The sequence below is a fragment of the Coptis chinensis genome, chromosome 8 (genome assembly GCF_015680905.1).
Source record: "Coptis chinensis isolate HL-2020 chromosome 8, ASM1568090v1, whole genome shotgun sequence".
In the NCBI taxonomy this organism is placed as follows: domain Eukaryota; kingdom Viridiplantae; phylum Streptophyta; class Magnoliopsida; order Ranunculales; family Ranunculaceae; genus Coptis; species Coptis chinensis.
Window position 1 is genome coordinate 5,465,352 of NC_141463.1, and position 72,089 is coordinate 5,537,440.

A 72,089-nucleotide genomic window follows, 5' to 3' on the forward strand; every position below is an offset into this window, starting at 1 on the left:
GATAAATATGGGTAACAGTGGAGTCTCTAAGATTGTAGGCATTGGTGATGTTCATGTAGAAACTAATGTCGGCAACACCTTGACACTCAAGGATGTAAGACATGTCCCTGACATTCGGCTAAGCTTAATTTATGCTAGGAAGTTAGATGATGATGTCTTTCAAAACTCGTTTGGTAACGGGGTATGGAAACTGAGCAGAGGTTTCATTGTAGTAGCCAAAGGGAAGAAAACTTGCTCGCTTTAAAAGACACATGCTAGTTTGTGTAAAACAGAGTTAAATGCAGCACAAGAAGAAGCTTCCTCCGAACTATGGCATAAGAAACTGTGCCATATGGGAGAAAAAGGCATGGAAGTTCTTGCCAAGCAGAAGGCCTTGCCAAACATCAAAGGTAAGCATTTAAATAGATGTACTCATTGTTTGGTTGGAAAGCAACACAAGGTGTCTTTCCAAAGATTCTCTTCTCATTGAAAGGAGAATGTCCTTGAGCTAGTACACACAAATTTATGTGGTCCTATGAAAGTGAAGTCCCACGGAGGAGCTTTGTACTTCTTGACTTTCATTGATGATGCGTCTAGAAAGATATGGGTATATAGTTTGAAGACCAAGGATGAAGTATTTGGCTTGTTCACGACTTTCCATAGCATGGTTGAAAGAAAGACAGGGAAGCCTTTGAAGTGTATTCGTTCAAATAATGGGGGTGCGTGCATTAGGTCTTTTGAAGAGTATTGCAAGAGTCATGGGATTCGTCATGAGCAGACCATTAATTCCCAAGACACCGTAACACAATGGTATAGCTGAAAGGATGAACCGTACCATTGTAGAGAGGATGAGATGCATGTTGTCTCACTCTAAGTTACATAGAAGCTACTGGATAAAAGCAATGCGCACAGCTGTACATGTGATCAATCTATCGCCTTTGAAGCTTCTGAATAGTGATTATCTAGAGAGAGTATAGTTAGGCAGAGATGTTGATTATGGATACTTGAGGATATTTGGGTGCAGGACATTTGTTCATATTCCCAAGGATGAGAGATCCAAGTTTGATGATAAAGCCAAGCAATGCATTTTTCTGGGTTATGGAAATGAGAAGTTTGGCTACAAACTTTATGATCTGATCAACAAGAAGGTAATCCAAAGTCGAGATGTTGTGTTCTTAGAAGACCAAACAATAGCAGACTTTGAGAATGCGGTGAGAAGCTAGAAGCTTTCATTGATGATATTGTTGACTTAAAACCAGAAGTTCCTACTGTGGAATGTGCAGAAGACATTGAGAATGCAGAGAACCATGGGTTTGAAGCTCATGATGTGATAGAACTATAAGAACTATTATGGTTGCATCGAATGATTTACTACGAACCGCGAAAACCCATGCGCAGCGGAATAAAGGGTTCTCACGATTTGGTTAGAAATTCATACCTTTAGATCGGCTAAGATAACTCTGAGAATCCAAGATCTATGAATCAGCAACCTCTTGATCTTCTGTTGTATTCTTATTCTTAGAATGGACGTTGTGTGGGCAACGATCTACCAACCCTTTCTCTATCTCTTTGCCTCTCTTTTTCCAATCAAGTGAATAGTAAATTTCGGCCAAAAAGAAAGGTTTCTATTTATAGGCTATAACAGGGATCATGAAGAGAAATTAGGGTTGGGCCTTTTGACGGGCTTGGGCTTCCCATGTTCGCCCAGAACACACGGCCCAAATCTATCAACAAATGGTTTATTCCAGTAAAGGCCATTATTGCACTACCGCCCTAATCCCAAATTACGTGTTACGTTTATGGGTTCTATATTATATGCTTGTTGATCTCCCCTTGTTTAAGATATCGAATGCCCATTGATTAAGTCAAGTTACTGACAACTACATTAATCAACTTCTTATGTCCTTGAGTAGTACCACTCAACCTCATTGCCATCTCGGATTAAATCCACCTGCAGGGTTTACATGATAATCCTTATGAGCTCCTCAAGGGGACATCATCAACCCGACTTCCTGCAGGTCAAGAACTCCTTCTATAATCAACAGCACACCTTACATACAATGTTATTACCCAATCCATCGAGTTTGTTGATTCACAAATGAATCTCACTCATTGATGATTTAAAATAATGTACAATGCACGTAAGTGCCCGTTATTTATATCCGGATTAAGAGGACAAGAATTCATAATAATATAGGTGTTTGTTCTCTTATATAGTCAGTATAAAGAGAAACAACCTCACTTGGTCCTGTTCAATACACACAAAGTGTACTAGTGTAATCCTGTAGTCAAGATGGACTAATACCAGATTATACTACAACCGTACCAATAGTTTGTCCAAATCCGTCTAGGTTGTGAACGTTTACTTATACTTTATAAGGTACTGATGATATGATCTTCTGTGTGTCACCACACACCATATCATCTACAACATAAAGTATTAGACGCATGCATATAACTAATAACATATATAATATGCATAACATTTTCCCATATGATTCTTATTCAAAATATAAAGAATTAGAGTTAATACAAAAGTAATGATTTTAGTATATAACCCTATTAAGAACCTATTGATATAGAATATGCAGATGAAATACATGAACCACCACCTGAACAAGCAGAAGTGCATCCTCCTGAACCACAAGAAGATGGGGTAAGGAGGTCCGACAGAGAGAGACAAGTTTCAACCAGGTATCTACCACATACGTATGTTTTACTATCTTATGGTGGAGAACCTATGTACTATCAAGAGCCTCTTGAAGGTTCAGACAAGGAGAAGTGGTTAAAGGCCATGCAAGATGAAATGGGTTATTTGCATAAGATTCACACTTATGACTTAATTGAGAAATCGAAAGGAAGAAAAGTTCTAAAAAATAAGTGGATCTTCAAAATCAAGCATGAAGAGAATAATCCACATCCAAGGCACAAAACTCGCCTTGTTGTGAAGGGATTCAGTTAAAGGAAAGAGATTAACTTTGATGAAATTTTCTCTCCTGTAGTTAATATGACTTCTATCGGGGTGGTATTGGTCCGACCCTTGAGGATGAACTCCTAGAGGTTGAGCAACTAGATGTCAAGACAACTTTTCTTCATGGAGATCTTAAAGAAGATGTCTACATAGACCAGCCTGAGGGGTTCAAGGTCAAAGGCAAGGAACACCTAGTATGCAAGCTGAAAAAGAGTTCATATGGGTTAAAGCAAGCATCGAGACAGTCGTACATAAAGTTTAAGTCCTTTATGGTGAAACACGGATACAAGAAGTCTGCTTCCGACCATTGTGTGTTTGTTCAAAAAATTTCTGATGGGGATTTCATAGTGCTCTTTGATAAGAGCCCAAAACTGTAGTTTCAACCCCTTAATAGTATTACATTTAGGCCAATTATGTTTATAATAAATAAAAATTGGTAGTGTTTACATGTTTTTGTGTATTTCAGGTCTTGGAATAAATTATGTGAAGAAATATGTCACTTTTGCAAAAGAAAGGAGTCAAATTGCTTGCTAGAGAAGTTCTATGGTTAAAGCCCAAGTTTCAAGGAGAAAAAACCATTTTAAAGCCTAGTCAAAGCTGAAAAGTCAAAGTCAACGTAGGCAGAAAAAGAACATAAAAGTCAATAAAACTTCCGTAGACCGTATCTTTGAACTCAGACCGCAGAATTGGGCCTATTATATGTCAAAACGACCAGCTCGAAAAGATCTTTCTAATGGTCTAAGCCTTGACCCAATCAGAATAATAAAAATGGACGAAAAGAGTGTTACAGTAAATTCCATTAAGAAAACCCTTTTTGGACTTAAGTAATTAGGTTTTGGGCTTGATTTAGTGGCCGAAAACACAGCTCCAAAGCCCATGCACGAAATTGTAAACCTAACCCTCTCCTATATAAAAAGAATTAATGAAAAAATCTATTCCTCTCCCTCCCATTAGTTAAAATAATTTAGCTCTCTCTCTCTCCCACTTAGTTTAGTTTAATTAGGGTTTAATATTAGCTCTCTCCTACCTTTTCCACTTAGTTTAATTAAGTAATTAGGTTTTATAATTGTATCATCCATAAAACCTCAATTAAAATACCTTCAAGTTATTATTATTATTCAATTCAATTGATTCTCTTTCTATTATGTCTTCTTCTCATTCTTTTATTCATGACAGTCCTATGAATCAAAGCTAAACCTCCATTAGAGGGGATTGATTGAAGCTTTGATGAGGACTTGATTTGTTAGTATAGAATTGTTAATTAGAACATCAAGTTTAGGTTTTTCTTGACTTAGAAATAAGAAGAGTTTAATCTAAACTAGAGAATATTGAGTTTTTCCATGAGAATGGAAAACAAACTTTCTCTCATACTAATTAGTTATGACTAGAAATACCATAATTGATTAGGGATCATTAAAGGTATAATATTTATGTTTAAACCTTGTGTTTGAATGTAAAGATTAGGGTTTCGCAACAAACTCTATGCTAGCATGTTAAATATGAATTAAAGTGGATTTCAATCTCTCTATATTCTTCTCCATATTTTATTCAAGTCATATTCAATTGTTTTAATTAAATTAGTATAAGTTAAATTCATATATTTAGTTTCGTAGTATAATTAAATTCACATCCATAAATGTTGCTCTCACCACAGTTTTCTTGTGTTTGATTAGTTGAATTCGTTTAAGTCTAGAGAGTTAAGAGTGGAACGATTCTGTACTCTATATATTGCATAAATATATATGTGAGAGTAGGAAATAAATAATTGATAACGTAAGAATAAATTAGAGAGATCTAGTTGTGTTTTTACGGTTTATCACTCTTGTTGTATGTGGATGATATGTTGATAGTTGACAAGAACATCAACAAGATATCCAAGCTGAAGAAAGACTTGAGTAAGTCCTTTAAGATGAAAAATTTAGGTCAAACAAAGCAGATACTTGGTATGCGGATCACTCGTGACAGAATTTGGGTCAATTCACTTAGTACATACAATTTCACAACTTTATTAGTGGCCCAAGTGGTCTTAGAGCCATTTCATTTTTCAATAGATCGACCAAGGTTCAAGTCTATACATGTTATGTTTTTCAAAATTAAAATGTTTCTTTACTAGTTTACTATTAGATGTTATTTATATTTCTTATATAGTTAATAACTAGCAAGAAAAGCTGTTGTGGTGTAATGGTAGAGATCCTAACTTGTTTAATAGTCACCCAAGGTAAAATTTTATAATTTCTAAAGTTAGTTATGGATTGACGGCTTGGACTAAACCGTTCGGGTTAAAGCGGTTTACAAGAAAACTGGACGAGTTAACCGGGTTTAGCCTGGGTCAACTGCTTAAACAATCTACTATGTGACCGGTTTGGTGATCGGGTCGCCAGTTCACTGGGTCAAACCACTGGGCCGAGCCGGGTTTGATAACATTGGTTTTGGGGCAACTGGCCAAATCCACCCCACGGGCATATACTCATCTTATGGTCTTTTTGTTACTTCTAGTCAAATATCTATTCCAAACCTTTCTTTTTAACTTCGTTTTTAAAGCAACAATATGATCTTCTTTTTTTTCGATAATCCAACAATATGATCTTCTAATATTCATTTGGAGTAAACTACATGAAAGTCTAAATCTAAAACGACAATGCAATCAAAAAAGTCTTACTTAATAAAAGAATTTCAGCTAAATCCTAAACCCACGAGTCTGGTACGTGTTTGTGTGTGTAACATGTTAGGGTTAGTTAGTGTTACCCCCACCCCACCCCACCAGATGAGCCAATTAGGATCCCCCCGCCTACTATATAGGACTTTAGGGTTTTTCTTCCCCCCTCAAATACACAAAAAAAAAACATGGCCAACCCAAATTGACTTTTTTTTGTGTGTACTGGGGGGAGGGAGACCCTAATTTCCCCATCTAGGGGGGTAATACTTAACCCAACATGTTATATTTAAGAAAGGAAGAAGAGATGTTAAAAGATCAAGAAGAGCAAGATGGCTTAATTATTACCATTAAATCTTCTACAGTGTTGGATTATATAAGCTCTCTACTGAATCAGTGATCAGTTCCTCATTCAAATGTAAAGCATTTGATGGGATTACTATTAAACAAAAGAAACTAATTTCATAATTAACGAAGTGGGAAAAACATAATCCAGTTCAGAGTTGCAATGTTTTCTTACCTCCACCCTCACAAAAAAACCACCGAAACATAAGTCGTTCTACAGAATTAAGCATATATAATAAAGAGTAACACACTGATAATATTCATAAACCACAAACTCTACTCAATAATCACTATGGCTCCTTATTCTTCCCCTGACCACGCATAACAAAATGGAAAAACTCAAAGCCTAAACCAGCAGCAGCCTCATTAACAACAGTCGAAAAACATGCTGCAGCAAACCCAAATCGTATATCATCGATCCCTCCCGCAACAGCACCACCAATCATCCAATTCAATGAGTCTTCCTTCTTCCGGAGATTAACCATACTACTCTCAATGTTGTAGCCAAGACTAAACAAGACGGCTTTGGAGATTCTGCTAAAACGATTCTTGGGGGAAAGCTTTAGCTAGGTCTTAGTGGTGAAATCACATGCCAAGGTAGTCCCAACAATCACACAAGTTGTTCCACCAAATTTTTTAAGCGTCCGGTTTGGACAAGGTTTAGGAGAAATCGGAACATTATTGGCCATTGTTTGATCAGACAATGAAGTACTAAACTAGCCAACTAGATTTTTCTCTTCTTTCTCAAGGTTGTAATATAGGGTTTATAGCTAGCCGGAAAAAGAGAATAATGGAAATCCTGTAGTTTTTATGTTGGTACCTACCAAGGTGTCTATATATCTTGGCAAAGGACCAATACTTCTCAAATGTTCTGAGTCACCAACTGTAGTCAAACGGGAATGCCATGCACTGGTTTCAGACTTTCAGTGAAATTTTACCCATTTGAGGCAAATACCAAAACTGTTCCAAAAGTTAGGTTGTTCTTTCTGGAAATATGCATAATGCACTAGATCACTTTATCAGACCGCCCTTCTAGCACATTTAAGTTAGTTAAGTTACTTAAGTACTATGATATCGTTATGAAGTAAACCATGTCAACGATGTTTTAATGTAAATTTCTGATGATCTTTATTGATATAACTAGCAGGCATATATACAAGAAGGATTCCCTGAATACAGAAGATCTCCTAGATCCACATATCTAGAAAAAGATAATACACTTGCTAAGATTACAAGATACTTGCTAATACTAAATACCGTAACAAATTGTTACCCCCCCCCCCGGTAAGTTGGTGCGTGGATATCGCACATGCCCAACTTGACAAGAGAATCAATAAACACCTTGCTAGCCACTGTTTTAGTAAGGACATCTGCTAGTTGGTCTTCAGACTTTACAAATGGAAAAGTAATAATTTCAGCATCAAGTTTTTCTTTGATAAAATGTCTATCAATCTCCACATGTTTTGTCCGATCATGTTGAACATGATTATGAGCTATTTCTATACCTGACGTATTGTCACAATACAGATTCATTTCCACTTTTGGTTTAAAACCCAAGTCCTTCAACAAATTTCTCAACCACAACAACTCACATACCCCATATGCCATACCTCTATATTCAGCTTTAGTACTTGATCTTGATACTACTGGCTGTTTTTTACTCCTCCAACTCACAAGGTTTCCACCTACAAAAGTGAAGTATCTTGAGGTAGACCTTCTGTTGTCGGTTGAACTTGCCCAATCTGCATTAGTGTAGCCTTCTACTTTTAGGTGATCATGATTCGAGAATAATAAGCCTCTACCTGGAGTAGATTTCAAATATCTCAATATGCGCTTTACAGCATCCATATGAGGTTTACGTGCGTCATGCATGAATTGACTCACGACACTAACTGCATACGCAATATCTGGCCTGGTATGCGATAAATAGATCAGTTTCTCTACAAGCTTCTGGTATCTCCCCTTATCGGTTGGAGTTGCATTCAAACACAAAAATAGCTTGTGGTTCTGCTCAATGAGAGTATCAACTGGCTTATATCCGAGCATTCCCATCTCAGATAATACACCAAGAATATATTTCCGCTGGGATAAGAAAATACCATGTTTTGATCGAGATACCTCAATCCCAAGGAAATATTTAAAGTCTCCGAGCTATTTTATTTCAAATTCAGAAGCTAGATACTGTTGTAAACTAAAAATCTCCTCATGATCATCGCCTGTCACCACCATATCATCAACATAGATAATCAAAGCAGTGATTTTACCTTTTCTATGTTTTGAAAACAAAGTGTGATCCGAGTTGTTTTGTTTGTAGCCGAACTTTTTCATAGACTTGGTGAACTTGCCAAACCAAGCTCTTGGGGACTGTTTTAACCCATATAGTACCTTCTTTAGTTTACAGACCATTCTTGTATCTGAGTATTCTGGTATATTTGGGGGAGGATCCATATATACTTCTTCAGTAAGATCTCCATGTAAGAAAACATTTTTTACATCAAACTGAAGAAGATGCCAATCTTTATTAGCTGTTATAATGACAAAAGTACTCTCACAGTATTAAGTTTAGCAACCGGTGTAAAAGTTTCTTGATAAACTACACCATAAGATTGTGTATACCCTTTCGCAACTAGCCGAGCTTTGTATCTCTTAATAGTCCCATCTGCTTTGAGCTTGATTGTAAATACCTATCTGCACCCTACTGTCTTCTTTCCCTTTGGAAAGATTACAAGTTCCCAAGTGGCATTCTTTTTCAGTGCTGCCATTTCTTCTGCCATAGCTTTAGTCCATCTAGAATCTGCTAAAGCTTCCAGCATTTTACTAGGAATAGAGACAGATGATAACTGAAATACATAAGATGCATATGACTTGGACAACTTGTGAGATGACACATGGTTGCTTATGGGATATTTCACTTTAGCTTTAGGATCAGGTTCATATTTAATTGGTGGTTGGCCACGGTTAGATCGAGGTGGAAGATGATATTGAACTAGTTTAGAATCAAGACTAGGTAGATTAACATCATGAATATTAGAATCACCAACATTATGAGTATTGGAATCAACAATAATAGAGTCGGGCGATCCCTCTAATGGGTCTTCTGGAGAAGATTGGATTAGTGGATCCGTTGTAGGAGGTAATGTACTATCATGGACTTGATCTTCACATCCTTCACTTGAGCACTCAGTAGAGGCTGCATCGACTTCTTCTATTGAGTTTTTATCACTAGGTGATTGTGGTCTCGATAAATCAAAGGCCATTATATCATCATGATTATGCATTTCATTTCTATTCTCCCCCTGAAGTGAAGAATCAGTGATCTCTGTTGTCTAAAAAAGTTCGTGTTCATGGAAAATGACATCCATTGAGACAATTTTTTTTTTAGAATATGGATAATAACACTTATAACCCTTTTGAGTTGAGCCATACCTAACAAAGACACACTTCAACGCACGTGGATCAAGTTTGGTGCGTTGTTATGTATGTAAGTGAACATACACCACACACCCGAAGATATAGGGTGCTAAATGAACAATGGGCGGAAGTGTACAGTGGTCAGAAAGCACATCTAAGGGTCTCTGAAATTGGACAACACTAGAAGGTGTACGATTCATAAAGTAAACAACAGAGTTCAAAGCTTCGCCCCATAAGTGAGATGGGACATGACCACCAATTAATAAAGACCGAGTGACCTCCAAAAGATGTTTGTTTTTTCGTTCTGCAACCCCATTTTGTTGAGGGGAATAAGAGCAAGATGTTTGATGTAGAATACCATCTGAATGCATAAAGCCAGTCAATTCTTTTTTTAAATACTCACCCCCATTATCAGAGCGAACAACCTTTACAGAGATTCCAAATTGTGTGAGCACCATCTGATGGAAAAGGGGGAAAACTATACAGACATCACTTTTATGTTTCAAAAAATATACCCAAGTCATCCGAGTGCATGTTTCGACCCCCACCTACGTGGCAAACGTCCATTGGTAGGAGTCTCCACTTTATTCGTTTAATCGACAGGGCTAAAGCCCAATTCGCAATATCATGGATCAAAGTACATGCCCATTAACTCACGTGTCTAAAGGTTGAACCTTAGCCACATGACTTGCCACTAATGTACGTTGATTTATGTCCAGATTCGTTCTTTATCAAAGAGATAATTATCAGTTAGATTTATATTTTATCACAATTACTCAAGCTACAAGAATACTTGAGCTACAAGGATTCTCTACTCTACCTATATAAATATCAAACTATTTTTCATACAGAACTACGTTCTTGAGACTTAATCCCATTGATAATTTGGGTACGTAGGCAACCGCAAGGTACAGTCTCATCATTCCCCCGATCACCATCATTTCTCCAATTACTTTTCTACGTTCTTCGTCTCTATTATCAATACTTGATGTTTTGATCATATCTGGTCGAAACATAATTGGCGTCGTCTGTGGGGATAGGGCAGACCCCAAACATCTGAATGAACTAAAGAAAAAGGAGCATCAGCTTTATTATCACTAGAAGAGAAAACAATACGATGACTTTTCACCATTACATAGGTTTCACAAGCAAAATCAGAAAGACTACAACCATTAAATAAAGATGGAAATAATCTGCTAAGATAACCAAATGAGGGATATCCTAGTCGTCTATGCCATAGCCAAATCTCACCTTTATTTTTATTAACCTTATCGTCACTCATAACAAGAGCTTGTACTCCTTGATTGGACCGTTGAAAACCATCCTCTAGATAGTACAATCCTCCACTTTATTTACCATTGCCAATCCTCTCCTTGGTATGGATATTCTGAAAAATACAGTGATCGTAGGAAAAAACAAGGCAACACAATTATTAGATTTGGTTAACTGGCTAACAGAGAGAATGTTACAGTTTAGTGATAGAACAAATAAAACATCATGGATAGATAAAGAAGGGGACAGAGGAGTAGTGCCAACTCCAACAACTGGAGATGACACACCATTAGCATTAGTAATGACTGATTTGGAACAACTAGAGGAGAAATGGTAAATTTATAGCGATCGCAAGTCATATGATCAGTAGCACCCGTGTTAATTATCCAATCACTATTTCCAGTAAAAGCAATAAAAGCAGAGTTAGATATACCTGACTGGGCAACAAATCCAGCAGCAGTGACTAAGTGACTCTTCAAACTTGAACCCTCTGCCTTAGAGTTAGAAGACATGGGAGACGCCATCTTACCCTTTGGATGCCAATCTGGATAACCATGGAGCTTAAAGCAGGTATCAACTACATGGTTATCACCATTACAATGGGTACACTTACGAACTCTTTTCTTTGAATCAGGATGAGCAAATGATTTTCGAGCCGCCATAACAGTCCCTTCATTTGATATCCCACCAAGCATGGCATCCTGACGATTTGCCTCTGCACAAACTATGGCATAAACAGACTGTATGTCTGGAAGTGGTTTAGTAGCAAGAACATGACCACGAACCCCATCCAAATGAGAATCAAGACCGGCCAAGAAAACATACACACGCTGAGAATTAACCTTTGTGGTATATTTCTTAACGTCATTGGCACACTCTATAGTGCAGTCTTCAATAGCGTCAAATTCCTGCTATATTTTTTTTTAGTTTTCCAAAATAAGGAATAACATAACCTCCATTTTGGTGGACATAAATTCCCTCACAATATAGCTGATAACCCTTTGATGCATCTTGGCTGACCGAGTAAGTTTGTTTTGCAGTGTCCCTGATTTCCTTGCCCATAGACAAGCGAAGGAAGATTGCCCTGATGTCCTTGGTCATTGCATCAAGAAGCCAAGACTTGACCAGATAGTTCTCGTCCTCCCAAGCATCATATTCCTTAGAATTTATGTTTGTTGGAGCAGCCTTAGTACCAGAGATAAAGCCCCAACGCTTTCTGTCCCTGATCTTGTTCTGCGCATTCAATGACCACTCGATGTAATTAGTACCATCAAGTCATTCTGGGGTAATTAGTGAGCACATTTCTTTCATATAAAGAGTAGCCATGATAGCGGAATCGTTATTGGAATGCATAATAGCGGAATCATTCTTGGTAGTTAAGTCTGTCATTATGATATATAACACAAACAATGAACTAGATCAATAGACAAGAATGATAAGTAAGAAGAGAGTAATAAATACAATCTGATATAGTGTAACAAATTGTATTATATGACCAAAAATAGAAACCAAACACAAAAAAAAAAAAAAAAAAAATTCATATAGTAATGGAGTAATGGAAAGGAAATCGGAGTTGGCTCTTGATACCATATCAAAAATATTTTAATGTAAATTTCTGATGATCTTTATTGATATAACCAGTAAGTATATATACAAGAAGGATTTCCAGAATACAGAAAATCTCTTAGATCCATATATGTAGGAAAAGATAATACACTTGCTAAGATTACAAGATACTTACTAATACTAAATACCATAACAAATTGTTACTCCAACAAACCAAGAAACCGTAGTTTTAAGTGTAAATTTTTATTTTCAATTTTCATAACAATTCTCAAGCACATTCTCAATTAATGACAAAGTAAAGAGTGAGTGAGCGACCAACTGGAGTGAATAAAATTAAACCATTAAATACCAACACGAAAATTTTCCTAGATAATGATACTTACCAAAACTCAAACTTTTCACGCCTCCATCACTCTATGGCTCTATCTACAATTTCTCCCATCAGTCTGCCACTTTGACCCGGTACCTTTAATTTAATTAAAAATATTACAAGACACAAGAGCAACGAGGAGAAAACCAGAAAACCATCTAAGTAATACCGTTATAGTGTATAAACTATAAAATCATCAATTATCTAGCTCATTGTCAAAATATCAATCTATGCCAAAATTCCGTGATTCTCAGAACAATAATGTACAGAACTATCATGTCTAAATGTCTAATGTGATATTGTGAGTGTAGGGGAGCGATATCTTATTATGCACGCGTGCAACGTAAAGCGAACTTCGGGGCCCGACCCTCGAGACCGAGGCTGTGGCGGCTCCCTCGAGAACACCCCCGCACAAATGACCTCCAAGAGCGACCTCGACGAAAGGAGGGGCGAAGATATTTCAAGACGAGCACATGGCGAACGCGTGTAATGATAACCATCGGGGGTAATCATTACCCATCCCCGAAAATAGGGATAACCTCATCAGACCCAATGAGTGCATGACTTATAATATAACCATTTCGACACTCATTCACGATCTCGACCTTACACGTGTAGCATAAACACACGTGTCTTCTAGATTGATCCTTCCCTAAGCCTATAAATACCACCTGATTGAACTACGTCGGGCCTGATTCCTCTCTCCTAAGAAAGAAAGAAAAGGAGAAAAACTAAGAAGAGGATACGTAGGCAGTTCGCTCAGAAGCGAACTCGGTCCCAACAAGAAATCCAAAACACTCCTTTACATTGGCGCCGTCTGTGGTTTCGATTACTTGAGAGCCACTTTAAATCAGTTCATCCATCTCTAACTCTCAAGCCCACGAAGCATGGTTAGCCTAGAAGATCAAGTCTAGCACCTTGCCCACCAGTTGGGAATAACGAATGAGAGCATTTCCTTGCTCAGGGAGGAAAATGCTACTTTACGTGCTCAGGTGGATAGTTACCAGCAACAACAAGTCGGCAACGGAGCGAGAACAAACATCAATGGCGTTAATCAACAGATTAATGAGTTATCCCAAAGGATTGGCGAGCACGCGCAAAAAAAGGATTCGACACGAGTTGTGCACAAGATGCTTAAGGCGTATCGCGCATCTCCGCTTCACCGCAGAGGTCCTCAATAAAGCCTCTCCACAAGACTTTATCCAGCCACGCTTTCCCCATATGCGGGCGGCGCACGTGCCCTCGGTCGAAGATGTGGCTCGCTATATTCAGAGTTTGGCACTTTACAGCTCACCAGAGTTTGATCATCTCCACTGCAGATTATTTCCAGCCAGCCTCAAGGATGGCGCTCTCGATTGGTTCTTTTCACTGGAATCTGATTCTATAAAAACCTTCGAACGAAATTCTTGATTTGTTAAGCCCGGCCCAGACGTCCCACAACAGCGGAAGAAGGCAGATATTGATTCTTTGTTTCAGTTATCATTCAAGGAGGACGAAACTATTCGTGAATTCCTAGGACGGTTCAAGGCCGAACTGTTGTGCATGGAAAGTGGCTTGAAAGAATCTTTCGCCACACTGGCCTTTTCCAATGCTTGCCGAGTGCGAAACACCGACCTCTCTAGGTCGTTGATGAAGGAACGCCCAGAGACACTGTCCGAGCTCTACTCTCGCGTGGACAAGTACATCAAGTTGCAGGAAACTTTAAAACTCCACGGTTTAGCAGAGAACCAGGAGGTCGCAGCAGTCTCAGATCGTACACCACGGGCAAAGAAGCGCGCTAGGTCGCTTGCACCAAAGGCCGAGACCATTTCGAGAAAAGCGATTAGAGAGTTAAGCCATCCCCGCCGCCTCCCCGATTAATAACGCCGTTTTTTAAATACGTATTTTTTTCTATTTAATTAATTAATTTAATTATTTTATTTTCAAAATTCGTCGGACCGGACTCGGGATACGTGGGCCTGGTTTTGGGCCGAATGCGTGTTGGGCTTGGGTTTCGGACCCAAGTATATAAACACTTTTTCTAGAAAATAGGGTTGAGAATAATAAAAAAATAATGAAAATGGAGGCAGAGAGAAGAAATTTGGTTTCTTTGGAGGCGTTGGAGCCTTGACGAATCGGGCTAGGAGGATTCGTCGAAATTTGCTCATCTGGTGAGTAGCTATTTTGCTATTTCACGGATTTGTAGTTTACACATCGGGGTATATTGTTTAGTTTTTATACTATTCATTATCCGTTGTATTGGACTTAGGTGCCATCTGCTTTATGAAACTTTATTGAATTTGGATTTGTAAGTAAACCGTTAAACCGATAACCGCTGTTGGGTATTGCGTTTTTTGAACCGCCGAATGATCCGCGGTGTACTACTTGTCGACATTGATATTGGTGTTAATACTTTTAGTTGAACTGTGGATTTGGTTGATATTCGTTGGTTGAAATCGGGCTTTGAAGCTTTTTAGAGGTGCGTCGAATGGCGGCATGAGCCCAGGCGTCTGTCATGCGGCTTAGATCTTTGTGTGTTTGTCGTTTTTGTAAACCTTTTTCTGTGGTGCGTGGGCTGTTTTTTTGTTGGGTTGATTGGTGGTTGGCGGGAGGCAGATGGATTGGGGTTGGATTAGGGATGTCCAAATGGGTACCCGACCCGGCCCGAACCCGATTTTTCGGGTTTTGAATGGGTATCGGGTTACCCGGGCCCGACCCTATTCTTTGCGGGTCGGGTTCGGGTTCGGGTATTTGTTGGATACATGTGACCAAACCCTACCCTAACCCTATATTTCGGGTACTCGTCGGGTTCGGGTTTCGGGTATGGTAAAACCCGAAATATATGAAATAAAAGAATATTAAATCTCTTCATTAGGAACGCCATTTTCAGTTATTAGATCTCAAGAAAAAACCTCTTTTTCATCTAATTAATCAAAAGCCATATTCTTTTATTGGATTTGATCTGTTTAACTTTAACATCGTAAAGCCACCCAACAGTCATCAAAGATTCAAAACACACAGGATTGCATTTTTTGAAAAGCAAAAGAAGAGAAAAGTAGACCAAGCAAAGCAAGCAATTCCAAGACAATAACTCAATAAGATTGATGGTTTTTTTGGGAGTTTCGACTTCTTGTGGTGGTGTGAATCTGACCTGTTGATTTGACAATAAGATTGATGGCTTTTGGGAGTTTCGGTTTCTTGTGGTGGTGTGAATCCGACTGTTGATTTGCTTTCGGCTTGGTGACCACATTTAGAAAGAGATATTTGAGGAGGTCTTTGCAAATTTTCTCGAAAGAATGCAAACTTAAGCGACACCATCAAACCCCACCAATCTCTTCATCATGAGCGTGTGATTGGGTTGTCTTGTTCTTGGAGAGTTGTTGGAGGAAAGAGAGAAAGAGTAGTAAGAATGCGGTCGAAGGTAATTTGTCTTGAAGACCAAAAAGTAAATAGTAATGAGCAAAAGACTAAAAGTTTGTTGAAGATAAATAGATAATAAATGAAAATATAGTTGTTGGGAATTATGGTCCGGTTCGGGTTCGGGTTTTGGTGGGCATTTTACCCTATATAACCCGGTTTTGGGTTCGGGTTGGTCTGGATATGGTTTGGGCTTTTTAACCCTTTTAACGGGTTTAGAGGCCAAATTATCGGGTCGGGTTGAATTCGGTCCGGGTTTAGATAGTGTGACCAAACCCGACTCTATGTATTTCGATGCGGGTTCGGGTTCGGGTTTTGTCGGACTCGGGCGGGGATTCGGTCGCGGGTTTTTTCGGATTTTAGGCGGGTTTGGGTTTTAGGCGAAATGGACATCCCTAGGTTGGATTAAGTTGTTGGTGATGGGGTCGATGAGTGAGTCTTTGTTAGAGGCGATTTGGAGCTCGGAAAATTCATCAATAAGCGGGTGGGTGGGGCTGTTTTTTTAGTTTATTGGTTGTGTTGTTACGCTTTGTTGTGTTGAGTGTATTGTTGGAGGTGAGTGGGGGTTGAGTGGGAACATTTGGAAGCTTGAGGCCGGCCATTAATAATGGCGATAAAGTTTTAGATCTAGTTTGGAGGTAGGAGGTGGAGTTAGCAAATCGAGTTGTTGGGTGTATTAAAGTTGGTGGGTTTTCGATTTGTGGCATAACCGATGTGTTGAAAGGGGAGGACGATCGGTTTGGTGGTGGCGGTTTTAGGCTCTTGGAGGAGGAGAAATGGGTGAGGAAGATGACCATTTCGATTTGGGCTGAGGGCTTGGGCCTTGGTTGGCTCTTTGGTTTTGGGAATGTTTTGTTTTGGTTGGGCCCAATTGATTTTAAGTTGTTTGGCGAAATTTCAAGGGTGGTTGGCGAAATTTTGGAGTTTTAGTTTATGTGGGCGAAATCTAATTTAAGTGGTTGGGCCCTTTTCTTTTTGTTTTGAAATTTTTGGACCGAACCACTTAACTGTTTTTGGGCCCGTTTCTAATATTGCTTGGACCAGTCCATTGGACTTAAAATAGATCTTTCTGGGTCTTTACATGTTTAAACTTTTGGGTTAAGGTTTGGGCTTGGCGGTTAGGTCCGAACCATGACCTTGGGTCCGCGAGCCCATGAGCCATGCACTTTGTCCTTAGCCATGAACCATGGCTATGACCTGAACTGTCGAACAACTTTAAACAGAACTTTGACCGCCGGTTTGACTTTGACCAGGATAGTTTGACTTTGACTAGGATAGTTTGACTTTGACCTTTGACCATGGACGATTGACTTTGACCTTTGACCATGGACGGTTGACTTTCACCTTTGACTTTGGCGATGACAGTTTGACTTTGACCATGGCATGTTGAGTTTGACCTTGACCATGAGGTGTTGACCTTTGACCGTTGACTTTGACTGTTGACCGTTGACTGTGGATGTTGACTTTTCCAGTTTTTCATATGTTTGTTTATATGGATATATATAGTAATAAAATACTGTCGGATATTGTATAACTTGGTTGGTAAATTATCTAATTTAGATTTGACGTGAGTAATGTGTAAAGTATATTGGGCTTTGATTGTGGACTGTGGATTGTTTAATTGTACTACGTTTTATGTTGTATATTATATGGACATATGTAGTAATAAAATGCTGTGGAAGCTTGTACAACTTTGGTTGTCATTATCTAATAAAGATTTGACATTGATATTGTGTATTTTTGACGTGCGATATTGAGATGTTAGGAGATATTATATTCCTAATCGTTATAATGTATGTGATACGTTGAAGCATTGTGACATGATATAATATCTTTAGATAGTTGTATTAATGCAATATCTTGGAGAAATGTATATACACTCCATTATTTTATATGTGAAATGCTAATATAGCATTGGTGAATATTTGCCGGAGTGTGGTGTAGTCTGCAATAAGATATTGGCACATGAAAGTATGAAATATGGTTATGAGATATATTGAGATATTTCTAGAGATTGTGGCTTAGTCTGATAAGGTAATTGACACACAAGCGTGATATAATGGAATGTTTATGAGTCATTAATGTATGACACGAATAAATTACGTAATCGAAAATCCTAGAACGACTACCACAACTCATGAGATTTGCCTTGTGTGGGCTTATGTGATATGATTGACCCATGTGTTGGGTGTATATATAAGATATGATTGACCCATGTGTTGGGCAATCGTTAGCGAATAGTGGCTTGATATATTCCGTTAAGAAAATAGAACGATGATCGCAATATTTTATGACGAATAGTGGCGATGTTTACATAGATTTGGCTTCCGTGTGAGGATTTACGGTGTCGCGGCATCCCGCTTCGAGGTGGTTACGCACGGAGTGGCTCATTATGTAAGGGAGGCATGTGGATGTACATGTTAAGTTGGGTTTGCGATTGTGGTAGCCGGAAACTAGGTAAGACATAGATCTGACGTGATTTTAGAGACACGCAAAGAAAACCTTAATTAATATAATTATGGTAATATATTTGTTATTGATGTATCGTAGATAGATGATTATATATAGTTTTCTACTTGAAAGGGTGGGTCAAATTAATTACTTGGCAGAGACGACCCAGCTCTGTGATTGAAAGGGGAATGAGGTAATGCATATATAATCGTTTGTTTGGTTATTTGTTTAGTTTAACCTAAAAACCTCGATGGAGGAACTACATGCCTTATTTATTATGTGTATAGTTTGTTGTGTGGTTAGTGGGAAGTTAAAGAAGCCTCGGTGGAGGAACTACCTGCCTAGATTAGTGTACTTAAGAATGTTAAAGGCCTCGATGGAGGAACTACACGCCTAGATTATTATTCTTAAGAATGTTGTATTAGTCGTTGAAAGTTAAAACCTCGATGGAGGAACTAAGCTGCCGTTATGGGTTGTGTATATATATGTATAATTATATGTTGTATTTTAGGGCTACTCACACCAAAGATTTTATAATCTTGACCGATTTGCATGTTTGCTTATCGGGTGTGTTCATTCAATGAACATAGTTGATAAGTTTTGACGGAGTTTAGTGTTGAAGAAGAGTGGGCTGCGCTTGTGGTTTTGCATTAAGCGTTACATCTCGGATCGTTTTGTTTTTCCCTTGAGGTGATATAGCTTTTCAGTCTAGACAATGTTTTTGTATTCTCATTTGTATATTTTAATTAAAGAGTTATTGAAAAGAGATTTGTAACCTAATCTTAATTGGGAATTTTTGTAATGAATAAGACTTTTGTATAATTGAAATTTTTATTGGTTTTTAATTATCCGCATATTTTAAACTGTTTATGGGTTTTTGGAAGTGGAGAGTGCGTCACACCTCGGAGATCGAAGAGTCGGGGACAAATAATGTTTTTCCGAATACTGTCGAAATTCGGGGTGTGACACCCAGCTACATTCTGGGTAAAATTAAGCGAGCCCCATTCTTCCGGCCCGAAGTGAGGCAGCCCGATGGATCGGCGACAAGCCATTTTATGCGATTTCACAACGCCAAATGCCATGAAACTGATCGTCTTTGGGGGCTTAAACACTATCTCCAGGACCTAGTGGAAGCCGGCCACATCAAACAGTACACTAGCATTCCTGACGGCGATTTGCGACACAAACTGATGGCTCGCCGAGTCCGTAGTCGATCTCCATCTCGCCGTCACCCCCAAGAGTTTCAAGGTCGTCCACGCAGCAGAGGACGTCCACGAGATCGTTCGCGCCACGAGCGCCGGCAACACTCATCCGATCGTGACAATGATCGAACTATTCACGTGATTACTTTTCCGGATGATTCCGTAACCTCATCCAGAGAGAAAAGACGTCGTGTTGGCGCTCTTCAGGAAGTCTATCATTTCACCTCCCAGGCAGCTCACGCCCCGCGTGATTCAGGTCGCAGCGCAGGCGATATCACTTTTACGGAGGCCGATTTAAGCAAAGTCTGCCTTCCTCATAATGATGCATTGGTTGTCCATGTCAAAATTAGCGACTGGACAGTGAAGCGTTCTGATCGACCCCGGCAGTTCCTGTGACATCTTGTTCTACCACACCATGCAAGAGATGAGCCTTCCCAAGTCCGTCCTCGTCGACCCGATCGCCCCCCTTTATGGGTTCAATGGATCCAGGGCCGATCCCATTGGTGATATTATACTCCCAGTGTCGGTAGGATCTTGAGAGGACAAGATCACCTGCCATACACGGTTCTGCGTTCTAGACAGCAAGTCGCCATACAATGCCATCCTCGGACGACGCTGGATTCATCAGATGCAGGCGGTACCGTCCACTTTACATCAAGTTCTCCGTTTCCCAGGACCTCGAGGCATGATGGAGCTTAGAAGCAATCAACTTGAAGCGTACCATTGTAACCAGGTCAAATCAACAGATGAGACCGCTCGTGAATTGCTTCCCACCATACAGGAACCCTCCAGCTACACAATGGCACGTGACTTAGTCGCAGAAGTCCAACCCCGAACTGCCAAGCAGAACGCTGGGGGATCTTACAAGCAGAAGTTCTCTCCAATGCCGATACCCGCACTCGCTCCCCGAGTCCTTAATGCGCCATCGAAGACCTCTAGCATTGACCCAACGACAGTAGCTTCGTCAGTTAAAGTTTCAGAGATCGTCTCAGCTCATGTCAGGCCGCCACAGTTGACAGCAGCAGCCGCACCATCAATGTGTTTGCAGCCAGGTCCCACTCCCCAGTTGTGGATACCCACAGCGGCGTTACCGCCGCGCAGTCGCTCCACCCTCGGCGACCCGGTCCGTCGTCCCACCAGGTGTTCAGACCTCCTCCGATAGCGAGTCGCCAAGCGATTAGCCCCATCGGTTATAAAACCTCCGGTCGAGAAAAAGAAAAAGTGAATCTTGGCACCGAAGACGACCCCAAGTTTGTATATGTAGGGGCTAACCTCGACCCCACCATCAAAACCCACCTTGTAAATTTCTTATCTATGAATAAAGATGTTTTTGCTTGGTCGTATATCGATGTGCCTGGGATAGATCCCGCAGTCGCATGCCATAAATTAAATGTTAATCCCCATGCTAGACCAGTTCCGACAAGCGACCCCCGACTATCCCTGCGTTTTCAAAAAGCCATCAATGACGAGGTCGACAAACTCAAGCAAGTCGGTTTTATCCGAAAAGTAGACTATCCGGAGTGGATCGCTAACATCGTGGCCGTATCCAAAAAGAACGGAACAGTTTGCTTATGCGTCGATTTTACGAATGTAAATCAGGCCACTCCAAAAGACAGTTTTCCCCTACCTCGCATCGACCGACTTGTCGACCAGACCTGTGGTCATGAGCTTCTCTCCTTCATGGACGCGTACAGTGGGTACAACCAAATCCCACTCGCGGAGGGAGGATCAAGAGAAGACCTCTTTCATAACGAGCAAAGGGATCTATTGCTACAACGTTCTCCCCATTCGGCTTGAAAACGCCGAACAGCGTATCAACGCTGGTCAACGACATGTTCCAAGACATGTTAGGCGACACCATGGAGGTCTACATCGATGATATGGTCGTCAAAAGTAAAAAAGCGGTGATCACCTCGCCCGCCTTGAGCAAGCGTTCTCGATTCGCCCGTCACGGGCATGAAACTCAATCCGAGAAATGCCTTTTTGGGCGTCCTCCGGCAAGTTTTTAGGGTATCAAATTGTCTCCGGCGAGGATCGAAGCGAATCCGGACCAGATCCGGCGTTCTTAGACATGCCCGATCCGCGCCGCGAAGAAACAAATACAGAAATTGTCGGGGCATGGTCGCTGCACTCAACCGATTCATATCAAGGGCATCCGATAAGTGTAGATCGTTCTTGCAACTCCTTAAAAGGCGGCGGTTCTCATGGAAGCGTCGGTGCCATCAAGCATTAAGCCACTCTCAAAGAGTACCTCACCACCCCCGTCTTAGCTAAACCTGTAGATGGAGAGACTCGGGGCTCTATCACAGCAAGATCCGATTTATGTCATTTCGGTTCTCTTCAAAGAGGAAAACAATTTAGAAAAACCGATCTACTTCCGCAAGCAAGGCGCTCACGACGGAAAAGAATTACTCCTTCTGGAAAGAGCAAGCGTTGCTTTGTTATATTCGCGCGGAAATTCAGGCCTTACTTTCAGAGCATCAAATCAAAGTTCTTACCGACCTCCCATTGAAGAAAATTCTCCACAAAGAAAACAAAACTACTCGAATGGCGGTTTGGGCGAAGAACTTCGGCCCGAACACCACGGAATTCATACCACGAATTTCCCGGAAGGGGCGGTCGTTGCCCGATTTTCTAAGCGGATTTCCACGTTGATGACCCCAATTGGGAACGGGAGACCGACCTCCCAGTTTCGAAGGAGCACATCAAATCCACCGGTCTCTCTTTGTAGATGGTTCTAGCAATCCGGGGCGGCGGCATCGGGGTTGTCTTAGTTTCACCGATGGAGCGGTGATGGAAAAGTCCGTTAAGCATCGACTTTGCCACTTCCAACAATGAGGCGGAGTCTGGTCTGGCGTCGAGGGGACTTCGTATGGCGGCGCGACTTTCGGCGTCGAAGAGATCAAGTCTTTAGTGACTTCATGGCGGTGGATTCGCCCGGGTTGCAAAAAGTACACTACCCACGAAGGTAACCTTTCCAAGTATCTTCGGTCGTTCATCGGTTATTGCCTTCTTTTAAGGTACACATACATCATTTCTTGCGTGAGGAGAACCACCCACGCAGACGGTTTAACTTACTTGGCTACCCGGACCAGAAGCGTTCCCCGACAAATTCTCATAGAAGTCATCGATCGACCTGCATACCAAGTCGACCACACCTTGATGATAAGCGACCTATTTCCTTTCTCCGCCACTCAGTTGAGTCAAACATGGATGCAACCCATCATTGATTATATCCAAGACGCGCCGCTCCACGAGGGCGTGCCAAAAACTAAGCGGATCCCCTACCAAGCACGACGTTATTGTTTGGTTCATAACAAATTGTTCAGGAAATCCGCTGGAGGCCCGCACTTACGGTGCATTACCCCAGAACAGGGTCAGTTGATTTTTGCAGAAATCCACGAAGGAGAATGTGGAAATCACGCTGGCGGCCGCTCGTTAGCCCACAAGGCCATCTCTCAAGGATATTTTTGGCCCGGATGCGGTCGATGCCAAAGCATCGTCCTCAAATGTCTCAAATGCCAAGCGTTTGGCCCGATATCATCAACACTGCTTTCGCCCCGAATCGACGCATAGCGAGCCGTGGCCATTCCACATATGGGGCATGGACATTATGGGCCCATTCATCCCACGAAAAGTCGCGGCTTCGATTTGTCCTAGCTGCAACCGACTACTTCACCAAGTGGGTAGAGGCTATTCCTTTAGCACACGTCAAGGAGTTACATGTCAGAAACTTCATTTGGACCCACATCATCACCAGGTTCGGTTTGCCACACACATTAGTAATGGATAATGGGCCTCAGTTCAAAGGCAGAACGGTTAAAGAGTTTCTAGCCAAGTGGAAGATCGTTCACGCCTTTTCTACTCCACAGTACGCTCAGAGTAATGGTCAGGCAGAAGCCAGTAACAAAGCAATCTTGGAAAACTTGAAGAAAAAGATTGAAAAGAATAAAAGCCAATGGCCAAATCAATTGGAGAATATTTTATGGGCCCACCGCACCACAGCTCGATCCAGTACCGGCGAGTCTCCATTCTCCTTATGTTATGGCACAGAAGCCGTAATTCCCACCGGTGATCCGTCCTCGACTTCGATCTGAACTTGTCGAATCAGGACATAACGACTCCGTGTTAGCACGAGAAGTCGACCTGTTGGAAGAAAAGCGGGACTTAGCTGCCATCAGAGTCGCATCTTATCAGCAAACTCTGAAGAACTCCTACAACAAGCGAGTTCATCCTAGGTCTTTTCAACACGGAGACCTAGTGCTCAAAAAGACGCAAAGGCGATTCCAAGTTATCACCCACATGGGAAGGCCCCTACATCGTGGAACGGCGTGGAAATTAAGCATGGAGCATCTTGGCTAAGAACCCAAGAGGGAAGATATTGCCTGCGCCCTTGGAATACTTATCTCTTGAAAAAATTTACCCGATGGCGATATTCCGTTGTATATCTTTATGTTCACATTAATGAAAACTACGTTTCTTGGGTTAGCTAGTGCGGTATAATCTACTTACTTGTAGTGACAAGTCAACCGGTTTACCGGCATAGATAAACAACAACTTCTTGGGTCCACCATTCTCGGCCCGGACCGGTATTTGTCGCTGCGAGCGGATCTCTCTGCGGTATCATACTCTCTGGGAGCTTCACGGGCTCTGACCTTTCCAAGTCTTGTTACGTCGAGGACCTATATTTCTAGGATCGACCACTGCGAGCGAGAACTCTCCTTTCTCTTGTTGCGAACTATATTTCTGACTCTCTGGAGCTTCACGAGGGCTCTGACCTTTCCAAGTCTTGTTACGTCGAGGACCTATATTTCTAGGATCGACCACCGCGAGAACGCTCCGGCGAGCATCTGACTCTGGAGCTTCACGGGGCTCTGACCTTTCCAAGTCTTGTTACGTCGAGGACCTATATTTCTAGGATCGACCACGAAAGCGCTCTCGCGAGCATCTGACTCTGGGAGCTTCACGGGCTCTACGAGCTTTTTTACGTCTTGTTATCTTTGATGACTTATATGTCTACGATTGACTACACGAGCGGCTCCCCATGAAGCGGATCGGCTCCACAGAGCCGATGATCCATTGGCCCCTCAATTCTGTCATGTCGGCGACCTATATTTCTAGGGTGACCACAAGGCGGGGACGCGTATTACTAGAATCCTAAGCGGGCTAATTACACACAGTCCGCGGCAATATACATCACGGAACATCTCCAATCAGATTATATAACCATGCATCATAACAGCTACATCCACCGATCTGCTGGGATTACCCAGGAAATCCAGATCGATGATCATTACAAAAATTAACCAAGTGTGGAACTGCCACTTTCGTGGAAACCAGTTCCTTGAATAAAAATGGCGAACTGCTCAGGCAAGCCTGAAAACACAGCTCTATTGTTGACTCTCGTATAAGAGAGAAAAATGTGAACGAAACTTACAACTTAAGACTAACAGAGTCAAATGAAGATCACCTTATCGATTCTCAGTGATGACATGCTTATCTTCCGGGGCTGCGCTAGTCGAAGCAGTATGCCGAGCTGACCTCAGCATCACACGCATCTCATTCCCTCCTTCATCGCCCGCAACCGTTTTTCCTCGGTGATGTGTCATACTTTTTCGTCCGGTAGCGGCATAAAGCGTCTGGGCTTCGATATCGCCTTCTTAAACTTTTTAGCGCCACCCCGACATTTCTTCGCATAAGCGATCACCACGCAGCTAGTTCCCTTTCTAACTTCTGTCATGTCGGTCACTAACGCGGCATTCTCAGCGGTGGCGTTCGATACTTGGTCGCGTCATCAAATCCGGCTTTCTCTTATGCGCCCCCGCGCGGCTTCGCGTACATCCTAGCTTCGGCGTGAGGGTTGCCATTCATCTCCGCGTTTTGTACAACATCTTTTTCGACTTGTCATATCACGCAAAAACTGCATGAAAGCAAGTTAACAAATCGGTTCACCCTAGTAATGCGACATAACAACTTCGGTATGCAGGTTTACCAAACAAAGCGGCCATATCCATCGTCCCGATGGCGTGTCCATGTCCTCATCCTTCACCTCTGCCTTGTCACCATCGATCTGATCCCGCCCGGGACCGTTGGTGCTATGGGTGCCGAGTGGAAGCTTCTGATCGGCGTTTCACCATCACGCTTCTTCCCGATCCTCCCCGTAGTAGAACTTCGCTCCCCACATCACCACGGTCGCGGGGCGAGCTCTCACCACCGGCGACTGGGGCGCCTTGCCCCCAGTCGCTACACTCCGCGGCGTGGCGACCGATTAATAAGCCTACCGTTCTGCGGCGACCTAAAGACAATGCCGCCCGATGGGGCCTTGACCCTCCTAGAACGGCTTATGACTCTTCGTCTCTACGGCATCGGCTTTCCTTTTCCCCACGATCACCATGCGCGTCGCGGTTGAAACTCCATCTCTTCCATTATCGGTGAGGAGAGTTTCCCTCATCTTTGTTCCTTCCCTCGCATCTGGACGACATCTGCGCCATGATAACAACCTAGAGCACAAAGCGTCTTGTCACCACGAGCTATAGTTTTTTACTGACCTTTTATCGACAAGAGAATCCTCCGCGAAGATAATAAACGTGCACGGATAAAAGCGGCAATGGAGGAGGAGGCCGCGAAAATGAAGCGAGCAAGTAGCAGCGGTGAAGCTTTGGGAAGAAGGCAAGCAAATACTTGTCTTGATGCGTGATAAGCCGTTTTATTCAAAAGGAAACGTCTTTTCCTAAAGCCCTCTTAATTACCTTGAGGCGCCAAACGCCATCTGCCTGCCATCATTCGTTCCTTGAACCGCTCATTATCCTCCACGTGTCGGGCGCGAGGGAACACCTTCTTTGTTAGCGACGCTGAACCGCGAAGCGTTTAGACTTGCATCACAAAGGTGAAAGCCGGCGATCGATCCCCATTCGAGCACCACCTCGAGAGCGGATAATTTAACAACCGACGGCTCATGCAAACATCTCAGCCGGGCGTCGAGAAGTTGTCATTACAACATACCTACCATTCTTAAGCACATGCACCGTCACCACACACAATTATAGTTGAGCAAGCGGTAATAAAGAAATAAGCAACAATCATGGCATACGCACAAGCACCGATCTATATTAGCAAGATAGCAAAATAATCGTTAACCGGGTTCTTTGAGATTACTTTCGGAAATCCAACCGGCTAAATAACCGTTACCACACGAATTACCCGGCCGCGAACGGACACAGGTCGTTCTTTGTACTTAAGCATCTGAGGCAACAAGGCGAACTGCCCGAGGTTACCCGGAAACCCGGCTCTATTGTATCCGCGGCTTATAAGGCGACGAAGACTAAAAAGCAAAATTACAAATCGCCACCTCGGGCTCCATAATTAGTTCTCTGGTAGGCGATTCATCAATCTCGACATCCGTACCCGGTCACTATCCGCGGATACTCCATCCAGCTCTAAACTCATCAATGCATCGGACCGCGGTAGCATCGGTTCGCGATATCCGCGATCGCGGGCAAAACCTCTGAAAATGCCAGGGCACACTATTAATTCCTCCCCGGCACCCGTTCTACCCCCCGAGGTAAGGCGTCGCGGCGTGCATGATCTGTCTTCAAAGTGTTGTAGTCGGCCTCCAGTTCCACGAAATCTGCATCCAGAACATCATAGGCTTTGGTAGCGTCCTGAGCAACCTTCTTGCAGTGTAAGGCATAATCGTTCAACCTACCAATCTCCACAGTCGCTGCCAGGACGTTCTCTTGACTCCACAGAAGTTTTGCCTCAGCTCTTCAACTTCCGTGTCTTTCAACATCTTGGCGAGACTCAGCTCTTGATGAGTTTTCTTCAGACCTTCCAGTTCCTCGCGTTCCATCTTCGAGGCCTCTTGGGCGTTCTTGACTTTCATCGGACGACTTCACCACCGTCTCTCTATCGCCTCCCTGAAGCTGCGCGCATCTCCTTCAATTTTGAAACCCACTTACCAGTGCAAATACATACGTATGGTTAATAGCCACAACCACAATAAGCGTCTATCACGGGAGCGGTTACATCAAACAAAGATAGACCGCATACCAAACATTGGGCAATTTCCATTAAGCCTCAGTTATCGGCCCGACCCTTTATCATCCGGCTCCCTGCGATTGCCATCCGGCTATCTGTTCTAGAAGGCAACCCGATATCTTACTTCGATCACGGCTTCTGATCCGCCCGGCTTCCGCGGTTCGTTTTACCCCATTCTCATCCGGGGAACCGCGAATCGCCCCTCTAAGTCGTCACTCACCATAACAACTTTTCCACTTGCCTTACGTGGAGCTTTTCGCTTCGCTAGTGGACTGGATTCACGCCTCCGTCGAGCGCTAGACCCGCCCCGAAAGTGGCCAAGTCCATGACACTTTGCTTTCGGTCGTGCTCCACTCGGCGAAAACCATAGCCCGGTTGGGCCACCATCGTGAACCGCCCCGCGCTAGAGCTCTCTCGAGGCGTGCGCTACTTTAAATGGTTGGGGCGGCGTCTTGCTCCGGCGTCGTCAGCGGCCTCTTCTCCGACCTGCTCCTCGCTCGAGGATTGAAAGCCACCGTTTCCAACTCCACAGGGGTATCGATCGAACCTCCCCGGTGGGCTTCGATCCTCCGTTCGGAGGTACCACCTCTAGCGAGGTCGCCTCGCGCCATCATCGCCCGTTGCCTCTCTTCTCGCGTTACTAAGTCACTCGTTCGCGCCTCCATCAGCTCTTCCCTTATTTGACCTCGAGCTCGATCTTTTTGCACCTTCCTTTTTTCCCGGATTGCAGGCCCACCCTTTTCCATAAAAAAGTGTGCAACTTCAGGCAGCTTCGCTTGCTTTTCTTCCGCGAGTCAACCACGCGAACCTCTCTATTTCCCCGCGATCGGTTAAACTTCTTCCGCGAAAAACTCTGCGATCAAAGTAAAACAAGGACTGTTAGAGTAACTATCAAACGTTCGACAAGAAACAACGGATAAATGTCCTACCCACGGATATGTTACAAATCCTAGTTTGCGGTATACACCCGTTCACCGCGATGGTTGCCAACTAGCAACAACGGCCTCTTAGTCCGGGCCTCATTGCTTACTCCATCGATCCACAATGAGCGCGCGTCGTCATGGTCTGCAAGCTAAAGTTCATGTTCCCCGATCGCCATACCACATAGTGTTCCACTATGTCGGATACCATATGTCATATTCCCCACTCGCATTCAGCGGGTCGAACACCTTAAATAATCGCCCGGTGTTACCTCTGGTACCGACGGGAGACTTCCAACAAAGCGCCAAGAAGTCGCATACCGGTTTGAACGGTATGTGCATATCGCTCTCTCGGTAACCCTCACAGATTATTATTCCACCATTCGGTGGGTTGTACTCCTCACTCTGAACATTTTCACTCAATGCGTGGTTCGTTATATTTCCGTCGAGGGGACATTAATCCCATATCTGCCCTCGGTTCGGGAGCGAGTTAGCGGACGACGGTTTACACTTCTAAGGGGCACATCGGCGATGGCGACATATCCCCTCGACTGGCGTCGCGGCTCTCGTCACCTCCTGACCTAGATCGGGCATTACCCTCACCTATCCTATCCTCTTCTTCCAAATCAACCTCCATGCCAACACTCACTACTTTTTCATCCTCGTACTCTCCACAACTCAAGGATATCTCTCGGACCTCCTCCGATCGAGTGTCATCAGAGTCAGACATTATGGCAAGTTTTCTTTTTTCTACCAATTACTCAAGCTGAAACCCTATACCCTTATGGTGACCTACCTATTTAGTAAAACGCACTGACAGGGAGGAAAGCAAATTGAAAATGGAAAGATAACAGCGAAAGCGAAGCACTCACGAGGAACCACAGCTTGCGTTTTGTGGAAGAAAAAAACACGCAATGCCTTTTCAATGTCCCAAATTCGATTTTGTATAAACCGCTGTTCGGTTACCAAAAGTTATGATTACAGCCCTAGGCTATAGCCCGCTGCGTGTTCCAAGGTCTTGTCTTTTCAACAGTTCGAATAATCGCGGCGACCGTTTCTCTCTCAACTACTACGATTACGTCGCGTGCATGCTTTCATAACATAACTTTCTTTCCAAAAGCATCGGCATCGTGGAATTGAAAGTCATGTCGTCCTAGTCGAAGTCGTCCACCCGAGGCTTCGCTCCGCGTTCCACACATTCTTTCTCTCGGCATAATGTTTCCTATGGCATAAACACTCTACTGAGGGGGGCGTGTGGGGGCGATATCTTATTATGCACGCGTGCACGCGTAAAAAGAACTTCGGGGCGCCGACCCCCTCGAGACCGAATCGTGGCGGCTCCCTCGAGGAACACCCGATGCAATGACCTCCAAGAGCGACCTCACGAAAAAGGAGGGCGAAGATATTTCGATCTGAGCACATGGCGAGCGCCTACGTGTAATGATAACCATCGGGGGTAATCATTACCCATCCCCGGAAAATAGGGATAACCTCATCACACCCAATGAGTGCATGACTTATAATATAACCCATTTCGACACTCATTCCGATCTCTCGACCTTACACGTGTAGCATAAACACACGTGTCTTCTAGATTGATCCTTCCCTAAGCCTATAAATACCACCTGATTGAACTACGTCGGGCCTGATTCCTCTCTCCTAAGAAAGAAAGAAAAGGAGAAAAACTAAGAAGAGGATACGTAGGCAGTTCGCTCAGAAGCGAACTCGGTCCCAACAAGAAATCCAAAACACTCCTTTACAGTGAGTTTGCTACATCTAACTTGAAATTTAAAGCTCTGGAAAGGAGTTCAACTAATGAACATCTTGTAATCAAAAGGGAATTGCATAATCAGGGAATAAGTTTTAGTTGAAAAACGCAAGTTTTTTAAGTTACAATCTTGTGCTTACCTCCACTCCAGCCATCATTCAACCTAATAAAGAACTAAACATGAAATAACACAATGATCATAATCATTAACCAGAATTCCACGAAAACCATAAACCATAAACTCACATTTCCCAGTCCCTAATTAAAAGACCACTACACCAGATATTCTAAAAAAAGACAAGACTACCGACGCCCTTCTTTAGTCTGTTATGAGCACGCACCACGTGTGTCGTTGAAGTCCCCGTGAGGTGTCGGATCAGAACCCATAGATAAAAAATAGGAGAGGACAAAAAGAAAAAAAAAAATACTTTTCACTCATTCGTTCTCTTCACAAAAATAAGAAAACCCTCGCTCTCAAATCACTCTCTTCTCAATCACATACCATCTCTCTTCAGGTAATTTCGATCACTTAAATTGATCTTTTGATTTCGATAATTTCAATTGATGTTTTGATTGATTTCGATCACTTCTTAATCATTACAGATTGTTCACTTTCAGCTGTTTGATCATTGTTTTAATATCATCAGTAAGTAAACAAACCTTGCTTTCATAGCCCTAAATTTTTGTATAAATGTTAAATATTTATTTTGGATATGTTTTTAGCTTATTATTGATTGGTATTGGTTTTTTGTGATGTGAAGATATGAAATAAAGCTTGAAATGACTTGATATGTGTTGTCTCCTTATTAGAAAACATTAATGTTATGGTGGAAATGGTAGTAATGGTTACAAAAGTATCGATTAGTTATAATTCAATTGCATTTTGTCAGTTGTTTGTTGTATTGTAAGTTTTAGGTTCTGGAAAAAAAATTAACGAATTTTAGCTGAACTTTCAGTGTGTGTTTAGGAATTTAATAGTATTTAGGAATTTTGGAGTTTCTCGAAATTTGGAAATTGAATTCCAATGCTCCAATCAAATTAACGACTCAAATTAAGCTTGTTAATACACTTATGTCATTTGTTTACGATCTACTTCCAGGAGATACTGAAAACACACAAACTATTTTGTATATAGACTGCGGCAGGAGAGCGTTGTCTTGATTCTTGAAAGTTTTTTTCTCATCACCTGTAAAACAGCATGTTTGTTGTATCATCTCATTTATGTATTTGGTATTTATTCTTTTGTTTAATTTAAACAACAATTTTTTTTCTGTATTTGTCTTTGAATCAATTATCGATTTAGTGTGACTAAAGAAATATGAAGGATGTCTGTTTTTCTGATTTCTGTTTATATATGTACTGGGAACTAGTGACGTAGTTAAAAAAATAGGAGAGGGGGGGGGTGGGCGCAAAGAGTCAAAAGGGGACAACCTTTTAATGTGTGTAGTGCTATCCTTGTCTCCTAAAAGCACAAAGCCTATACTGTGCTCTGTGCCTCCAGCACCCTAAGCCTAAGCTCTGTGCTTGTCTTAGAAGTTGGAGTTCTAATTTTCTAAAACAATACAATCTTGTAAGGTTATTCACTTATTCCCGAGCTGACATTTTATGTTTCAGGCAGTTCATATAGGTGTTGATCTTAAATCCGCTATTGACACATGTTTGGGTTACTCTGCCATGGTAAATCTGTCCAAGCAGTTCATTTGTTTGTTTAAAAATTGTCTACCCAATTCAACGGAAAATTAAGATTTCCTGTTCTAATTTGGCAATAGGATAATGATTTTATGAAAGGGGTCCGAGTTAATCCTGTTGGAGCCTTACCATCAAGATTGCAGGTAATCTGACTTCCGATAAATTCCTTGCAGCCCACTTGTCACTACATCAAAATAGTTTTAGCGGGCTGATCAATTTTGGAGAGAAGGCGGGTTGGGGGTTGCCAATGTGGCATGTTCATTGTAAACCCACCTTGAATTGGGAATGCTCTGAGGGCAATGCTCTGCTACTCCGCTGTGTATATTTCAAAAAAATTCCTTCAAATCTGTGAAAGTGTTCTCTGCTACAGCTACTACGTATAACCCTTCTCACTATACTCTTATGAGTTGTTATTGTTTACCTTTTTGAGAGATCGATCTGACATCACCACAGCCCAAGGACCATAATGTTCATTCATTCCTAGAACTCCAGTATAGTGCAGGTGTTCTAAGTTGATTTTTCTCTTTCCATTGTAGGTTTACATAGTAAGGGTGAATGATTGATTGAAGTATATGGAGCTGCTCATTTGTTGGTGCACAGTTTAATATTGTAAGTTGCATCTCCTTAACTGGAATACTTAATAGAGCTATGATTCCATGAGCTTTAAAATTTCACATGCTTATCAACATACTAGGCCATTGTTCTATAAAATATGTATCTATCCAATCCTGAAATTTTCTTACTAGTATCTTGTATTTAGAAAACATACGATTTATTATCCTCCATATTACCGCATTAATTAGTAACTCTTTGTCAAAAGATGTTAAAAGCCACACACTTCTATGTGATTGTAATATTTATATGACATAGTCCATTTTTAACTAGTGTCTTTTGCCAAGTACATAGCTCTGCTAATCATGTATTGTGGTTGGATGTAACCTGAGTTTTGCAGTTTAAGGTGAGACAGTAAATATATTCTATTTCTTTTTATAGCCTCTTCAACCATATCCTTGAGAGGACGTTGGAAATCATGTAAACATCGTTTATTAGCAATTTTTTTTTTGTGAAAGTACTTTGTGGATACAACAAAGGTATCCCCGAGAAAATATTCCAATTTTCTCAAGCATTTCCAAACGTGGTGATCTCTTCATAGTTATATTTATGAAGTTGATAGTTTTTGCTTTGTGTGTTTGCTTGTAAGCATGTTCTGACATATCCATAAGATTCTCAATTTATTTGTTTCTTCGTCCACCTAAGAGTCTATGACGAAACAACCAGAAAACATAAATGCAGCGATGTTTCATGAAGATCGCGGTAACATAAATGCAGCGATGTTTCATGAAGATCGCGGTATCTACCAGGAAATATGGAAGGAAACCTTTAGATTTCATCCAAGCTCAAGCTTGGAGTAGTTGGAGAAGAGTCTGCAACAAAAGTGATTTCTCACCATCATCAACAATCTTCTAGTGAGACAGATTTTTCTGGATCAGGTCGAACAGGTTCTTTACTCTCCCCCAAGGAGTGAACATCACATGTTAACATAATTTATGGCATGCTTTGACATACATTTGCAGTGTTGTTTTGCCATATTTTTCACTTGTATGGTCTTTGCTTATAGCTGATTACTTTTTTTTATCAGTACACCTATATATGGAGGTCATATAAACATTGGTAATGAAAAAATTGATATATTTTATCTATGAAGATATCGTAGTTTTTTTACTTGTTACTTGAAGGAGATAAAGGAAACATGATCTTGAAAATACCAAAAGTTTATTAGTTTCTAAGTTACCATTTTCTACAGATCATACCTTAGTTTCCATGACATGAATTGTTAAATAGTAGGAGCATGCCCTGATCTGTTAAATCTTGTTAATGGTTACATAACCAAACATGTGAACCCTCCAGGACTGCCACCTCATTTTGATATGTTGAAAATGACAAATATGATATGTCTTTGTTAATGTGTTTGTCATGCATTTCCTGCATATTACACACATAAAGACAATAATACAGACGCAATTCGGATGGCCTATTTAGATAATCATAACCCTCTTACTTTCCTTTAAAACTCTGTTACATATATGCTTTCAAGTGCATTGTATACATGTTTCACTATCTGTTCATTTTAAGTTACATTTTTTGTGATGCTTCTCTAACTTGATTTCATACTTTAGCTGCAACATTTGTTATCCCCAAAGCGTATGACAAGGTTCTCAGAGTCATTGTGGCACTTGAACAATTCTATACCATCGAACCCGATAATTTGTGGCTCTTGTATAGTTATATTTTTTCACTGCTGAGATAATAGAGCCATTTGCTATTGTTCATTCTTCTTTTTTTCATTTAGAATTCCACAGTAATTTGTTGCTTTCAATTTTTTGAGCTGCTTAGTCCCCTCTTTTCCTTGAAAACCTCTACAAAGTTTCATGTGGCAACATTTTCAAAAATATTAGGGATAATATTGTTGTTTCAACTCCATATCGGTAATCACATGTAATTGGTTGTCAGTTTTCTGTTTCTTAAAAGCTGGTTTGTTTGTTGAGCTTCCTAACCTTTTCCGTTTCAACAGTGAGACACCACGTTATGGTATGGGAAGTGAGACTCCTATGCATCTATCACGAATCCACTACATCTGTATATGACTCCTATGCGAGATCCTAGAAGTTTGTCTCTCAATTGCCTTCCGAAAATGAATTAATTATTTTTTTTGTTCTACTTTACTAAGCTATACCATCAGGATCAGGACCGCATCTCTCTGGAGCTTGAGATGGTGCCATGGTGGCTTTGGTTCTGCATACTTTTCTTTCCGAATATTTACTCGATCATCAGAAGTTAAACTGAAAGTTCTCTGCATGAGATTTTTGGAGTATTTAGATTTTTGTACAATTTAGATCATTGTAATAGTGTATAGTGTATGAATTGAAATTTTAAGTTTAGAATTTTGTTGAGTGGTATGACTGTATTATTTAGTAGGTGTGGAAATGGAAAAGAATTTGAATTTACTTATATTTGGCTTTTGTTGTTATTGTTGTATGAAGATGGGTCTGTGTTAGGAAGAAATGTCCATTTTGTTTGGTTTCCTCTCGGTAGACTGGGCTTCTTTTAGCTCATTCAATGCTTTTAAAAAAAAATGAAAATTTGATAAACGACGCACCTTTAGTGTGAAATAAAAAAAACGACTGTTAAAAAAACGGGTCACCATCTGACATTTTAAATAAGTGTTGTTTTTTTGAAAAAACGACAGCTCTTTGATGTCTTTTTTTCAACCGTTCTGGTGTAGTGGACATTGATTCGCAATGAGGTAATTGTGGTAGTGTATCTCGATAAATAATAATGGTGGCTAGCTAGGGATCGGAATTGAAGAGTTACAACAACATTTCTACTTGGACAACCTAAATCTAATTCCTATTATTGAGTCCCTAATTAGATAATAGATTTGCAGTGAGGTAGTTGTGGTCGCGGACCTTGGTACAAATCAATGGTGGTCAGTTAGCTAGGGAGGGCGGTTTAATGACTCCACTTATATATAGTTAAGTGTAAAAGTTATAACCATCAATAGAATACAACTTGTAAAAACAAGCAATTCAAAGAAGATAGGTCAAGTAACACTACAGTAAGAATGGTTCTACAACCATGGAAGCATAACCAACAGAGATCGAATAAGATATGTTAGCAGTGTTGGGGTTTATACCAATACCAATCGATTCTCCCACTACACAGATAATTTGTATTTGAACACAATTCAACTCCAGACAAATTCTAAATATCAACTACAGCCTATACTAACATGCCTAACTCGCTAAACAACTATTAACAACAAATAATAATGTAAAGCAGAATTAAAGCAAACCACAACACAAAGATATATCATGGTTCGGCCAATGGTGCCTACTTCCACAAAAGCTCATCTTTATATAAAGTGGGAAGAAAGATTACAATCTCTCCTTTCAGTCTCTCACCTTACTAGATCACTCTTATCTCTTTACAAGGTTGTATCTCTGTAAAGGTTATCTCTCAATCTTGATAGCTCTCAAGATTGGGTTTTCTCTGACTTTTGTGTTGCTTCTCGTGTGTTTTCTGGGTGTTAGGTTTTGCCAAAAACTCTAACTCTTATTGCAAACTCGCGGTCCCAATTTTCTTCTGAAAATAGACTTGGGCGCGGGTCGCACCTCGGGCAAGACCAAGTCGAGCGCGGGTCGCGCTGAAGGTAATGGAGGTCGACCAAGACATGAGCGCGGGTCGCGCCTGGGTTAAGACCAATCTGAGTGCGGGTCGCACTCTGACTTCTCTAAGCATAAATCAACTCCTTTTCTCTCCTCATGTGAGGGATAACGCCAACAATCTCCCCCTCCCGAACAATGAGGGGGGATACCTCCATGCAATTTCCAAATCAACAGGAGGAGTGTGCTGTCATTCCGGCAATAGCACAACAAACATCAACCTTACCTTTCGGTAAGACTTTGGTCATCATATCCGACCCGTTCTTGTCAATATGGATCTTCTCGATACACAAATGCTTGTCTTCGAGTACTTCTCTAATCCAATGATAACGCACGTGTATATGCTTGGATCTAGAATGAAAACTCGAATTCTTGCTCAAATGGATAGCGCTCTGACTGTCACATAGAACTACAAACTGTTTCTGCTTTAGCCCTAATTCGTCGAAGAACCTCTTCATCCATAGCAACTCTTTGCAACACTCAGTGGCTGCAATATACTTGGCTTCTGTAGTGGAGAGGGCAACACACTTTTGCAACGTTGATTGCCAAGAAACTGCTCCCTCTGCAAAAGTAATTAGATAACCGGAGGTGGAGTTCATCGAGTCAACATCACCTGCCATGTCTGCATCAGTGTAGCATTCAAGTAAGGGCTTACTTCCACCAAAGCACAAACACGATTTGGAAGTGCCCTTGAGATATCTCAATATCCACTTAACACCTTCCCAATGTTCCTTACCCGGATTTGACAGAAATCGGCTTACAACACCAACGGCGAAAGCTATATTCGGTCTTGTACACACCATTGCGTACATCAAGATGCCCACTGCGGATGCATAAAGAATCTTTTCCATCTGACTCTGCTCATGCTAACCCTTTGGACACATCTTTTTGGTCATGCGGAACTGGCCACCAAGCGGACAACTGACTGGCTTCACTTGATCCATGTTGAATCTCTTCAACACCTTCTCAATGTAGCTTTCTTGAGAAAGCCACAACTTCCCACTCTTTCTGTCACGAGTGATCCGCATCCCAAGTATCTGCTTTGTTTGACCCAAATCCTTCATCTCAAAGGACTTACTCAAGTCTTTCTTCAGCTTGGATATCTTGTTGATGTTTGGGCCAACTATCAACATATTATCCACATACAACAATAACACTATGAAATCCCCATCTGGAAATTTCTGAACAAACACACAATGATCGGAAGCAGACTTCTTATATCCTTGCTTCGCCATAAAGGAATAAAACTTTATGTACCACTGTCTCGGTGCTTACTTCAACTCATACACGCTCTTTATCAGCTTGCATACTAGGTGCTCCTTGCTTTTGACCTCAAACCCCTATGGCTAATCCATGTAGACATCTTCTTCAAGGTCTCCATGAAGAAAAGTTGTCTTAACATCTAGCTGCTCAACCTTTAGGTTCATACTTGCGGTCATACCCAATACCACCCGGATAGAAGTCATGTTCACTACAGGAGAGAAAATCTCATCAAAGTCAATCCCTTTTCTTTGACCGAATTCCTTCACAACAAGGCGAGTTTTGTGCCTTGGGTGAGGATTGTTCTCCTCATGCTTGACTTTGTATATCCACTTATTCTTGAGAATTTTTCGTCCTTGCGGTTTCTCAACTAACTCATAAGTGTGATTCTTATGCAAAGAATCCATCTCATCATGCATGGCCTTCAACCATTTTTCTTTGTCTGTACCTTCAAGTGCCTCTTGATAGTACATAGGTTCTCTACCATCTGATAGTAGCTCGTACGTATGTGGTGGATACCTAGTTGAAGCTAGTCTCTCTTTGTCTGACCTCCTTGCCCCATCTGCTGGTGCCTTAGGAGGTTGCACTTCTGCTTGCTCTGGTGGTGGTTCATGCATCTCATCTGCATCTTCTATACCAATAGGTTCTATCCCATCATGAGCAATAGGATTCTCATCATGAACTTCAGGCTCATGATTCTTTGCATTCTCAATGCCTTCTGCACGTTTCACAGTAGGAACTTCTGGTTCTGAATCAACAAGATCATTGGTGAAAGCCTGTAGCTTCTCGCCCTCCTCAAAGTCTGCTATGGTTTGGTCTTCCAGGAACACAACATCTCGACTTCGGATTACCTTCTTGTTAATCGGATCATAGAGTTTGTAACCAAACTTTTCATCTCCATAACCCAGAAAAATACACTGTTTGGCTTTGTCATCAAGCTTAGATCTCTCATTCTTCAGAATATGCACAAATGTCTTGCACCCAAATACCCTCAAGTATCCATAAACAACATCTCTACCTGACCATACTCTCTTTGGATAGTCACTATTCAGAGGCTTCGACGGCGATAGGTTGATCACATGCACGGCTGTACGCATTGCTTCTACCCAGTAGGTTCTAGATAGCTTAGAGTGAGATAGCATGCAACTCATCCTCTCTACAATGGTACGGTTCATTCTTTCTGCTATTCCATTCTGTTGCAGTGTCTTGGGAACGGTCTGCTCATGATGAATCCCATGACTTTGGCAATACTCTTCAAACGGCCTAATGTACTCACCCCCATTATCTAAGAGAACACACTTCAACAACTTCCCAGTCTCTCTTTCCACCATGCTGTAGAATTTCTCAAACACGCCAAGTACTTTATCCTTGGTCTTCAGACTATAGGCCCATATATTTCTTAACGCATCATCAATGAAGGTCACGAAGTATGAAGCTCCCCCGTGGGACTTCACTTTTATAGGACCATATAAGTCTGTGTGCACTAGTTCAAAGACATTGTCCTTTCCGTGAGACGAAAATCTTTGGAAAGACACCCTGTGTTGCTTTCCTACCAAACAGTGAGTACATGTATTTAAATGTGTATCTTTGATGTCTGGCAAGGCCTTTTGCTTTGTAAGAACTTCCATCCCTTTTATGCCCATATGACACAGTCTCTTGTGCCACAGTTCAGAGAAAGCTTCTTCTTCTACCGCATTCACTTCTGCTTTACACAAACTAGCCTGTGTTTTGTAAAGAGAGCAAGTTTTATTCCCTCTGGCTGCTACAATGGAACCTCTGCCCAGTTTCCATACCCCGTTACCAAACGAGTTTACAAAGCCATCGTCATCTAATTTCCCAGCCGTAATTAGGCTTAACCGTATGTCAGGGACATGTCTTACATCCTTGAGTGTCAAGGTGTAGCCGACATTGGTTTCTACATGAACATCTCCAATGCCAATAATCTTCGAGACGCCACTGTTACCCATCCTCACTCACCATATTCACCACAGCTGTAGATAGTGAAGAATCCCTTGTGCGGTGTGACGTGATAGAATACTCCTGTATCTATCACCCACTCTGTATCCTGACATGAGGTACTAAGACAGCACGCACCACAATCTGATACAATTCCCACTAGATCGTCGACTAGTGCAGTAGTATCTCTGCCTGTGTTTCCGTTCCTCTGCACCATATCTTCATGTATACAATTATTCTTCTCATCCCTCTTCAGTGTTCTGCACTCATATCTGAAGTGGCCCTTGGTGGCATAATAGTAACATTGCCTCTCTGCCTTAGGAGTTTTAGCTTCACCCCTAGACTTACTTCTGTCATCACCTCTAGAACGAGATGGTTTTCTGCTTTTACCTGTCCCCCGTTTCTTTGTGAAAAGGATCTCTGAGTGAGAAGAGCTGCCTTTTGAACTCCTTCTAGTCTCCTCATTCAACAAAGACGTGGTAGCCATCTCCATAGTAACAATTCCATCATTGGCTACTCCGTGTAGAGAGACTGCTAATGTCTTCCAACTTTCGGGTAGAGAGCCTAATAGAAACAAAGCCTCAATTTCGTCTCCCAAATCAATCTTCATCAAATGCATCTGATTGATGGTATTCTGTAATTCGTTAAGATGCTCAGACATTGAAGACCCTTCTTGGTACTTCGTGTAGGCAAACTTCTTAACGACCAACACTTTGTTTTCGCCCGACTTCCTCTCATAAAGGTCTTCGAGTTTATTCCACAAGCTGAAGGCTGTAATCTCTTGGGACACATGGTGAAAGACACTGTCGTCAATCCACTGTCGAATGTATCCAATTGCTTTTCTGTCAAGCTTTTTCCACTCAGTCTCATCAGTTTTTTCTGATTTTACTCCCTCATTTTCAATGGGTAGTGCAAAGTCCTTACAGTATAGCAAGTCTTTCATCTTGGCTTTCCAGATGGTGTAGTTTTTCCTATTCAGACTCGTCATGCGAGTGTTTACGGACTTGTCCATCTTAACAAGTTATTTAAACTCAAATCTTCTCTTAGGAGTTTTGTCAAACACCTTCCGACCAAGATTTGGATAACACCATAGGCTAATCTAACCAAGGCTCTGATACCACTTGTTGGGGGTTTATACCAATACCAATTGATTCCCCCACTACACAGATAACTTGTATTTGAACACAATTCAACTCCAGACAAATTCTAAATATCAACTACAACCTATACTAACATGCCCAACTCGCTAAACAACTATTAACAACAAATAATAATGTAAAGCATAATTAAAACAAACCACAACACAGAGATATACCGTGGTTCGGCTAATGGTGCCTACTTCCACAAGAGCTCGTCTTTATATAAAGTGGGAAAGAAGATTACAATCTCTTCTTTCAGTCTCTCATCTTACTAGATCACTCTTATCTCTTTACAAGGTTGTATCTCTATAAAGATTATCTCTCAATCTTGATATTCAAGATTGGGTTTTCTCTGGCTTTTGTGCTGCCTCTCGTGTGTTTTATGGGTGTTAGGTTTTGCCAAAAACTCTAACTCTTATTGCAAACTTGCGGTCCCAATTTTCTTCTGAACATAGACTTTGGCGTGGGTCGCACCTCGGGCAAGACCAAGTCGAGTGCGGTTCGTGCTGAAGGTACTGGAGAGGTCGACCAAGACATGAGCGCGGGTCGCGCCTGGGTCAAGACCAATTTGAGTGCGGGTCGTGCTCTGACTTCTCCAAGCAGAAATCGACTCCTTTTCTCTCCTCATGTGAGGGATAACGCCAACAAGCAGAACAACCACTCTAAAATGCCTCAAGTGAAAGTGACCACCAAAAAATAAATATTGCACTTTGGAAAGATAGTTAACAAGTATGTCAGTTGCAGTAACTTCCTTGTACTGTTGCCTTCCTGGTATGGATGAATTGGCTAGAAGAACTATAACAACCCCAATTTTTAAACAACATAAATTAAATTATTTGATTGAAAATAACTATTATATTATGAAGTCTAGCTTATTCTAGAATTTGTTTAGCTATTGTTGATTTTCGAAAAAAAAAAAGTTAATGTTTTTACTTGAATTGTTTGTTAGAACTTATGTGGGTATTTTATAATCATTTTGGGCTTGAAAACATTGTTAAAATGTACCCATTCATATAGGTATGGACCTTGGGTGTTTTTAGACCCATTGGAGGCCCATAGGTTACCTTAAAAATGACTTAAAACATGGAATAAATAAGAGAGCGAATTTTCTCTCAGAAGATATGATTATTCAAAATCAAAACCCTAGCCTCCAATAAAAAGAAGGGGAAGAGGAAGAAAAGAGAAAAAAGGGACGCAAAGTATTGGGCTCACCGCACTATTGATATTCATAGTTGTTTACATCTTGTAGACTTAATAAGGTGAGTTATATTTATTTCTTTTATTGTTTCCATAGAAATAGGATATGTTGTTTGTTATGTGTGATCATATGGATTGTATATTGGGAGGATAAAGCCATTAATAAATTGTATAGAGTTTTGTGAAGAAGATGAACAGTTAACAGTAAACACCATTCTAGAAAAGTTGTCTGCGCAGTCTTTTAATTCTGTTCAGATGGAGATCTTTCCGCGCACGGATGTCTCTCAAATTTAATCCATAGTTTCCTGACACATTGTAGTCTGACATATTAAAATTTTAGACAGATCCAACGGTTGGATTTCTGTCGAGGCGCGCATAAGCGTGACACGTCGTAGTGTTTCTACACCAGAAAAACTGCAGTGTGCAGTCTTTTGTTTCTGCTTAGATGGTGTCGTTTCCATACTCGGATTTGTATGAAATTTAATCCATAGTTTCCTGACACATTGTAGTCTGACATATTAAAATTTTAGACAGATCCAACGGTTGGATTTCTGTCGAGGTGCGCATAAGCATGACAGGTCTTAGTGTTTCTACACCAGAAAAACTGCAGTGTGCAGTCTTTTGTTTCTTCTTAGATGGTGACCTTTCCGTACTCGGATTTGTATAAAATTTAATCTATAGTTTCCTGACACATTGTAGTCTGACATATTAAAATTTTAGACAGATCCAACGGTTGGATTTCTGTCGAGGTGCGCATAAGCATGACAGGTCCTAGTGTTTCTACACCAGAAAAACTGCAGTGTGCAGTCTTTTGTTTCTTCTTAGATGGTGACCTTTCCGTACTCGGATTTGTATGAAATTTAATCTATAGTTTCCTGACACATTTTAGTCTTCCATATTAGATTTTTAGATTTATCCAATGGCTTGATATCTGTCGAGGCTTTCATTAGTGGGACTAGTCGTAGTAGAAACTACACCAGAAAACTGATGGGTGCAGTCCTTTGTTTCTGTTTAGATGGAGGTCAACCTATTATCGGATTGACCTCAAATTTAATCCATAGATTCTTGATATCCAGTTAAATGACATATACAAATTTTAGGCAGATCCAATGGTGGGTTGTCTGTCAAGGCACGGATTAACAAGGTTGTTAGAATTAGCTCAAGTTTAAAATAGATATAGTTGGGTGGTTACATGATGGCATTAGATGGTCAGTGGTTATTATACTTTCGATATATTCTTACTATCGTGAAAATATTGGTGTGGAATGAAAATATATCTATATGTTTTATTTTATCGTGATTATTAAAATATTTGGAGAATTGGTTAAGAGCTACGTAAGGCTTGATTCTAATCTTAAAAGATTGGATCGTGAAATGACCTTATGTGCAGTCTGCGATCACTATATCTATAATATATATATTAGTTTGTGTGATAACTATGTGATTGTGTTAGAAAGTACTTGTTGTTTTGATACTACATAAATATATATGTGTGAGATAGAAGTTGTATATGAATATAGACTTTAGTATATGTAGATCCGTTTTGGACATTAGTGTGTGTGGACTTGAATTTGGGTTAATGAACTATTTGTTTACAATATTGTATATATGAGTGTGGTTATGTAAATTGTATTTGTTTGATTATAAGTCCGCTTTACATTAAATGATGCTTAAGTGCTTGATTTGCCTTGACACGAAAATGACTCTCTACATGTGTGGTCCGTTTTGACATGAGTAATGCTAGTATAATTATAAGTGATAATAATGTTTTAAAGTGTTGCCCACATCTTTAGAACTCTCCATGCCTCAGGATTTGGTAATGAGATATTATGACTTGTGATGTCATGTGATAGATGGGTATTCATTGAATGTGCCATGAATGACCCGGGTATTCATTGAATGTGTCATGAATGACCCAATAGTTTGGACTGCCCTAGAGAGGAACTAAGGTATTCGCCTTGCGGGTTGGTCGTATTCCATGAATGTACGGGAATGTAGGTTTGGGTATTCCTTGAATGTGGCGGGAATGACTCAGGGCATTCATTGAATGTGCTATGAATGGCCCGTTAGTGTTATGATGGGTATTCCTTGAATGTGGCGGGAATGACCCAAGGTATTCATTGAATGTGCCATGAATGACCTGATATTTTGTTATGCCCAAAGGAGGCTTTGTGATTATGTGTATGGAAAGCCCAGAGATGGCTGTGACTCACAAGTTACGAGTTTACAAGATAAAAATATGTTTCCTGGAGGCGATATCCCGCTTGGGACATATATCTTGTAGTGGTACTTTCGGTGTGAGTGAGGGCACACCGGATATGTGTGATTTGGCAAATGTGTGTAGTGCAAATCGTGGAGTAGGAACTAAAGATTGGGTACGTGTCTTTTGAATAAATGAGTCAACGAGATAATTAATAAGCAAAGTAAAATATTGATTTTACGTGTGATGGAGTTATTGCATATGATGTATATGATTTCTTATGATAAATCCTTACGTGGTTTGTATGAGTTGATACTCACAAGGGATGAATGTACTCCTTGGTTGTGACTTTTCCTCGTTCTCATAAGTAGACGAGTGATACTAAAGTAAAAGTATATAAATTGTGTAATGTTATGGATATGTAGTGTAACGGTAAATAATATTAGTAAATGATTGTGATTTCTATGTGACTGTGAAATGACTATAACTTGATATGTTATTACGAAACTATTAATGACTTGTGATAGTCTGAGATCTATGGTTATGCACGCAGAAACTTTATGACGTAATGATGTCATATGAATGACTACCATTGATGAAGGTATTATGATAAGTGGTATTCCCCGAATATGCGGGACGAACCAGGTAATATCAATTAGACTTAATTGTCTTAAATGAGGTTTGGTTATGAATGAAATTTTGACTGGCTGAGATAAATCATTTTATTGTGATGTCTAACTCTGTTTTGCAGGAGGGTAGGATCTATTAATCTTTTCTGCAGGGACGTAAATATCCTACCCTAAGACGACGTGTTGGCTTAAAGGTAAGGTATACCAAACACATATTTAATTAGGTTGTCATATGTGCATTTAATAAATGGAATGTAAGTGGTATTGTATTGTGAGTTATTTTGGAAAGTTGGAATGACGAAAATCTTATATGAGATTCTTGGAATTTGTATGTTGGGGGTGAAATCTTACTTGGGAAGAAACTACACCGTTTTTGGAAAAACGGAACTATAATGTCTTCCAAGTTGAAATTGTTTGAAATGTTACATTTATTCATTTAAAAGATTATTATATATTTTGTTGTTAGTCTACTCATACCAAAGAAATTCAATTTGTCGACCCATGTTTGCTTTGTTTTGCAACGTGGGTGTGTTCTTGGGAACATAGATGGTGGAGTGCAGTGGATAAGGAGACGTGATTTGGAGTTGCTCTTGGAGTCTTCTGGTTTAAGATTTTCTGAAGAGTGGGTTAGTTTCTTTATAGTTTAATAATGTAATTTAAAGATTTTTTCCTTTTCGTTTCTTTTGATTTCAGTTTTTGTATATATCGTGTTTGATAACAGGGTTTTGGGTTTTGTTTCACCCCGGGTTTCCAGATAATTAAATATAATTGTTTTAAATATTGTTTGGAAATTTGGGGTGTGACAAGAACACAGCAAATTGCTTACACACGCAGCATACGATAACATGACATTCTTGAAATCATTTAGTGCAAAATTCAATTTGTTCCAAAAGATGAAAGGGAAATTCAAAGACTGGTAATGATTCAAAAAACAATCAGGATAGATAATTGGGGTATATAGAATTATAGAATATGGATACGGAATTCTAAAAGTTGAATGCTTATTTCCCAGGATGCAAAGCAGAACACTAGGGCGACATTTTCTCAACTGGACTTTTGTCTGCAGTTAAGCTCAACAACTGGTGTCGCGTTATCTCCAACAATTTCTGTTCGCTGCTAATATGCAAGTAATGAGAAACCCTGTCCTTCTCTTGTTTCAAACACTCCTCAACCTTCGAACTGTAATCTGAACAAGAATCATCTTCAATCCACTTGGAGACTTTCCTAGAGTAATACACAGAAGTGTCCTCTAGCAAGGCCGTTTCAAAGTCCTGTTCATAATAATTCATTTTCCCCATCCCTAGTTTGACAAAAATATCCAAAACGTTCTTCAGCATTTCTTGATCAATCTGCTCACCCTCTCGCTCCTTATTAATGAAAGTAATTACAGCCTCCGTCACCCTTACTTTGATAATTTCATACACCAGTTCACGGAAGGAAATGTCACTAGTAACATTGAGTGGTTGCAATTTGAACCGACAAATGTAATAGCGTTCCAAAAAATGGAAAAAGCGTGAAAGCCACCACACCATGACTTTGTGATTATTCCATCTTTTTACGAGTTCTCTCAGCATGTATTCATCGTTCTTTTCTTGTATAGACGGTAAAACGGTCACGTCCATGTACTCGTCAAACGTCTTTTTGTACCTCTCGTAAACTTGTTGAGAGAAATCATAAGGAGGTTTCTGTGTGCACATACAGTAGACCGTTTCGTAGAACTTCATATATTCTTCTGAAGTGAATTGTGGCTCAGGATGCCCTTCAAAAATCCTTTTCAGCTTTGTGATTCCCTTCTCCATGAACTCCCATCCTTCCTCCAAGCCGATAATTTTCCTGGGAGTCTCCATTATCGAAATCTTGAAGCAAACAAGTGAAAAAGAAAAAGTTCAAAACAAAGAGAAAACTCTATTTAATGAAAATCTTCTCCAAGATATGAATCATGCCCAATTTTTCAGATTTGTATACCGTTAAAAAGAAATTATTTGGTACATTCAGATGATCTCTGTTGTGCAAAAAACATTCTGGAAATGTTGATTAGTATCAGAGTTTGGACTAGAAAGTCTGCTTTGGGCAATAAGAATTCATTTCATTTTAGTTTTTCGACGAAATTATTTAGCTTAATAGTTACCATTTCCAGCTGAACTATGCATAGAAACAAAGGAATTACCTCAATGGTGCTGTTTGAAGCTCAACAGAGCGGTGAAGTATAGATCCTCATGTGGAATTGTTTCAAGAGAAGTGAGAGAGAAAACGACAAGTGTTTCTAAATAGGACTCAGGGTGTGGAGGTGTTAAAGCATCCACGTCTTGATTTTCAAGAGAGACGACTTTGACTTTTGAAGATATATCTTGACTGGATTGGAATTGGATTGCAACACCATTATTTCAGATTGCGACATTTTGTAGATGATGGCCGAATGACCGAATGGCCCACCTTATACGTCCAAGCCCACGCGGTTTTCCAGCCGCATGATATGATCTTTTAAGTTGTGTTTCCACCGTGGCTCTCTTCATTTTTCATGTTCTCTCTAATCCTACTCATAGCAAAAAAAAAAAAATCGAAACTCTTGATGATTTTTCAATGGATCATTCATCTTCTTCTTCTTCATCGAGCTCGAGCTCGAGCTCTTCAAATGATAACACTGCAATTAAAACTCGTAAAAAATTAGTGGCTATTGCTCTACCTTTGGTTCGACATCGTCTGAGTTTATTACGTTAGCAAGAAGCGGAGTCTTCTTATAAACCACACGGTGGTTCGAAGAAAAGAAGAAAATACAAGAATTGTCAGTATAAGGCAACATTAGCTCGTGTAAATGCTACCTACTTTAGCGCAAATTCTATATTCACTGACCACGACTTTCATCGCCGATTTCGTATGGGTGAGTCATTGTTTACTTGTATTTTCAATCATCTTAATCATCATGTACCATATTTTCAACAAAAAGTTAATAATGCGGGTAAATTTGGGATTCACCCAAAAATCAAAGTAATTGCTGCTATGTGAATGCTTGTTTATGGGTCTTCAGCTGATCTAGTAGATGACATGCTACATGTTGCTGAGCCAACTGTTCATGAATGCATGCGCTATTTCTGTGATGGAATTATTAGAATTTTTGGAGGTGAATACTTGCGCAAACCAAATGCTGCAGATATTCAGCATTTGCTTGAAGAGTCTGAGGAACGCGGCGGATGGCCTGGAATGCTAAGAAACATTGATTGCATGCACTGGCAATGGAAGAATTACCCATCCACGTGGCAAGGGTCTCACACTAGCCATGTGCATAAACCAACAGTGATTCTGGAGGCAGTTGCTTCTCATGACACGTGGATTTGGCATGTTTTTTTTGGAATGGCAGGTTCTCACAATGAACTTAATGTGCCTGACCGCTCACCAATATTTGATGATATAGTTAATGATGAAGTTATTCCTTGTAACTACACTGTGAATGAGCATCATTATGATATGGGCTATTACTTGGCTGACGATATATATCATAATTATGCCACCTTGATTCAAATGATTTCTAAGCCAATTGTTGCACAAGACAAATATTTTGCAAAGAAGCAAGAAGCTGCTAGAAAAGACATAGAGCGAGCGTTTGGTATATTGCAATCGTGTTGGGCTATTTTAGCGAATCCGTGCAGGTTATGGTATTTGGAAACCATGGCTACTGTTATGAAGGCTTGCATCATTTTACACAATATGATTGTGGAAGATGAATGCGAAACGGATATCCCGCAGTATATTCCTGATTATGAAATGCCAAGTAGAGAAGGTGCATCTTAAGATGAACGCCACTTTGTTCTATCTCGTTGGGCATCTGGCGTCGAGATGGTTCGTTCAAAAGTTGTTCATGATAGATTGAAGAATGACTTGGTCAAGCATTTGTGGAGTAGGCATGGGCGGCGTGGTCAGCGTTGATTTCTATTTCTATTTGGACTTTGTGTTTATTTATCGTTTTAATTTCTATGTATTTGTGTTTCAAGTTTATTTCTATGTATTTGTGGTTTTATGAAAGGATTTGTGGAGAATTTTGAAAATACAAAGTAGACTCTGCCGATTTTTTTTTAGAATGATAAAAAGTATCAACTTTAAATTAAGGTAACTCAAATTAAAAGAAAATATTCAATTAAAGTACATTCTAATTAAAATCAAAATATAAACTCAAATTAAAGTACGTCATAAATTAAAAGACATAAGTAGGAAGTAAATCATTTATATTATGCACTACTTTGACCACTACTAGTGATATTGGCAATTCGATTCTTCATTTTTCGTAAAATTTCTACCTTTTTGAGTGCCAAATTTCGTGCTCATCTTCGGGTAATTCTTCTAATTTCATTCCAAGTATTTTAATATCATTTTCATCTTTTCAAACTCGGAGCGTATCTTTCTTCAATTGAAGTGTTTCTTTTTTGATTTGGAGTTTCCAATCCATCGCATTTTTCTTCAATTGAAGTTTTTCGGATTCCATCTCATCTTTCTTCAATTGTCTTTAAGCTTCCAGTTCATTGCCTTCTTTAGTGGTTTTAGAAAGTTCCACAAGAAAATCATTAAGTTTCTTAGCGGATTCCTCCACTTTAATTGAGAATCACCTTCTTATTTCTCTTTTTGCCATCTTCTCTTTTCTTCTTTCTTTCCAATAGGCATATCCTCAATCCCATCAACTTGGTGTGGATCATAATCCATTGGTTGAGTTGTTACAGTTGATATTGGAACTGATGAACCTCCTTCCCCATTGTTTGACTTCGACTTTTTGGTGAGTCGCAATTCATTTCTCAATTGTAGCCTCTTCCATTTGGGTGAGTCTTTCACCATATTATAGCATTGCATCCACTTCTAAACCCCATTATGCATCCCATATGCATTTATTGCTTTCTCAATCTACCAATTAAGAAAAAACTAAATTAGAATTGAAAAATGTATTTGTAAATCAAAATAACAAATAAAAATTAAATACTTACAATCATATTGTCATTATAGCCATTTGGAGATGTTTGAATCTTGGAAAGAATAGCATGAAACTTATTGATATTAGCTTGAATGAGAGTCCAACGGTGTTTCATGCCCGTAAAGTTGCGTTCGGTTACTCTTCCTAGATTTGCATGAAGTGCATTTAGGATCCTGCTCCAAAATTCATTTGACTTTTGCTCATTTCCTACTACACCATCTTGACTAACTTGTAGGCAACTATTGGTGAGAGCAACATCTTCTTCTTGTATCCATGAAACCCCTCTAGATTTTGTTTTTGGCTCTTCACTAGTCATTGTGGTTTAGAGTAGAGAGTAGAGAGTGGAGAATAGAAGTTAGTGTAAAACCTATTGTGTGAGTTCTTCAATTTATAGTGAAAGAAAAATATAACCGTTTTTTGCCCATTTAGAGCACGCTGTTTTCGCAAAACTGCGCCATAGAAGTCCACTGTCTAGCCCAAGCCCATGCGGTGATAAAAAAAACCGCGCAATTTTTTCAAAATTGCGAGAAAGATTTGATACAACACCAAAGCAAACACCAAATTTTGCCCGATTTGGTGTTTGGTTTGATGTTTTTTTTTGTGTTTTCATCAACATGTGTCTCTCCTGAAGATGAAAAAAATACCAAATTATTGAAAATTTGGTGTTTGATGCTAAGATAGTATCTCACCTAAAGATGCTCTACACAGGAAACTTTTCAATCACTTTGATATTCTATGAAAATATAAGTGAACGTGGTTTACTTGTATAAAATATATATAAATATAAATGACCCATACTACTAAGAAATAAATTATGTTACAAATCTAATTATTAACTTGGTGATGTTAGAGCATGTTTAATGGTGAGACCTCTTGAATACCAAATACCAAATTTTCAAATTTGGTAAAAACCATCTTTAATGGTGAGACCTCTTGAATGCCAAACCAAAAAAAGACCAAACCAAATACCAAATCGGCTCCAATTTAGTGTTTGTTTTGGTATTGTATCAAATGTACGTCGCTATGTTTCGAACACTGTTCAGGCAAAAACACATTCTCATTTCTAGACAAAAACAAGCTTCTATTGTGGGTTTTTCTGTCGCGGTATTCTGAAAGCAACAACTGTGTTGAGTTTTATTTGGCACGGCTTTAGAAACACCACGACGTACATTTGGTGCTCACTTTTTTATATTTCCACTGAAATTGTTTAGTGTTTATTTGGTTTGGTGAAAAAAAATTTGGTGTTTTTCAGGTCTCACCGTTAAAGATGCTCTCATACTTAGTTAAAATTGATGGCTTGGTTAGGGCATCACTAATGCAGACCCTCAAAATAGCGGGCCGCATCAGCTTTTTCAAGGTGTGTATGAAAGAGCAAAGTGGTATAGACTATAGAGGACCTTCAAAGCGGGGTTCTACAGTGCACGCCTTCAAAATCAAGATTAAATGCTTGGAAATATATCACAGCTCATATGTTGTGGGTATGGTAATATTATATGTGGCCTCTCAAGTGGTAGGTCGCATGTTCGATTCTCAGCTTTAACAAACTGGAAAATCACCGATAAAATTAGAGACAGTTATAAAGGATGGTAATATTAGAGTCCCATATAGGGGTTGCATTGGAAGAGAGTTTTTCCTTTGCTCCCTCAAATTTGAAGATAGAGGGCTATATAAAAGACCCATTAGTGATGCCCTTACAACTTAGAATTTGAATAAATCTAAACTATCTTAAAAAGCGCAACTTTTATCTACAGTCCCGTAATAGTGGAATAATAATTTTTTATGTACCTCTAGGTCTCTTCGTTCGTTTTTGTCCTATTTGAATTTGTTTTTACTATTTTGCCCATATATTTTCATATATTTACAAAAATAGATTGATTGTTGGTCAACTATTGCAGCTGAAAGGAGAGAAATCAATATATGTGCCTATGAAACATGTGCATAGTAGGTGGCATCTTTCTAATACTTTAAATAACGGGGCTGTAGGGCCGTTAGCTACAGTCCCGCAACCATTTTTTTATTATTTTTTTTATGTAACTCTTGATCTCTTTAACCATTTTGTTTGGACGGAATTGCCTATACCCAATTGATTAAATTATAAAACACCCAATCAAAATGTTAAATGTTAAAGTAAATTTGAAATAATAATAAAGACAATTGTATCATTTATACTCAACACAATTTTTCCACAGTATTTGGGCCCCACCGTGTGGCCCATAAGACAATTACTAAATTGTCCCTATAGTTTTGTTTATTTACGAATTAGTCATGAAAAACCAAAACATCTTGTGCGGAGTGCATGCATAAAAGCGGCATATTCTCCAAACCATTAAACAGTTTGACATTCTCACACACATTTCATCAAACACATACTAAAACCACAAAACAAAATACTACATCATTCCTTAACACCAAATGACTCACTAACATTAGATCCTTTAACGATGGGACTGTTGTGGAGGTGAATTAACTTTCTTAGGAAGAAGAAACTCAGCTGCCATAGCACCGCAAACACCAATCAACATTGCCGATTTAAATGCCGGTCCGAGTCCATGTCGTATTTCAATAATTCCACCTGCAGTAGCACCGGCAAAAAACCAATTCCACGAGTCTTCTTTATTCCTCATATTTGCCGCTGTACCTTCAATACATCCAAGGAGACCCAACATGACCCCATTACGATATGCGTCGGGAGGATTCTTGCGCATCTCTTGTAAACCACCCATAATACGCATGCCTTTTGGAGATTTGCTCATGCCTTTTAGGAATTCTAAAGCACGAGTACCAAACAACCCAATAAAAGCAGCTTTGAAAGAATCTTGACCAATTAGTTGAATGGGTCGAATTGGTACAGGTTCAGGAGGAGGATCATTTGCCTTAGCCATTGTTTTAAGGTTAAGGAAATGAACGAGTTCTTGTAAAGGGCTTTAATTAGAGAGGGTGGTTTTGAATTTTGAATTTTGACTTTTGACTTTTTGAGATATAAACTAAGAGGTCGTTTGGCAACTAACAAAAAGCCATAAGCTACCAAGCTCAAAAGTCCTTATTTGATTTTTCACTTAATGTAAAGTATAAACAAGTTTGTCAAAAACACAATTTTTAAAGCAAAAAGACAAAATTTAAAAGCCAAGAAGTTAAAAGTTTGTTTGGCATAAACAATAAAAAATGCTACCTAATTAGCAAATATTACAATACCCATCAAAAAGTTACATCGGTAGTCTATAAAACATACTCATCCCCCTACAAATACCATCTCTCACTATCCCCATGTCTCCTTGTACTTCACTTGCACTTGACGAACTTTGTCCCGCTTCATGACTACTACCCACACCTTGCACAACATCTTCTTTTTCAAACGTCTCAAAAAAATCGTCTTTAAAAGAGCATGCTTCCTTATAAAATTATGAAGAGCACACGAAGTAATCACTATATTTCTTTGCTTGCGAAGATTATAAGATGGCATTAATTCCAAAACTTGAAACCGACATTTCAACACACCAAAACATCGCTCAATTATATTACGGAGTGACGCATGAGCAAAATTGAATTGCTCTTTTACAATTTTTGGTGATCTTCCATGTCCGCTATACTCATTCAAATGGTATCTTTGTCCTCTGTACGGTGCTAGAAACCCAGGGGCATTAGCATATCCGGAGTCAACCACATAGTATTTTCTTGTTAAAAAGCAACTTAGTTAAAGTGAAAGAAAAAAAAAATAGAATGGTATTGAACTTAGCTTAGCTGCAATTTCCATGTAGAGGTCGGGGAAAATTCAACTGCGGATCTTCAATGGTTTCTTGTAGAATTCTTGAATCATTTGCTGAACCTTCCCAACCAGCAAGAACAAAAGTAAAACACATATCAAAGTCGCATACACACATGACATTTTGAGTTGGTATGCCTTTCCTCCCTCGATACGGTATTTGTATTTTACCGATGGCACAGCTATTGGAATGTGTGTCCCATCAATTGCCCCAATACAATTCTAACAAACAAAACATACTAAACTTTTAATATGATATCACTAATATAAAACGTACACCATATAAAACATATACATTTGAAAATGACAAAAGCCTCTAACATGTGAAAATTGTTACCTTGAACCACGGATAGTACTTATCGTCTTTGCTCCTTAGATATGAGTGTGTAGTAGTCATGTTGGGGGGCAATATAACTTCTTTTGAAAACTTACAAACATCCTTCAACACTGTTTTGAAGTGTCGAGATACAGTCTCTCCAGAATGTTGGAACCGATCGGCAACAGTTCTATTAGATTGGTTATGACCAATAGTGTACAAGAATATACACATTTGTTCTTCCACAGTAACGTATCGTGTGTCCCTAAGTAACCCCCTGACTCTTAAAATATCACATAGGTAAGACGTTTGTTTTCATCCGAAACATATCTATGGACCTATTTTCATTTCCTTCAAGACAATTGATCACATACTGCTTTCCTGATAATGAATCATTGTGATATGGTTGTTTATTTATACGGTTAGTATACTAAATAATAGCCTCCGTTGCAATCAATTCGGCAACTTCCCATTCTTTATCACTTGTATCGGTCGAGGTAGAACTTGTTGAACTCATATATATATATATCCTATTGAATTTGAAAAAAAAAATATAGTATTAATTTATAATATATTAGCAATATAGCAATATAATGGAATTCGAAAGATTATATTCATGCAATTAAAAATGGTCTTGAATATGACTAAGAAGGTCTTGAATATATATATGTGTTTGGGCCTTTGGGGTAAGTAAATGCAAGTAAATACAAGTACACTATGAGCAGGTCCACCAACTAGTGAAATAATAACTAGAAATAATTACACTAGACATTCTTATATTTCCTGTCAGAGAAAGTATTGCGTGCTTGGAATAGGTTTGTAGAGCAACGACTTGTTATGCTCATGTTATATGCAATCTATTTGTTTTGGATCGTTTATTCTATTCCATGTTGCTGAAAAAAATATGTAGTTTTCTTGCAGCTTGTGTTATCACTTGATTTTGTAACTATGAAAGTGTTAATATAAACCTTTATATACTTTATATTTTTCAGTACAGTTGCTTGGCAAATGACACTTCATCCCCCAGAAATGCAGAAAGGATATCTAGGAGGCAGGGTCCTTACTGAAAATAAGGATGGACATGAGGGGAATTTACACTACACCAAAAAGGGAGTTTGGTAACGGTAATAATTGTTACTAATATTTTTACTAACGCTTATATCCGTTACGTCTGGGGTGTTACAGTCACTTACATAAATATTTGTAACGGATATATTCGTTACTAAAATTAATTTAAGTAACGCTTATATCCGTTAGTGTTCCAATTTGTAACACTTACCTTGCGAGTGAATTTTGTTCATTTCATGACATTGGTCACACTTATGATCGTTACTAATGTCATTGACCAATAGTCAATATTTATTTGTAACAAATTTGTAACGGATATATCCGTTAGTGTATGGGGACTGTTTTGAAAAAATATATAATATGTATTTTAGCCCGGTTGTTTTGGACTACCTGCTCCTGCTCCTCCTACACCCACACCCAAGCTTGCAGTAGCACACCCCACCATAGGAAAAAAAAAAAAAAAAAAAAAAAAAAAAAAAAAAAAAAAAAACCTCCATTCAAGTCATATAACCATGTAAAGAAAACACAAAATACTTCTACCATTCCAAACACAATTTACACCAACTCCACCATTCAAGTCAAACAAATATATTTTATTGATCATAAATACTAAGTCTTGACATAAAAAATATGGTACTAAATGGGTGAATGATTTCTTACCAACAAAATTTACCATACACATTTAATACATTAATTACAAGTACACCTAATATGTCAAACTCAAAACTTCATTTCTTTCTTTGACATGCACTTCTATAAGCAAGGCTTGCTTCACAACGCCTGCACACTAGCAAATGGTTAAAAAAAAATTATTAGAAATGACATTACCATAATGTATTAAAAATAAGTCAAGCTACTAGAAAATGAAAAAATTATTACTGAAACACAATGCATATAGACGGTAGCAACCTACGTTCATACATGAAATATATTATATGCAAAGTGTAGGAAGTTACCATGAACTTAATTGGTGTCCAGTTCAATAAAGGAAAAATAATCAAAGGCGAGATTGCTCGTGTTGTTCCCAAACATACATAGTGGGGTTCATACCCGTACATAGCGGTGTCCTTTTTTAATGGTGCATATCTACAAGACTACAACTACTTTCATTTCTTCCTTTCTTTTACCAATTATATGACTGAGTGTACCATGGAGGAAAGTAAAAAAAAGGTAAAATAAAGCCAATTACACGAAGGATAGACAACCAGCACAATATAATTTGTTTTTTCTATTCAGATCAAAAGATAGACAACCAAAGTAGCAAAACATAAAGTAGATCACTAAAAACCCTATGGACAAGAACAACAGTTATCTATACCAATGCAAAACATTTGACCCCACTACTTCGATCCATAACATATAGTTTGACCCCTAAAAACCAGTATAACCAAGTGCTGAAAACCCATGGTTCAAATTGGATTAACAGAAAAGGGAAGAAGCTTTTGGTTAGTCTGCAACTAGTAATCTAGTATTATAAATTTCTAAACGTGCTTTGTTGGAAATCTTAATGACTTTCAGAGAGGAAAACATACATACCTCTCAAAGCAAAAATGATTGTATTGTCGGACATGGCAACCACTACCTTGAACAACTTGTGAAACCATACCCATTGGACCAATAACACTCCCCCCTTTATAAACCACATTAAATTTCCTCGTCACCTACATCCAGCAAAGCAACCGGGCTAAAATATCGGTTGTTTTGGGGTTCAAGATTTAAAGGGTGGGCAGACCTAAATAACATAGAACATGAGGAATAAACTACCTTTTTAAGATAGAGCCTACAACATGGCAGAGACACGCTACTCCTCACCCCTACTAAGCGGGATCACACACCTAATAAAACGTGTGGATGGCCCACACCCGATAATCTTCAAATGAAGATTTCTATGAAAAATATGGAACCGAGGTTCTAGAGAAAGAAGAAGGAGCTTCATTTAAGTAATAAAGTTTCTAGCAACTAAGTATCATGTTATTATAAAATAAAGAAATAAGTGAGACTAACACGTTCATGTGTTGGTGCCCAACATGGGTATGAGACATCCGCACAAAGATCTTAGAAGCACTTAGATCTGGGGACACGGATGTGTAACTACAAATACTCTGTTTGCAGTTTAACTGAACCCAACTCACATTAAAATACATTTTAACATGTGATCTCTTTGCTCTAAAGATCAGCTCATCTTAGCTATCTTCAAAGCAACTCCAAACAATACTCGAGTCCTTTTGTAACCGATGATTTAGATGGAGGGGACAATATTTCTCTCCTCCAGTCTTAAAAAGGTTATTTTCCTATTATGTAACGAAGTAGAATTAATATTCACAACATCAGTTTGCCTTTGGCACCCCTAACTCTATAAAAGACAAGCCCTTTAGCAGGTACTAAGAGAAGCATGGGACTCCCACATACATCAAAGATACACAAATGAAAGTATGAACCCCAACACAAAACTACCCAAAACTACACGACGAAAACATCAAAGCTAGAAACAAAATCCCCAAATGAAAATCCATAAACGTAGGCTGTCCCCCTAGACCACCCGAATAAATACGACACACAAATAAATAAAATAATAAAAGAAAAGAGGAAAATCTTGAAAAAAAAAGACAATTTCACTCACCTGTCAACGAAACTGCTTGATGTTGACATGATATAATCGTAAGTATAGCTGAAGTTATACAATGGTATGCAACTGCAATGAGGTTACACAATAACATAAGCTACTTGAATGAATGAGTAATACATATGCATTGAATTGTACCAATATACATGTATTGTGTGATTAGATAATCCGCACCTAGCTAATTACGGTATTCTATATACATCAAATCCATTACCTAATTTAGGACAAAATAGACAAAACTAGAATGGGCACATTTTCAACTCCCCATCATGATCCACAGTACAAACCCGGATCGAGGGTCAATAAGTTATCTTGTACAGGACATGTAGGAGAAGCTTTCATTAATATATGGCAGGGGGTCGACTTAATCGGGACACCATTTGCAGTGATTAATTCCACACATTTCTGATAAAGATATGATGATGGAGCTACTATTAAAACAAATTTTCTTGCAGTGACTAATTAGAATCATAAAGTTATGAAGATTGGTCCAAATTTGATAAAGAGAAGAAGCATAAATTAAGATCACTTGATCACCGAACATTCATTCTAGTAAAAAGTAAAAATGTCCATAGATGAAAGAAATGGATCAAGATACATCATGCGAGAACACATATGATCCGAACCACCATTACAAAGAGTAAAGCTCACCCGTCGATAAAAATACAAACGATGATTATTGGGAGTCATTTAATGCCTTTCCAAGCGAATCACGCTTTGCTAGAATCATAGTTGCTTCTCCCTAATCTACACGGAAGAAAATTTTCACCAAGACATTATTTAGCAAACAAAGAACACCCAACAGAAAACAAATTATGCATACTTCTTATCGATCTTAAATTATAACAAATAAGCTATTATCATTCCCTTGCAGTTTGTTTAAAGTGGAAGAAAATTCATACCTGTATACTATCACTGATCTAACGGCCATAAAAGTAGGAGGATCTTGTCGTTGCCTTGTTGAATACAAATCCAGGTCTAGAATGAATAAAAACTGAGAACCTGTGCTCCTTGTCTCCCTGCAGAAAAGGAAACGAGAAGTAAGAATTGCTTTTTTGAATAGTATGGAATATCAAAACATTCTAGCAAAGTGGTTGACAATCGAGCTATAAAAAGATCGGCTTTTTTATTTCTACTACAGCGCAAACAATTAACAACAAGAGACATGGACACGATATATATATATATATATATATATATATATATATATATATATATATATATATATATATATATATCTGATCCGATCTGAGAGAGAGAGAGAGATCTCAAGAACTGTAAAAAGTGGTTCTGGATCTAGAAAAACGCCTTCGTGTTCTTCACTAGTAGTGATAGCTACTTCTTCGAGCTTGATAATAGGAGCGATCCGACCACCCGATGTTGTTGTTGTTTCTTCCTCTTTCTCAATTCTTGGATCTGCTATTCCCGAACTTACCATCTTTTATTATTTTGGAGACTACTCGTGTACCTCTTTCTTTAGAAAAGACGAGCCTTTCCTCTTCTTCGAGTGATAGATCAGGATGGTAAACATGGTTTGGCCTCATTAAACCTAGGTTTCATATTCGAGATTGAGAGAAGCTTTTGGCTTTTGGCTTTTGGCTTTTGGCTTTTGGTTTTTGTTTTATTTTCTTTTTTTCTCAGTAAAACATATTAAAAGCTGGGTCAAAAAAATAAATTGGGATATATACTAACGAAAAACTTGATAAGTAACGGATATATTCGTAAGAAAGTTGGTAACAGATATATCCGTTAGAAATGAAAAAAGTGGTCTGTTAGGAATTGACCATTCTGGTGTAGTGTTATGTGTACTTATTTTCCATTCACTCATCAGCTCAGACAAGGCACTTTGTTTCCCTCTATCTATATATTTTTAACCATGAACAAACTGTTACTTGGTGGTTTCTCTTACTATCTTCCAAAACTTTGTGCATTCAGGAAATCGAGTTCATAAAGCAGGGGAGCTTTAGCCCCAAGGAACTTGATGCAGTGGTGTCTGCACTGAAGTTAGCTGGTAGAAAGATTTTTGGAAAGAAAACCAACTGAGCATCTAGATAGACGAGAGAAACCAGATACCCAAAAATTATTGGCTGCTTTAGAGGCCATAATGTATACTTATAAGATGTAACAAACCTACTACAACTCTGATAAAGAGGCAAAACCACCTGTCAGACTAATCAACAAAACCTGCACCAGCTTCTCCACAGACTCCGAAACACTGCCAAAAAAACAAAAGGTGCTTATACCACTAACAATTAACAAGTTCAACAATACTTTTCATTCCACCAGTTTTAAAAAAAAAACACACACACACACACTTGTCCGCTTTAGATCAAACATTTAATGGGGAAAAAAAAATGCAAAACTGGCATCGGTTCTCATACACTCATGAAAAAAATAAACTCCATAAGCAAATAACATTTCAAATTCATGTTATATTTACTCAAATTTACTCAAAGGTATTTGAATCACATACACGCAATTGTGTTCAAGAGATATCATATAACATTCTGCCAACTACTGATTCAACAATGTTTGGGTCAACCTTACTCACTCTATCTTAAATAGTTAACCTAAACATTTTCCAAAATACTGGAACAACAAAGAAGAGGGCCTCAAAAGAACATAACCTATAACTCAAAATTAAAAACCAAGTGCGGATGTGCTCAATCTTTCAGTATCACTTCTAAATCTTCTACAAATCTCCTTCCTCAATGCTTAACAACACATCTCTTCTACGTGCATCTGGCATGTGCAAAAAAGCTTCTCTCCATCCTTTGTCCTGAAATAGGGATATGGCTTTAACATAAGTCTTCCTTCCAATTTCGATACCCATAGCCTCAATGATGTCAACACACTCCGTTATACTGAATTTGCCCCTCTTTTCAACTCTAGCTTGTGATGCTTCAGCTAGCATCTTCACAGCTTCAGTAAGCTCGAGTCCTTTAGGATCATTTCTTTCTCGCTTGCGAGAATGGCTTTGACTTTTGTTTTGAGTGCTTTGAGTGCCATAGTCATTATTTTCACGGCTATTGCCACCCTCTGAAATTTGAACTTGAGGAGGCATGGGAGATTCAGCAGTTGCTTCTTTCTCACCATTCTCTTCATCTGTTGAGTCGAAATTATAACTCACCGATGCTTTGTTAGATCTAGTCGCAATTGTGTCTCCAAAAATTATTTGCAAATCTTTGTACTCAGGGCAACCTCGAGCTCTCAACCTCTTTAAATGTTTGGCCTTTTTGTGAGTCTGTTTTTTGTAATAAAACAATTAACATAGTTTCAAAAAACATAGTTAAAAGGAAAGGAATAGTAATAAATGATAACCGTTTATCACCTTTATATAATCATCCCACCAAGAATCACTCGCAGTAAAAGTACCCAATACTTGATTAAATCCCGTCCCACTAGTCTTTTCAACAAGCGCTTTGAATTCTCGAAACCTTTCTTTCATGTTTTGGTGCTTGTTCTTGTATGCTTTTGGTAAATATTTAAGTCCAAATCTCAAATAATACTTCTTTCTCAAGTCAAGCCATTCATTCTTCGTGAACTTACCATTAACTCTTTTAACACCGGGCGTAATCACATTTCCTTCAACAACTCAATAAAGTAGCCCTCTTGCTCTAAGTTCCATTTTGCTTCAACTTCTTTAGCTACCTCAAAAGGTTCCAATTCCAAAGGGGCACTGCTTGAACCCATCTAAATCCATCGAAAACAAATTACTACAGTAAACAAATTACTTCTATAATAGCCAGGGTTTAAAATATAAACACAAAAAAGGAAACAATACATTTAAAACTTCAGCCCATGGTTTGGGGCCACAGAAACTACCACCAAACACATAAATTTTGTCGTGTGTAGCAACTAGTGCAGAAACAGTGAAGGCTGTAATTACCAAAACAGTGAAGGGTCATGCCTTGACTTCTGACTTTTCCATGGACATCTCTCTCCTAACTTCCCTTCTAACTAACCAAGCACCATGTGCCTCGGTATTTGATCTAGCATAGTTGACCGAATACTTGAAAATTATCTAAACACAAGCAACCAAACCATAATGTGTGGTTGTCCATGAATCCTGTAGTCTAAACCATGTCCTCCATCTTCACAACTACATTTACCCGATTCACTTCTAAAAGACTTATTTAGCACCAGACTACTAGTAACAATACTAATTCCATTCTTGTGTATATTGGAAAACCAGTAACAAAGGCTTGAGACGTATGTAATATCTTGAGACGTATATGATATATCGAGTGAGCCTCATCGAATTCAGTTATGAAATCAAGTATAAGATTACAAAACTATAAAATTCTAAATCTTTATGTATGAATCTAGATATGTGTGCTCCCATACTTATTCTAAACATCACAAACAATACCCACCCCAAAAAATCACTGTCATTGTCATACCCTTATCATTTCTCTACTTATTTCAACAAACTAACAACATGGGCACACTTAAAACATACAAAAAATCAAAACAAAAGAACACCATATAACAGTAACTTGGTTTAAGCATGAAACATACATACCAGAGAAGCAGCAGAGCTGAAAGCCTGAAACACCAACAAGAAGAAGGAACCTTTCGATGAATGGATTGTCACAAACAATATTGCCTCTTTTAATTACTTCAACAGCATCGATCGATACGAGATTATGAGAAAACGGAAAAGGGGTGGAATATGAAGAGATTGCGATAGAATGAAAACCTAGGGTTTTCAATTGCGATTGAAATCAATAATCACATTAACTAGGGTTTTCAATTGCTATTGAAATGATTGAGTTGAGATTGTCCATGGATATGGAGTTGAAATTTATCGAAGGGTTTTTGGAAAAGAGGTTTTTGTAGGAGAGAAACAGAGAAACAACGGGAAGACAAAAGCTAGAAAAACTGACTACCCAAAAATGAGTTTTTGGACTTTCTATAAAGACATTTTTTTTGCTTTCCCACTTTTTATATTTTTGGCTTTCTGAGGTTGCCAAACGTGCTTTTGACTTCTGTCCTTCTAGAAAGCCAAGAAGTGACTTATCGAGGTGTTGCCAAACGACCTCTAAAAGTGTGAAAGAAAATCATATAGTCATATTCATAGTACAAAATATCCCGATATATCGCGATATTTGGGGATATCTATCCAGATTTCAGAAAAAGATATATAAATATCACGATATGTTAAGAGATATATATGACTGTAAATATCGGTGATATTTTGACGATATTTGCAATATTTGTGATATTTTGCGATATTTTGTGTATATAACAATTTTATTCAATATTTACCATTATATTTTAAATAAATATAAATAATGTATCATGATATATCAAGAAATATCCACAATATCCACGATATTTGTCGATATTTTGGATATATCCACGATATTTGCATGTGAAACAATATCAAATATCCCCAAAGAGAGGGATATATCCACGATACATATCCAGAAATTGAATATCGATAAATACTCATATCCTGATATTTTGTACTATGGTCATATTTGTACTCACATTTTTACTCATTGCACCGTAATATTTTTCAGTTCATGTATCAGAAGGAAATTAATCTTTCTAAGCGTATACCAAACTTAATTATCACCTCTCTTGCTATGCTATTGAAACAGGAAATTGGGTATAGGTACACAGAAGCAAATTTTTTTAAGTTCAGAGGATATAATAAACTTTTTTTTTGTTTTTCCTCTATAAAAACTGAAATTTGATATCTGTCTCAAATTTCAGACTAACTTTTATAATTTTGACCTCTTTTATTAGTCCCAACTAAAGAAGCCAACTACCAACAAAAAAAAACTAGGTACTAAATTAGTTACCAAAAGAGTAGTGGGTTAATCAAAATAACTAAAATTCATCTGAAATCTACAAAATTCCAATTAAAAGTGAGATGAATTTCTGGAGAGACCAAAATAATGTGGAAAACATCAACTTCAAAAACGGAAAAAATGTATATTGATTACAACTAATTTCAATACAGCTTTAACAATTTAAAATGCATCTCTGATAATTTTGAATAGCATGTTTAAGCTTGATGTAATTCAAATTGTGAAATTGTGAAAGGACAAATGGTTTTTTTTATAAGACAATTGTATTATTTGATTGCAGTACATCTTGGAGCAATACACACGCACCCTTGCCTGATGAGTGGCATCGATTGACACACACACGTACAGCCTGCGCACATTAGATTTTTGTATTATTTATTTGTAGAAGAAATTGGCAGTTACAAATAAAACGGTAAAAAGGAGAAATAAGAAGTTTTACAAACAGTTAATACACCCAAAAAGTGGCGTGTTGTTAAAATTGGAATAGAATCAAAAGATAATATTGGTCTTTCTCTAGACAAAAATCACACTAAAGAAAGTGTCTAGAGCCCAATTTCTAGGCTATTGAAAGTGACTAATTAAGCCATGGCTTACCCTGATAAAAGCCTGTTGGCGGGCAGGACTTCGTGGTGTTAGGACTACTCGAAGGGGCAGTGAACACCAAAGTTAACAAAAAAAAGGAAATTTTATGAGAGTATTAAAAATTTAGAATGCCTTACTACGGTTACTAGCTTTTCTAATAAATTGTTTTAAATGAAATTTTAATTAAATTTAAATAGCCCATTTTTTCAATTGTGAGAGAGATCCTGTTTTAATAGGAGAATAATTCCCGTTTTAATTAGATATGCTAGATTTTCTCTTTTCAATAGGGGAGGAATTCCCATTTTAATAGGAGAATGATTCACTTTAATTATAAGTGTTAGAATTTGTTTTAATAGGAGAGGAATTCCGTTATAATAAGAGATGAATTCCCATTGTAAAAAAAAAATCTCGTTTTTCAAATAGGAGAGAAATTCCCGTTTTAATAGGAAATGACGTAGAATTTTAATAGAACTTGAAAAATACCCTTGTGGGAGCTTTAATATTAAAATATAGATTGGTTTGAGTCATAGTTTTCGAAGGGTTGTAAATTGCATTTTTTGTAGATTTGTTTTGTTCTTCGAATACCAAATACTTTGAGGTTCCAAGTAACTTGAACTGGTTTCTGACTAAGATTGCTTCGTTTTGCAATTGTAAGGGACTAATATACACAACTAATATATATTATACACGTGTCCAACACAACTTATCACAGAATTATATCTAGACCTCAACCAGGTCGCTCATATCATGACCTCAGCTAGGTCACTCATATCAAGACCTCAGTTAGGTCGACATCAGCCAAGTCACTCATATTAAGAGACCTCAGCCAGGTTGCTTATATTAAGACCTTAGCAAGGTCTCATAACACTCAGAGATGGAAAGACAGTCGTTACAACAATTCTGTAACAACAGTCATGCACTGATTTATCCTCCATTTAAGCTAATTCAAGTCCCACATTAAAAAGGATTGACCAAAGGTCATGTGCTATAAATCCACTACAAGAGATGGGGCCTTTTGCTACAAAATTATTTGCAACACTTAGAAAGTGTAGCAAATACCATACATTAGCAATGCTTTTAAGTGTAGTTAAGCTTTCATAGGATACAAGTAAAATTGGCAATATCGGCAACGCTTTTAAGTGTAGCTAAAGATATTTCATGTTTTTTAGTAAAAAGAAAATGGTGTTTAATTCATTTTAATAGTATCATCAACACTTTGAAGGGCATAGTTAATAGTTATAAGTTTTTGCTACGCTCAAATCTGCAGCTAATATTTTTTCATAAGAACGTTAGGTGGTTTCTAAATAGCTTCGGCCACACTTTACTGTTTCGTTGCAAGTGATGGGGCTTTTGCTACGCATTGGGCGCAACAAATATATTGCTATAATAGAATTATTTTGGATATCTTGCCGCTATTTCTCGCTGAGTTTTCCCTTATGCGCTCCTTTTTTTTTGCCAAAATATCAGAAAAAAAAGAACCCTACCTAAAAATACCGCCGTCTCCTTCTCACTAACTTCCAGTTCACCTCTCTCTCTATCTTTTTGATCTCTCCCATCACTCTCTATTTTCAGTGTGTGCTCAAGCTTTACTGGTAAGTCACTTCTCTTTTTTGTTTAGCCATCTAATTAAAGTGCAAAGGTCTAGAGGTTCTAATGTTGAAGAATTTTGATTTTTTTTTTTTTTTTTTTTTTTCCCCATTAATCATGAGTCTAATTTTAAACATCAAAAGTCTTAATCTTTTGTTTTTGGCGATTCTAATTTTCTGATTTTTTTTGGAAAGGTGGTGTAGTTGGATCCCAGGTTAAGCTTTTTATTCTAGGTACGCACTTCATTTATTTTACACATATATGATTTTGGATTTTATTTAATTTGTTTGATTGAATGAGGGGTCATGTTGTTTTGTATTCTGTTCTAGTATATATGATTTAGTTGGGAAATGGATTTTAAGCATTAGATTTCGATTGGTTGTTCGTTTTCGAGGAAGCTCGATATGTGTAAAATGAGTGAAAAATCAGGGAGATCTAGCCTTATTTAAATTCATTTTGATTTTTTTGAGAGATGGGATTGATTATCAATTTGATGAGGTAACACACTTAGTGAGCTGGCGATTGGGTGTCGTTCGATATCCTTTGTGATTGATAGGTGTTCGAACACTGGAAACTCAGTGCCTTTGTTCACTTGAATATCTTGTGGTTAAATGTTGATGTCCATTTGCTTGTCTTTTTGTTTTTCTTGTTAATTATTTTATTTAATTTCATTTGTGCTAAAATTAACTTTCTTAAACTTTTTTTATAGAGCTGTCTCATTATTGAATATGGATAAGAGTTGGATTCAATTGCCAGATAGGTTTGACACTCATTATACCAATGGTATTAATGAATTTATTACTGTTGCCGGTGTTCACAAAGACAAGGCGGATAGAATTCTATATCCATGCCGGATTTGCAAAAATAGATATTACAAGCTTGTTAATGACGTGAAATATGATTTGGAAGAGCATGGCATGGACAAGAGTTACACTCGTTGGGTATATCACGGTGAAGAATTGGAGGTGATGAGTGAAGAAGATGAAGACGAGGATGGTTTTGGTGATGAAGGTGGTCATTTCGATGGGATGCAGGACCTGCTTGAGGATTTAAGAGCACCAACTCACGTGAATAATCATATTCCAGATATACAACATGGAGAAGTTGGAGATAATTATACTAATGATATAGATGCAGACCCTTCTACTAGCCATAATGATACGAGTGAAGAAAATCCAGATTCTTTTGATAGACTCTTGAATGATGCACGACAACCTTTGTATCCAACACTACACCAAAACAGGATATTAGTAACGCTCTAGTTTTTTGCTTAGTAACGGTTTTAAAGTATAACTAGGTTCCTAACGTTTTATAAGCGTTACAATTATATATAAAGTGTTACATTAATTTTGCCAGATTTGAGAATTAATTTGTTACGTTTTTAAATTTTTTTCTTGGACCAGAAAGCGTAAATAAATCGTGAATGTTAAATATAATATTAAAATAATAGTTAAATTAGAATTTAAGATTTCTAAATAAGAATTTTCGGTGAGAGGGAAAGACCAAAATTATCGCGCTCTTCTCTCCTATTTAAGACTACTAAAACACAACTTTATATTGTCTGCTCTTTTCATCGTCTCTCTCTTATATCATCTCCTCTCTCATATTTTTCATCGTTCCACAACTTTTGGGAGTTAGCACCGGTCGTCGCTGCTGTCGCTATTAGGTAACGTCCTTCCTCCGCCTTCTTCTTCTTCTTCTTCTTCTTCTACTATGGTTTTCTATTTTTCATCATCTCATATCTCTTTTTCGATTTTTCACACTACTACTAGGTGATATCACAACTGAAATTAACTTGGGTGTTAGTTGCTACAGTTATAACCAAAGGTGCGATTTTTATTACTTGTGTTATTCATTAAAAAATTTGATTTTTGTGGTTTGATTTTGCTCTTCTATATGTAATTAGTAATTATTGTTGAGTATTAAAATTACCTATTTTAGTTATGTAATGATTTATATTTTTCCTGGTTTGTGGATTGTTAGATTAATATTCATGCTAGCAAACACACACACGGTCCCGTATGGTTTTTGTACTCTCAAAGTCTCATCAAGGACACGATCAAATATGAAAAGGCACAATGGCAGTCCTTCAATATTTTCTTTTCTTATTTAGTTTTTAAGTCGTCAAAATAATTTCATGACAGCTATTTCACAGACATAACAGTAAACATAACAGTAAATCTATATGTATATTTTAAATCCCAAGCAAGCCACTGAATTCAATAATGAATACCACTGGTGCCTGTTAGACATGATACTTTATCAGGCCACCAGTCCTGTTGATGACAAATTTTTGAATAAAAGGGAATCATCTGTTAGTTTCCTACCCTTCACCGGTTGAATGATTCTAACACTGGGTCACTATCTCAGCTCCGTCTTAAGTGATTAACAAGGTATGCTCGAATTGAGCTGACAGACTCCCATCTGATGTAACAACCGTCCAGTTATCATCCCACATAACAGGATTAAAGCTACTTGATCACCCGTAAAAACTAGACTAGATTACTAGCTCTAACTTTATTCTTATGGTATCAATTATTTATTTTCTACTCTTACATATATATTCATGCAATATATAGAGTACGGAATTGTTCTACTCTCAATCTATCAAGACTAAATAGAATTCAACTAATCAAACACAAAGAACAATGGTGAGAGTAATGAGATGTGAAATTTCTATTCTAAATAACAACTATTCTAACAAGCAATCATCCTCACATGGCTTCCTTAACCTCCTCTAATGGAGGTTTTAGCCTAATATCATTATACTATCATTCCCAACACAAGAACAATAATAACAAGTCATAATTTAATAACTAATTTTAACTTTATAAATATAATTTTAACAATAGTCTAAGGAATCAAAATGAAGACAACCTAATTTATGAATTTAAAACAATTAAAACTAAATAAGAATTTAATCAATAACTAAATTGAAATAAAAACTAATACTTTAGTATAAAACTAATAGTGATTCTAAATAATAATCTACTTGTTCTAACACTAATTAATTGAAGGTAAAAACTAGATCTAAAACAAGCTATTCTAACTAATTAATGGAGTCTAACCTAATTTTCTAATCTAGATCTAACTATCCTTAAGAGCGAAGTCTTCTCCATATAAATGGAGGAGACCAGATCCACTTTTTCGTTTCTCTCTAGTGAGAGATGCTCTGCGTTTCTCTCTCTACATATTTCGTAGTTCTATTTTTTACTTTTTTAGCTCCTTTTATAAGGCTCTTTCTTAACCTTATCCTCAATACTCTTCTTTTCTTTCCTTAAATAGTAACTTTTGGAGGGAAAACTTAGAACGTTGTTTCTTCTTCGTCTCGTCTTCACATCTGATCGTTCACCATGGTGGTTGTTCCTTTTGGTCTTGGTGGAGGTAGACATCAATGTCTTTATCCTGGAAGTGTTTTAACACCCCTTCCTGTGGTCTCGGGTACTTTTTCCACTACAAATGAAACACCTAAAGATCTCTCATATGCAGCAGCAGTTAAACCGAGGTATGGTCGTAACATTGACACCTCGTTACTCCCCTCTCCTGGTGAGCAAGGAGGTTTCCCTTCTATTCAACTCTTTGATGAAGATTTGGAAAAAGGTCGTGACTTTTGCAAACATGGTTTAGTGGGCAGACTAGATCTTAGTAAACTCAAGCTTGGCAAGGTACGATCTTCTGTTACAAACTTATGGCGTCTACAAGGTACTTGGTCCATGACTCCTCTTGGGAAGGGCTATATTATGTTCAGGTTTGAATGCTTGGAGGATTACCAAAAAGTTTGGGACCAGGGTGCTTGGAAAGTGGAAAACCAAATCTTAAGATTAAGCAAATGGTCTCCAAACTTCTCTACTAAGAAGGAAACTCAATCTCATGCAGCTGTGTGGGTTAGATTTCCTGGACTACCTCTTGAGTATTGGGAAATCAGAAATCTTTTAGCTTTAGGCAGAGCTGTTGGACGTCCTATCCACATGGACGAAACTACAGCCAAGAGGGAACTAGGATACTATGCCAGCGTCCTCGTGGACATCGATCTCTCTAAGAGTATCCCAGAGAAAGTTTGGATCGAATCCAAGACGTATAATATTGGGTTCTGGCAACCGATAAAGTTGGGTAAAACTCCAGAATTTTGCTCTCATTGTAAAGGTGTCGGCCATACAGTTGCCAACTGCAAACATTTAAAAAATGACTTGGCCAAAAGTTTGGATTTAGCTAAGTCTAAAACTGATCTGGCTAAAACTAAAGGTAAAGAGGTAGTAGTCGACTCTACTCCTGATACTATCTTAGTTGATGGGATGTCCAAAAATCAGAAAAAATGGTGGAGAAGGAAAAATAGAGAGGTCCTTGTTACTGAAACTATAGTTCTGGACTCCAGTGCAGAACCTGCAAATGCTCAAAATGAGGAGATTCCTATTCAGGTATCAGTGAATCCTCAACTCTTATACTGGCAGATAATAGTACTACTTTAGTCCCATCCATTTCTATTCTTCAAGGTCAATGTACTACTAACAATGACAGGATGGAGAATGACTCTCATGCTATGCTTGGGTTGGGAGTTGAGGAGCTTCCTATTCCCCCAGTGAATATAGAACAGAATGTATCAACCAACTTTCATATAGTTGGCTCTGATTCTCTTATTGTTCCACCACCTGCTACACTTGTTGCTCCCTTTATTGAAGCGTCTGGGTTAATTGTCGACCCCACATCCTATCAATTCAGTGGTTCTCGTGCATCGTAATGTCTCGACTAATTATGATCGTATTGTTGATTCTCGATTCTCCAACACTTTTAGGCTGGCGAACATACCGCTCTCTAATATTGGCGTTCGTGGGTCAATCGACTACCCCAATCCCTATTCGGACTTACAATAACTTCTCTTCTCTCGCCCGAGGAGGAGTTGGCTCTTCTGAGTTCAACATAGTGCTTTTCATGTCTCATATGCCTTCACCGAAAGTTGGACTAATCTAGTTGGCAATTCTATGCAAACCTGAACCGGTCAAAAGAAGAAAGGGATTAAGAAGAAAGGTGCATCCTCCTTTCCAAAGAATCGGCATGGTGGTTTCACCACCTTTCACTAGGTCCCATGGCGTAAGGTCACCACTTCCAACCCGTCTCTCAACGAAGATAGTCTTCGGAATGTTAGGGGAATAAGAAAGGAATCTGCGAGTGGATAGATTAAAGGAAATTGTTTCACAACATAAGCCAGAAATCTTATGCCTTGCAGAACCTATGATCAAGCCTCAGTCTTTTTATACTGAGTCTATTGGCATAAACTACTTTAATTCTGACGTTATCCACAATGACTTACCTGCTAGATTGGGTAATCTATGGATTTTATACAAAGTTGGTCTCAATGTGGATGTTCTTCATACGTCAGATCAGTGCATTTCGATTTCATATGATAATGCTGTTCTCTCTTTTGTACATGCAAACTGTCATATTGTGCAAAGAAGGAGACTATGGTTAGATTTGAAACTCACTAACACTACTCTTCCTTGGATAGTGTTAGGGTGTTCGCCTTCCTAATAGATCATCAATGCAAGATTTTCATGATGCTATTAATGCTACTCAGCTTATTGAATCCCCTTATGAAGGTATGCACTTCACTTGGTCTAATAATCAAAGAGGGGGCTCTAGAGTGATTGCTAAGTTGGATAGGGTCTTCTTTAATGCTGCCTGGAGCTTGAAATGCAATGGGTGGAGGTACAAAGTGGGTCCTAGACATGCTTCTGATCATGCACCTCTACTTGGAGCGCAATCTTGTGTGCCTAAACCAAAAAATATCCCTTTTCGATTCAATAAAATCTGGATGTCCCATCCATCCTTTTTGGAATTAATTCAGAGTAGTTGGAGTCAGCCTTTATTTGCACCACCCTTGGTGAAAGTGATAAAAAAAGCTTCGTGACTCAAGCCGACTGAAAGAAATGGAACCATGAAGTTTTTGGTAACTTGGACAATAATATCCGTATGGCAGAGGCACAACTTCTTCAAGCTCAAACTCTTGCAGACCAAGATAATCATGATGAAAATCTTATCAACGAAGCTGTTCTTAAAGAGAATGAACTTTCCACAGCAAGAAATAACAGAGCAAGTCTATGGAGGCAAAAAAGTAGATTAAACTTTGATGAAGAACTCGACAGGAACTCTGCTTTCTTTCACACCATGTGTAAGTTAAGACAAGGGGCATCTTTAATTTCAGAGCTTGTAACTGAAGATGACACTCTCCTTTCAGACCAGAAGGATATACAAGACTATATAGTACATTTCTATGAAGCCAAATTCACAAAAACTGATGTGATTCAAGATGATCAACTCTTAGGACTCACTCCTAAGTTAGTTACTGATGAAGATAATCACTCTCTCACTAGTATTCCTGATTATGTGGAGATACAAGAAGTGGTCTTTTCCATGAAAGCTGACAGTTCCCCTGGTCCAGATGGATTCCAGGGGCACTTTTACCACAAATGTTGGCCCATCATCAAGCTAGACATATGTGAAGCTGTTCAATCTTTTTTCATCCAGTCCAGATTACCAAATGGCATAAACTCGAACTTCTTAACTCTGATCCCGAAAGAAAAAGATTCAAAGAAGCTTAGTAAGTTTAGACCCATCTGTTGTGGCAATTTCCTCATGAAAATTATTTCCAAACTACTACAGCTTAGGCTTAACTCGATAGCCTCAAAAATTATTACTAAGGAACAAGCTGGTTTTGTTCCTGGTAGGTCTTCTCAATCTAATATTGGGCTAGC

General features: G+C 38.9%; 2 protein-coding genes, 2 long non-coding RNA genes and 1 pseudogene across 5 annotated transcripts; 3 read left to right on the plus strand and 2 right to left on the minus strand.

The window, feature by feature from the left end:
* The first annotated feature begins 30,698 nt into the window (after positions 1-30,698).
* LOC147479522 (uncharacterized) lies at positions 30,699-31,544 on the plus strand. Its single transcript, XR_015204880.1, has 3 exons — positions 30,699-30,856; positions 30,945-30,987; positions 31,477-31,544. It is a non-coding gene; the product is annotated as an uncharacterized LOC147479522 (long non-coding RNA).
* Positions 31,545-41,739: 10,195 nt separating this feature from the next.
* On the plus strand, positions 41,740-46,398 carry LOC147479523 (uncharacterized). Its single transcript, XR_015205886.1, has 2 exons — positions 41,740-41,867; positions 45,181-46,398. It is a non-coding gene; the product is annotated as an uncharacterized LOC147479523 (long non-coding RNA).
* On the minus strand, positions 45,471-46,957 carry LOC147479524 (cullin-1 pseudogene; annotated as a pseudogene). Its single transcript, XR_015205885.1, has 2 exons — positions 46,802-46,957; positions 45,471-46,490 (listed from the first exon to the last, which is right to left on the minus strand). The product of XR_015205885.1 is annotated as a cullin-1 pseudogene (transcript).
* Positions 46,958-47,637: 680 nt separating this feature from the next.
* Positions 47,638-48,420, plus strand: LOC147479525 (uncharacterized). Its single transcript, XM_086578437.1, has 2 exons — positions 47,638-48,064; positions 48,350-48,420. The coding sequence occupies exons 1-2, from the start codon at positions 47,638-47,640 to the stop codon at positions 48,418-48,420; spliced, it is 498 nt and encodes a 165-aa protein (XP_086434563.1).
* A 3,600-nt stretch (positions 48,421-52,020) lies between these two features.
* Positions 52,021-52,467, minus strand: LOC147479526 (mitochondrial import inner membrane translocase subunit TIM17-2-like). The gene has a single exon (XM_086578438.1). The coding sequence runs from the start codon at positions 52,465-52,467 to the stop codon at positions 52,021-52,023; it is 447 nt and encodes a 148-aa protein (XP_086434564.1).
* Between the last annotated feature and the right edge of the window lie 19,622 nt (positions 52,468-72,089).

Bases quoted from the DNA above. Each gene is read 5' to 3' on its own strand.
- LOC147479525 (XM_086578437.1), top strand. From the start codon at position 47,638: ATGCTTGTTTATGGGTCTTCAGCTGATCTAGTAGATGACATGCTACAT. The intron at 48,065-48,349 runs GTAACTACACTG...TGATTGTGGAAG, and splicing joins TAATGATGAAGTTATTCCTT to ATGAATGCGAAACGGATATC.
- LOC147479526 (XM_086578438.1), bottom strand. From the start codon at position 52,467: ATGGCTAAGGCAAATGATCCTCCTCCTGAACCTGTACCAATTCGACCC.